Raw genomic sequence first — 72,089 nt, 5'->3', positions numbered from 1 at the left:
CAAGAAAACTTTGTGTGTCCAAGAATGAGAGAGAGAGATAGAATAATGTGAGAGTTCCAAAATTCAACTCACAAAAGGCTACCAAATAATCCTTAGAAGCCTTTTTATGAATGATGCCTCTATTTTCTTTATTTTCCATTATTTTCCTTCAATTTCCTCCTTTCATGAAACCTGTGATCTTTTACCTCCCTTTTCTCCTAATTTCCATTATTTTCATAAATAAATGTGCCAAAATTGTCATTTTGCCTTTCCAAAGCCTTAGCCATTGCCTTTGCCAATTTTCTTAGCCATAAACAACCAAATGAACACCCCTTAGAATGTCTTGCCCAACATTTAGCTTGGAATAAGTGTTCCATCAACCATGTTTATTATTTTTGCCTTTGTTAACTTTTATTACATGGAATTTTCATCAGGGCTATTACAACACCCTCCCCCTTAGGTAACACCGTCCTTGGTGTTAGACCACACCAAGACCTCAAAAAAATAGTTTAAAATCAAACATACTACCTATGGAGCTTTATAACATAGCTCGATGCAAAATTTACAATGGTCACCCTGTTCAAAAGCAAACCAACATCATAACAACATAATAACATGACGTCATAATGACATGACACCCATACCACTTATTGGAGCTTTATAACATAGCTCATGGTGGTATTTACATCCATATACATATGTACATATAGAAACATCACTAAAACATATACCAAGACATATACCCAAAACACCATACCAAAACCACTTTGCCTCAACCAGCAAACAAGGAAGTATACATAGCCCACATCTGATCCACCATCTCCCATGTAGCATCATTGGGCCCAAAGTGTTTTCAATGAACTTTAACTTGCTTGATTGCTCTATTCCGGAGCATGAACACCTTTTTCTATAATATACACTGAGGTTTCTGTTGGGATTCTCCATCTAGTTCCACTTGCAATATAAACCAATCAATCAAATTATCAGCATCCTTACCATACTTCTTAAGGAATGACACATGGAAACCATCATGTACTTTCACTATTGGAGGCAGTGAAATTCGATAGGCTTCTGGCCCAATCCTCTCAACAATGTTTAAGGGTCCACAAAACCGTGGTTCCAGCTTGGCACATGATCCAATCCGCAAGGAGCTCTTCTTCGGTTTGATGCACAAGTACACTTGTTCCCCAACCTGGAATTACTTTGAACAACCTGTTCCGATCTACATAGATTTTTTGCCTCTCCTGTGCTGCCTGTTATAGACATATTTGGGCACTGCAACCCCAATCACATATGTCCATAAACCAAGGGATCCTAAACCCCTAAAAGTGTTGTTTCATACCCTAAAGGAATAAGGTCAGCTGATTACATCATCTCCTAGAAGTTCTCCATGAAAAACTACTTAGAACTGGTCAAAACAAGACCATACAGACTGCTCCATGCATAGGGTGTGATGCATCTCACCTATTACACATGGGGGGTGCGATGCATACTGGAAAGCCCTTCTGTAGGGTGCGATGAGCGAGAGTAGACAAATGGCAGAAGCAGTTTTCTAGTTGGAAACCCAGAGAATCTTCTAGAAACTTATCATATGACACTTGCCTCTCTGAATTCACCCAGGGATGAGTAAGAGATCTGAAATCTCCAAGTGGAACCAATAACTATCAGTGAAATGACACTAATCAAAATCCCAAAAGATGACTCACTCTCCTGTAAACATCTATATATGGATCCCTCATCCAAGAGATCCAGAGGCTGGAATTTTGTAATTTGCAAGGAAGTGTTGGTGGTTTCTCTTTGAAGACATTGTTGGGTGATCTTGCTTTGTATGAGGTGAAGAGGGCTTTCATGCTGGGAGGATGATGCTGGATCAGACAGCCTGGTTGTAATCCTCTCTTCTACTACTTCTATCAATAAAGCTATTTGTGTTTTCCTCCATATGCTTGTATATCTCTGAATCTTGTTTATGTATGCATTTATATGGTTAATGTACATCTGATCCTACATTATTTATGGGTATAGATCTTTATGCTTTGATGGTGTTTTGCTACCTTGACTCTACAGGTGTTTTTTGAAGTGAGACAAGCGAGAAAGGAGTGGCTAAAGCTTCATCAAAGGAGAGAGGAAACAAGCAAGGAGACTAGCGCAAGACTGAGGTTGGTGCTCTCTGCTTCTCTCTCATCTATGTCTCATAAAGGAAAACACAAGTAACTTTAATCTGTTTGTTTCTAAGATAGCTACCCATCTTAGTTGGACTAGCAACTCTGAATGGACACTAGTTTCCCAATAACAAAATGGCGACTCCACTGGGGAGCGAATAGTTTGTTTGTTTTGTTGCTATTGTTTGCTTTATAAACCACAGATGGAGCCTAAAGTCAAGCCAACTAGCCTTCGAACTGCTTTTGCTATGCAACTGCAAAGTAGATCAATGTTGCTTCAATCAATCTCCGGGTTGATTTATAAACTGGACATCTAGCTTTCAAACATCCTAAGTGCCCTGATGGTAGCTCAAATAACCTCATTATATCAGCCCCTATACTTTGTGTTTACTGAAAATCATTAGCTCAGCCTAAATCCCTGAACTTAACTGCAAACTGTGAGTGAAAACCAAGCACAGTCTTGTCCCTGGATCATTGCACTGTCTCTTCTAGGAAATCTGGATGCATCACACCTCCCGTGTGTCTCAGGTGAGATGCATCCCTATTTCCCTGTGTTACAGGTGCAATGATTGACCAAGACTGTTTCTGCCTCCAGATTTTGGTTTTTTCTTCATTGTCTTCAACTTTATTTAGTAGTTTTGCTATTTGTGATAAGTATATCTCTATTGAAACCATCTTCCTCTACATTATTCAGCCTCCATCAGAAGGAATTGTGAATGTTTTTTTTGTGTATTTTTCATGATTTACAGTTCTCCTTTGCAAATAGTAGCTTAATCGAACTGTCGTATTTTGATTTGAAAGTGTCGCAAGTGTGGTTTTCAGTCAAGAAAAAGAGTGTCACAAAGCATTCCTCTTTTAGATAGTCAATTACACTTTTTCCATTGTATTTGATTTGAATCATTAGTATTTCAAGTGTCGAAAGAAGTTTAAAATTCAAAATCGCAAAGTGTCGTCTAGACCTTACTTTCGTGTTTTTGAAAAGAAAATTGTTAGTACTGTCGCTTTTGAAAAAGATAGTTCAGATCTATACTTTGTTTTCTTTTTGTCATTCTCATATTAAGGAAATTGAAAAAAAAATACATGCATGTGCATTTGCATTAACACTGCATGCTGAAGTTGATTTAGGAAAAGTGCATCTAGTGTGTGCTATCTGTTCTATGTTGAAAGAATTTCATTTATCTTTCCTTAGTAGCTAGGATTTTCATTGTTTAAAGAAAGTAAATGACTGTTTATCATCTTATATTGCATATTTAGGAATTATATATCTACATCACGCGGTGAACCTTAAAGGAAAACTTCTTAAGAAAGATCAACTATAAAATAAACTTCAATGAACATAAAAACGCTTTGGAACCTAACACACAACATTTAGAAGTCTAGGCTAGAGACGTATTCTGGCGTCATAAAGCCTGGTAACTATCACTTTCATTATAGGTTGGGTGATTCCTCCTCTTTAAGATGACAAGTGCCAGTACAGACTTGTGCTCCCATGTACCATCCAATATATATTAGGAGACCATTATAGGCTACATCCTTTATCCTTAGGAAGCCATGTCTGCCACCCTATCGATCGCAATGCACTGAACACAACATTTGGGAAGATTGACTGTCGTACCATAAAAAGTATTCTGCAATTTTGTGATTGGTTTGGTAATCCCCTTTGTCTAGATTTCTCGAGTAGTCACTTTTGTTCCTTTTTAGACTCCTTAAAAGAAAAGGTCCATCTAAGCACTTGTCACTTCAGACTCATTAAAAATCGAAGGTGGCTAGAGTCATCTTTAGCTTTTTCTCGACTCTTAAAAATTGAAAAAGCAAGTTGTGTCAAAGCGTCATAAAATTCATTTAATTTGGAATAAAATTTTCCCCTTTTTATTTTGAGTTGATCAAGTAATCTGCAATCGTGGAAGAAAGTAAATCAAAACCTCGTCGTTCGCGCAGACTAATGAGTCAACTATCTTTGACTCTGGAAACGAAACCATTTCGGGCCAAGCGATCTCGTTTAACTGGGTCAAAGTCCCCTGGTTTGTTTGAAACTTGTGTTTCAACATCCTTAGAGACTCTAGTTACTCCAACTATTTCTGGTATCCCTGCCTCTACAGAAGAAGTTCCACAGTTACAAGAGGACACTAGAACTGATCCTAGTGTAATGGTAAACACATCTATTCCTGAACCAGCTCCATCTAGGACTGATTCGGAAGGTGTCACCCCTCCAACATCTGTTGCTGCAGAGTGTGTACCTTCTTTGGCACCAGAAATATTTTACAGACCTGACAGTCTACCTCTTCCACCTGGACTGATTGCGATAGAAGAGATTGTGGAGGATCTTCCATCCAGTACCCCATTACATTTTAAAACTCGGATCCACCTATATCCTTCTAATTATAAAGATAGTGAACCTTCATTGCAAGTTCCTGTAGAATCACTAGGAAGTCTTTTGGATAAACTCAATATGTATGAACAACCATCGACATCTAGGATTGTTTCATCCGATACAGCAGTAACAGAACTTCCTGCGACTACTTCGACAATGTTCATTGGTATGCCATCTGTCCCAACTAGCTCTCAACTACTAGATGGAGTCCACCCAGGGACTATTTCGACAGTTTGGTCTGTTCCCATTTGTTCGTCCGGAATAATGTCTGGAATCTATTATGTTGAGCCTCAGAAAATTGATCCTCCAAAACAGTATCAATTTGGGTAGTCCAGTCTTCAAGGACCATTTTTTCCTTTGAACACTGGATTGCCGCCATATGGGGGGCAATATGCCTTTTCATTGTTCCCTCTAGGAGAACAACCATATGAGAGTTCACAACAAAATTCGGGTCAAGCTGGAATTGCATCTAGTGGTTGGGTGCCAATACTGCCTCAACGACCAAGAGTTGTATATTCAATGCAAAAAAATCTACCTGTCTCAAATATTCCCACTACACCAGCTATTGTAACGGTGTCGAAAGTACAAGCGCTTCCTGTTGTATGTCAACCTCAAGTCTCTCAGGTCGTAATACAACAACCTCTTGTCTCAACGACTCAACCACAATCACCGATTAGTGGCTCCTTAACTAAAGCGAATTAGGCTCAAACGGGTACTATCACCCCTCATCTTGGTCAAACATCCAGTATTGGACAACAGAAAATGGTTTCAGAACCATGGCTAGTGCAATATCAACAACTGCAATTCCAGCAAGCTTACCGAGGACCTGAGAAACAAAGCTTTATGGGTAATAGGCAGCCGTATATTCAAAATGGTCACCATCAATCATATCATAATGGTTATGCCCATCATCCTTATCAAAGTTATCAGCATCAAATACATTATGCTGGTATGGAAAGACCCATTGCTCAGGCAATCCCATCTTATCCTGGGTATGCTTCGCCAAATCTGAATCAACAGTTTCCCTTTGTCGCAACGTTGGAATTACCAGATCTAAATCGGCTAACAAATGATCCAATTGCTTATGCCCCTTGGTGGCCAGTGATTCCTCATAAACTTCCGTCAGATATTCCTAAATTCAATGGAAATCTGGGTGAAGATCCGTCGAATCATGTGATGACTTTTCATCTGTGGTGTTCGTCCAACACTCTCAACGATGATTCGATTAGGCTTCACCTTTTTTAGCAAATGTTAACTGGTCCAGCGGCAAAATGGTACATCAAATTGCCTAGAGCTTCATTCGATAACTTCAGTGCCCTTGCCACAACCTTTTTAACCCATTTTCAGTTACCCATAAGGTACGAAACAGGAATAGAGCTTCTTACCAATTTTAAGCAGACGACAACCACTCACATATCTGATCATATTCATGAGTGGTGACATCGTCATCGAATGGTAAAAACATATGTTCCTGATCAGCTGCTAGCTGAATGGTTTATTAAGTCATTATTACCTTCGATTATAGAAGATGTGGCTAAGGGGGGGGGTTGTCACTAAAGAGCAAGTCATTGCTCGTGTGCAATATCTAGACTTGATTTATACTTAGTCTAGCATGCTCTACGACAAAATCCCTGATGCTCCTAGACCAGAGTTTTCCGTTCCTCCTCCTCCTAAATCAAACAAAGACTCTCATGCCAGTGATGGCATGATAGGTAAAACCATCACGAAAACCGCAAAGGTTACATCTAAAAAAGACCGCATAGTTTCTGGCCAAAATGAAAATGAAGAACATCTTGCCTCGGAGGTTAATTCCGTATCGACAGACAAAGGAAAAGAACCGAAGCAACTAAGAGGCAAGAAAAAAGGGAAAAGAAGAAAGAAGAAACAGGATGATTCGTCTACTGAAAAATCTTCTGCAAACCCTTCTGGGCAAAGGAAACCTCTTGGGCCATGTCACATATGTGATGAGGACCATTGGATGAAAGATTGTTTGTATAAATCTTAGATTAAGAATTTCTTTAAGAGTTCAAAAACCTCAGCGGTATTTACTGATCCATTTCCAAACCTAGAAACCAATCTGGTTGCTAGTGACAATGCTTCCCCTTCCCAAGTGCTTATGTTGTCCATTTTGAAGCAAAAAAATGATGCTTTGATATCGACAAGGAATAAAGATTACGGGAATCCATAGCTGTCGAATAACAAGGTTGCAAATCAACCTAGTAGTTCGACAACAACTTCAATCGAAGTTGTGCCACCCATCATTCTTGAGCTAACAATAAAGCCGCCAAAGGGAGTAGTACACAAGTTGACATTTAATCCTCGTGCCAGAGCAGCACATAATTATAATATAGTAGAGGATCTGGCCCAATCACTGTCTGCTATGTCGACACTTGAAGTATTGCAAAATTGTCCCTCCCAAAAGCAAGCTCTATTATCAGCAATAAGTGGGATTGACCTAGTGGATTCCAATCTGGTGGCCTTTAACCATAAAGGATTTGGACCTCAGCTACCAGCTCAACTCACTTTCCTCATCCTAGTGAAATCCCTCAACAAAACTGTTCATTGAACAATTATTGATGAGGGGGCATCTACCTGCATTATGTCAATGAGTTACTAGAAAACTTTAGGATCACCACCCTTTTCAAGATCATCAATGACATTAAAAGCATTCGATGGATGAACATACATCCCGTACGGGATTTTAAGTAACTTACAAGTTGATCTGGGGGGCAAGACAGTAGAAATTGACGTCGAAGTTATCAATGGAAACCTCGATTACAATATCTTACTAGGGAGGCCCTGGATTTATGCCATGGATGCTGTTGTATCAACCTACTTTAGAAACATTGCACTTCCTTTCCAAGGAGGAATTACAATCGTTGATCAACAAACCTTTCTCCCCAACAGTTCACAAGTCACAGGAAGCATTCCAATGATCCATCGAAGCTCTCATTCGCTTAAAAATGTCGGAGTAGGCCTACTGAAAGACCCTACCTTGATGGGTACTTTTTCCCTACCACCTCCTAGTGATCTGGCAGAAGTGGCAACAATAGGAACTTGCAATATGATATCTTCCATTCAGAAGATTTCCAAACATTTTATTAGCATGGATCATCAACAGGTTTTTCCTCCAAGCCCAATAGAGATTTTGTAGCAATCAATTTTCTCAGCCTAGGTGGCAAACCCAAATCAACGCTCATCAAGTGTCTAGGTAGATAGGTGAAAGGAATATGGCACCTCTTCAGATCCTTGGTCACATGTATATTCTACAGATGAAGGAATTATTCAGTCGATGATGATAGGAGAGGCACCATGGGAAGAATACCACCATCGTTCCCATCTTCCGCATTACAATGAAGATTATTCCAACGACCTTGATCATCCTTCAGTTTTTGATATTATATCAAATACTATAAATACAGTGGATTCCGAGCGAAATCTATCCGATATTGAAGAAACTATCGCCATAAATATCTCGATCAAACCTAAGGTTGTAGAGAATATTCATGTCGGAAAATCTTGTTCTTCTTCAGAACTGGTAATATATTGCGCTCTCTTTTGCGAATTCAGAGATGTATTTGCATGTTCATACGAAGAAATTCCAGGCATTGACTCGAGTACAGTTGAACATGAAATCAAGATGTATCCAGATGTTAAACCAGTACAACAACGGTTTCGGTAGGTGCACTCGAAGAAAGTTGCTGCCATCAAGGCAGAAGTTGGAAAACTTTTACATGCTGGTTTCATTTACCCAGTTCCTCTAAGTGATTGGGTATCAAATATTGTTCCTGTGATGAAAAAGCAAGGAACGATTAGAGTGTGCATTGATTACAGGGATGTAAATCAAGCTTGTCCAAAGGACAACTATCCTACACCCTTCATCGACCAGATAATTGATGAATGCGCCGGATGCAAAATCTTTTCATTTATGGATGGATTTTCCTGGTATAATCAAATAAATATCTACCCATAGGACCAGTCAAAGACTGCATTTATATGTCCGCGGGGCACATTCGCATACTGCAAATTACCTTTCGGTTTAAAGAACATAGGGGAAACCTTTTAGAGGGCTATGAATTATGCCTTCCATGACATCAAAAACATCGTTCAACCATATATCGACGATCTTTCAGTTCATTCGTGAAAGCGTACTGATCATTCGTGGCATTTGAGAGCTATATTTCTCCGTTACTGACACTACAAGATTCGACTCAATCCACACAAGTGTGTGTTTTGTATTGGTTCTGGTCATTTACTTGGCTTTGTAGTTTCTAAGGACAGAATTCGACTCAACCCATGTAAGGTTCAGGCAATCATCGATATGCCTCCACCTTCAAATTTTCTTCAGATTTAGAAACTCCAAGGGAAAGTGAACTTTCTAAGGAGATTCATTCCAAATTACGCCGAAATTGCTAAAGGTTATACACGTCTTTTGAAAAAAGAAGTACCCTTCAACTGGGATCAGGTTAAGCAAGCTTCCTTTGATGCTCTAAAGGAATCCCTAATAAAAGCATCATTAATGTACGCTCTTGATTATCAAAAAGACTTTAACCTGTATCTAGCTGCAAGAGATACAACCATCACAATGGTTTTAGTTCAAGAAGAAAATGGAATCGAACATCCTATCTATTATTTAAGCTGAAACTTAAATGATACAAAAAGCAAATACTCCTATGTTGAAAAGCTGGCTCTCGCAGCTGTTCAAGCAGTACATAGATTTCGACACTATATCCTCTTTCACAAAACTACCATTTTATCATATTACAAGCCAATGACTTACATTCTGTCACGTCAGTTACTTGGGGGAAAATATTCAAAATGGATAGCTATTTTGCAAGAGTTTGATTTGGGATTCGTCAAGTCCAAATCAAAGAAATCTCTAGTTTTCACAGAGTTATTATGCGATTTCCCATCGTCGTCCAATGATTCAACATCCAAAGCAACAATCATGGATGAATCTTTGTTTCTCATATCGTCAAGCAATCCGTGGTACGGAGATATAATCATCTATCTCTAGACCCAAACATAAAAGCCTAATACCTCTCGCTCTGAACAACGATGTACTCAATACCAAGCAAAAGACTACATGATTGTTGGTGATACACTTTATTGTCGCGGTACCGATACAGTTCTGTGAAGGTGCCTCACCCATGAGGAGGCTGAAAAAGTCCTGAATGATTGTCATTCAGGCGTGTGTGGGGGACATCAATCTGGTTACACTACGACGCAAAATATTTTACAAGCAGGCTACTTTTGGCCAAGAATGTTCAAAGATTGCATAACCGTAGTCAGAAAGTTGCCATGCTTGTCAAATCTTTGACTGCAAAACCAAAATACCACCCACACCTTTGCAACCAATAGTTGTTGTTGGGCCATTTTCCAAATGGGGCATAGATTTCATGACATGTAACCCCACCTCGGCCCAGGGGCATGGGTATATCATAGTCGCTGTTGACTATTTTACGAAATGGGCCGAGGTGATGCCTACATTAAACAACAATGGTGAAACGGGTGCTCTTTTCTTTTTTAATCATGTAGTCTCTAGGTTTGGTGTTCCACAGGCTATAGTCACAGATCATGGATTGCATTTTTGCAATCACATGATGGTCGAATTGGTTGCCAAACTAGGATTGTCCCGCGACATTTCTACTATCTATTATCCGCAAGCTAACAGACAAGTTGAGGCCATCAACAAAGTCCTAAAGCGCATGCTACAAAGGATGATTAGTGTCCACAAATGGAGTTGGCACCTAATCCTATACTTAGCCTTGTGGGCGTACAGAACCTCGGTAAGCAATGCGACTGGGTTTACACCCTTTCAACTGGTGTATGGCCTGGAAGCCGTCTTACCAATTCAATGTGAGATTTCATCTCTCAAGCTCGCAATTGACCTTCTCCTTGGAACTTCAAAGGAACAGGCTCATTTCTTGGAACTAATATAATTAGATGAAACCCGTCGTGACGCCACCTTGGCTAATGAAGCCCATAAGAAACTAGTTAAGGTGCAGTTTGATAAAAATGTCAAACCCCGTGTCTTCTCAGAAGGTGACCTGGTCTTGCTTTACGATCAGGAATATGATAAATTGGGAGTAGGTAAGTTCCAATCTTTGTGGATGGGTCCCTACGTTGTTAAAAAAGTGTTAGCAAAAGGAGCCTACGAGCTAGTATATTACAATGGAATTCCACTGGCGCAACCCCGAAACAGGTTGTACCTTAAGCGTTACTATGCTTGACTAAGTGTATTGATCTCTTCATACGCTTTTGTTACATTTTTGTTTTTGTCAAGGGTGATCATTTTGGTTAGGTAATCCATTTTTGCATTTGTTGCAGATGTCGAGCCTATTGGAATCATTTGTTGGATATGCTGATGGAGCTAGTCGTAGGACACGAAACCTATCTTCTGCGGCTTGGGCCATTTTTTATCCAAGCGGCGAGTTAGTGAGTTTTAGAGGGGTATGTATTGGTCAATCAATGAACAACATCGCTGATTATAGCGTGTTGATAGAAATTCTCTCTGATGCCATCATACATGGCATACGTCGACTTTTTGTCAGGCTAGACTCACAACTTGTCATCCTACAGCTTACTGGCATATATTCTATTCGGAATCCAGCTATCTATCGTATGTTCCTAAGGGTCAGGATTTTGGAAAGGCTGTTTGATTCTATTTGATATCAACACATTCCAGAAACTTAAACACATTAACTGATTCATTAGCAAATTATGTGTTAGATAGACATTTGTAGAATTTATAAAAGAAAGCATTTCAATCAACATTTGCATCAGGGTCATATAACTTAACCAAAATAAAGCTCCGAAAATAAAAAATATATATAACTGTTTATCAAAGATGTTCTGTGTCCAAGATAAAATCGGTCACATGACCCAAAAACTCAAAATGCAGAGAAGCACCCTAGACTAATGGTGCTGGTGATAAAAAGTCACCACCTGTGCAATCATACATAAGAGCCTAGTCCATCGACTCGGCACACCAATAGTATGGTGCTGTAATCTCAGGGATAACTCGTTAGTCCTCAAATCTTGGACACCAAGGGTGAGAACCTCGATATGATCCTGCAATACTGCAAGGGTCTCGGCTACGTCTAGATCGCAAAGGACAACCCTCCCTACAGCTTCTCTTGCTGGAATGGCAACTGTTACCTTTGGGCTCACTACTGGTCGCACGGGTCCAATATCTGCATGAATATATGAGTTTGATTAGTCTTGATAGCATTTAAAAGACATAAGGACATTATAAAAACAATAAACATGGATATGGTTAGATCATTTACCTATAACACCCAACTACTCGCCAGCCGACAACACCAAATCTGGGTCACCCCGGAATTCCATCCCAGCATATGGATACTCAGCAAAGACCATCTCCTGATGGTCAAACCAATCAAAGACGGCATCAGAGAATGAAATCTGCAACTGACCAACATGTCTAGCCATAAGATCAACCAATCTCTGCATCTGTGGTTCTGTTGGTATTAACGGTCCGAGTGAAATGTACTGTGGCTGCATTAGTGGGATCTTCTCCAAGGCAAAGGCAGTGAGAATAGAAGCATAACCAAAGTTCTTAGATCTTCCGTTCTTCACCTTGGTGAGTTGTTCTTTTATAACCAAAAGTATTGCATCACACCACTTGAATACCTTTGGTTCAAGGCATTCCAGAGCATACTGCATATAGGACCTATTGGCCAAATGAAGAGCCACATTACCAACCAATCTAGAAAAGGTGAATAAGATAGTCCTCAAGGACTGGTCAGTGACATCTCAAATATTGATCTTGTCGTCCCTACTTGGCTGAGATCCATCTCTACAGAATCGGTGAATATAATCCTTCGCAGATTCACCTCCACGGGCAGAGCCTGATAGTGAGAGAGGGTCACCACGCCTCGATAAACCGGTCAAGAAGTAGACATCCTCAACTGTCAAAGGGATGGATTTACCTCGAATCTGAAACACTTGGTTGGTAAGATCCCATATATCGAGAAAATATTGCAACAAATTGATTTGTTGCCTCATGCCGGATATGCGGAGGATTTTGAGCAAACCACAGTTCCGCAAAGTAGTTACCGTACCTGGATCATGTAAAGCAACCATGTCCTCTTCTTCATGCTCACATTCACGCCATGTAACAACCATCTTGATACAATGAATCTCTGAAAAACAAACAAGAGAAGAATTAGGGTCCTGATTCAGGCAAAAATAGGCAAAATTTCCATGAAAAATAGTGCATAAACTTTCCCTTTTGCGCCCATCACACCCTAGTTGTGTACTAGGTGAGATTCATCCTGACTAGCTAATGGCCATCTCAGTATGCATCACACCTTTCGATGTACATTGGGTGTAATGGGGAGAGAACAAATTGTTCAAATCCCAGAGGCCCAGAAGAACAAGAAAGCATGCTCAAAATCAGAAAAGGAAAGAATGCAATTGAAGAGCTCAGGGTTAGCTCCTACCTAGTCTAGATAGCGCCGAAAATAGTCCACAGAATCTTCTAGAATTAGCTGGTGAAAATCAAAGGGGAAAACATCTCCAGAGCTCCAAAAATCCCAAATTTGAATGAAATGGTAAAAATGAGAGGTAAAAACTATTTTTATGTTACTATTCACGTAGTTCGAGTAAAATATGGTTGTTTAACTCATTTTTTCAAGCATGTATTCACATTTCTAATCAATTTGATGGAGTAATTGAACATGCAACACGACCGTCAAAAGAACATAGTGTTAATGGTGAAATCAACGTATCTGACTATTATCATATGCAGTTTTATGCAAAGTTCAAGCTCGTTAAAAAATAATCCTCGCCACGAGTAGTTTTACGCAAAGTTCAAGCTCGTTAAAAAATAAACCTCACCATGAGCAGTTTACGCGAAGTTCAAGCTCATCAAAAAATAAACCTAGCAATGAGCAAGTGTTTCCATAGAGTTCAAGCTCATTAAAAAATGAACCCCACCTCCGGTAAATAACCATTTTGATCACATGACTATCAGCTTTTGAACCTTGGTCATGTTCTTACCATCACCTACACTCTTTTTTAGCTAATCATACACCTCCATTTGATTATTTACCCTTTTGAGGGATAGCTGCGACAACTGATTCTATTAGCCACCTTCTTTACACTGCCATGATTGAAAAGTTCCAAACCTTACCTGGAACCAGTTGCTATCCAAAAACATCACTCGTTCCTCAAAAAATGAGTCTCCTTTAATCTCTTTTCATTTGACTCATAAAATATGAAAAGATTGCCGAGCAATTGGCCTCTCCAGCTCGTTAAAGTAACCGGAAGTGCCATCCCTCCTACATATTTTAATCCTTTTGGACCTGAGGGATTATTGCACAAAAAGATCGAGTGCTTGTTTTGTTCTGCTCGTTAAAACTATCAAAAAGTCATCCCTTTCGTATTATTTTACACTTTTTCAGACTTAAGAGATTACATTATGAAAAAGGACCATTGGAGTTGCCTTTCTGTCCCTTTTAGACTCTCTAAAATTGAAAAGGACTGAGTTATCTTTGTCGTTAAACTCATTAAAACAATAGCGACAAACTTGTCCATGCAGAAAAGAGCGAGTTTCACTGTCACTAGGCTTGTTAAAACATAGTGACAGGTTTACCCGAAGGGAAAATTATAAAACAAGCATATGTTATCCTCCTCAAGCTTGAAAAAAATAAGGAGGTACTAGTCAGCAATGATTGGGGAAAAAGGGAAGAAAACTTGAATAGCTTCATTGGTAGCAGGTTGCTCTTGAACATGATACTTTCACTCCATCACCATGATTGAGTCAGGTTGGGTTATTCCGTTCACCGGTCATATCACCATTGGTCCACCGTACCATCCACCTTGGGGTTAACGATATCAATCCATTTCAGTGTCACCGGTATATTCAAGAGGAGTCGCTTAGAGAATTCGCCAACTTAGCCAACATCTCATCCGCTACAATACCTTCACTCTCCATTTTTTCATGACCGCCACCCTGAACCTTATATCATCATATCGTTTTCACCTCCACAAAATCATTTGCTCCGTTCCATGTCGTAGATGTGGGATTCATTAAGGCCCTCCTGTGATGGGTCACTTCTTGTCGACATGAGCTCATTATCCAAGAAGTTGACTTAGGAATAACCCTTTTAGTACTTTGAAGCTTGCATGCCTCAACGACAAGTTTCTCACTTCCGGCGACAGGTTTACATCAATGGCCTTCAACTGAAAGATTTTACGTGGTGTTCGACATCAACTCATGTATTCAGACCACGTAAATTGTACTGCAGTACCTTGAGGGTCATCATCGTTATCGGTGATTCCTCTCGTGCCTGTTAACAGCTTACATCATAGGTTGGTAATCAGGCGATGTCTTTCCATGTTCGACATCAGAACATCTTTTCACATGGATCGACTTGTACTTCAAGTGAAGATTGAACGAGTTTGAAGACCCTGGATCTAGTTCCATCCATTTGGGCTGCGATATATTCAGGAAAATAAAGACATCAAATGTACATCATAGATGCATAAATAATCATCCAAACTAAAGGATGATGGCTCTACTAGAATCATCAGTCTACCACACAGACGATTATCTGTCTTATGTACATGAGTATGAATTTATAAAGCTGAGCATGGGAATGCCCACCTCAGCTAGATCATGAAAATATTATGAAGATAATGTATTGTATTGTATCTTATTACAGGTCACCTTCTAGTTCGAAAAACCTCGGATCCTCATTATAAAGCATTTCACCTGACATCAAAAGGATTTACGACCTCATGCTTCAGGGGGAAAATGTCATAGACATATTTGGTCTCTGCAACCCCAATCACATATTTCCATAAATCAAGGGCTCCTAAACCCCTAAAAGTGTTGTTTCATACCCTAAAGGAACAAGGTCAGCTGATTACATCATCTCCCAGAAGTTCTCCATGAAAAAACTACTTAGAACTGGTCAAAACAAGACCATACAGACTGCTGCATGCATAGGGTGTGATGCATCTCACCTATTACACATGGGGGTGTGCGATGCATACTGGAAAGCCCTTCTGTAGTGTGCGATGAGCAAGAGCAGACAAATGACAGAAGCGGTTTGCTAGGTGGAAACCCAGAGAATCTTCTAGAAACTGCTCATATGACACTTGCCTCTCTGAATTTGCTCAGGGATGAGTAAGAGATCTGAAATCTCCAAGTGGAACCAAGAACTATCAATGAAATGACACTAATAAAAATCCCAGAAGCTGACTCACTCTCCTGTAAACATCTATATATGGATCCCTCATCCAAGAGATCCGGAGGCTGGAATTTTGTAATTTGCAAGGAAGTGTTGTTGGTTTCTCTTTGAAGACATTGTTGGGTGATCTTGCTTTGTATGAGGTGAAGAGGGCTTTCATGCTGGGAGGATGATTATGGATCAGACAACCTGGTTGTAATCCTCTCTTCTACTACTTCTATCAATAAAGTTATTTTAGTTTTCCTCCATATGCTTGTATATATCTGAATCTTGTTTATGTATGCATTTATATGGTTAATATACATCTGATCCTACATTATTTATGGTTATCGATCTCTATGCTTTGATGGTGTTTTGCTGCCTTGACTCTACAGGTGTTCTTTGAAGCGGGACAAGCGAGAAATGAGTGGTGAAAGCTTCATCAAAGGAGAGAGGAAACAATCCAGGAGACTAGCGAAAGATTGAGGTTGGTGCTCTTTGCTTCTCTCTCATCTATCTCTCATAAAGGAAAACACAAGTAACTTTAATCTATTTGTTTGTAAGATATCTACCCGTCTTAGTGGGACTAGTAGCTCTGAATGGACACTAGTTTTCCCGATAACACTGCCTTTAGATTTTTCTTTAGAACCTGCATTTCTTGTTCCATGTCTGCCAACATCTCTGGTCCAATCAACACCTTGTTAACTAGATCACTCCAACTGATAGGAGTGTTAAAACTCCACCCATACAATGCCTCACAAGGACTCATCCTCAATGACTCCTGATAATCGTTGTTGTATGCGAACTCTACCAAGGGGAGATACTCTTCCCACTTTCGCTGCTGATGCATCACATAAATCCTCAACATGTCCTCCGATATCCTATTGATGCTATTTTTATGTCCATTTGTCTACAGATGATAAGCCGCACTGAAGGTCAACTTTGTGCCCAAACATGCAAATAACTCCTTCCAAAACTTGGAATTGAATTTCGTATCACTGTCTGACAAAATCTTGTTTGGGACACCATGCAATTTGACCACATCTCAGATGAATACCCATGCCACACCGCTAGCTGAGAATGTAGACTTCACTGGGATGAAGTGTGTAACCTTTGTTAAGCTATCCATAACAACAATTATGGAATCATGTTGTCTCACTATTTTTAGTAACCATGTAATGAAGTTCATGGAAATGACCTCCCATTTCCACTCTGGAATCGCGATCGGTTGTAGTCATCCACTTGGATGTTTGCACTTTTCCTTCACTCGCTGACAATCAAAACATCATGCCACAACTCTGCTACATCCCTCTTCAAATTCGGCCAATAATAAAATTTCTTCACTATAGTCAAATGTCTTCTCATAACTTGGGTGACCTAAATAAGGTTTCGCGTGAAACTCTCTCAAGATCACCTTCTTGAGCTCGTTGTTATCTAACACATATATCTTGCCTTTGAATATGACCAATCCATCTGTTGTAAGGCAATAATCCACATCTTTGGAACTTGCACCTGTACCACTACCTATACCTATACCAATACTCTGCTATAACATGTGCACAATATCCATATATCTGACATCCTGTTGACTTGCCCACAAGATCCTTTCCTATAGATCTGTCCCATAGGAGCTCATAGTTGCTAAGTGATTTACTTGTATTCGTTTGCTAAGAGAATTTGTCACTCTATTCTCTTTACATTTGATATACTTGATATCAAAATCAAACTCATTGATCGTAGCCAACCACTGAGCCTGCCTACCATTCGGATTCGGTTGGTCAAATAGATATCACAAATCACTGTGATAACTCATCAATGTGAACCTCCTACCCAGGAGATAGTGTCTCCAGGTCTTCAATGCATGTACAATTTCTACCAACTCAAGATCATGCGTGGGATAGTTCTTCTCATGCTCATTCAGTTTTCATGACTCATAGCATACCACCTTTCCATCCTGCATAAGTAATCCACCAAGCCCTCTATTGCAAGTATTTGTGCATATTACAAACTCTTTGTCTGGATTTGCAATCTTTAACACTAGTGCATGTGTTAACAACTACCTGAGACACTCCAAACTAGCTTCACACTCCTCTGTCCATTCAAACTTCTTACCTTTCTTCTGCAATGATGTGATAGGATAAGAAATATGCGAGAAGGTCTTGATGAACCTCCTATAGTAGCTTGCCAACCCCATGAAAGATCTCACCTCATCCACACTCTTAAGAGCTACCCACTCCATGATGGCTCTTATCTTCTGATCCAAAATTAAACAGGAACACTACAAATTATAGATATAATCCAATGATGCAGCAAAAAAGCACTTCATTTCAGTAATAAAAAAATATTGAACTATGCTTACAAACAGAATGGAAATAAGATATCTCGGGTGATGGTAGCTTATCTCTAATAAGATATGTGGAAATGACATGCCTCTGAACTGAGTTACAATGAGGCTCAAGGGCCTTTTTATTATTGAAAAATAAGAGAAAACCCTAAACAACTAAAACCATAACCCAAGGAGATGTAACACCAGGAGTTTATGGGCATCGTTTGGGTTAGTTAGGCAACCAACTTCCCGAGGTCGTAAATTGGTCATATTATCTTTATTTGACACGTATGATACCTCATTGGAAAGATATCTCTAAGGAATACAACTACCAATGTGATTGCTATAGCAATCATTGAATGAATTTTGCCAAGAAAAACATCGTTTAGGGCCTCAAAATGGGTTCGGAAGTTCATGGCCCAAAAACCTGCCAAAAATAGTAAATGATGCTACAATTAAGGAAACTGAAAAACTGAAAAAAACAATCGTGAGGGTCCAAGTGGAATAGGCGGGTGGCCACCAATATCCACCTAGATCAGTCCTCCCCCCTTAGGAAGCAATGGTCCCCATTGTGTTGAGTTCCTCCATGAGATGAGGAAACTTCTGTTGAACTTGGTCCCCGGGTGAGCCATTTGCCTTGGTGAAGGAGTTGACTTGCTTTGACAACTCGATATAGTTGTATCCTCTATTGTCGAGTGTTCTTAATTTGTGTGTCCATGATCTGATTAGTTGTGGCTTGTTCCATGCAGTCTGGGTTGAGCTCTATTGGTGTGAGTTGTTCTGCAATGTCCAATGTGTCCAATAATGGCGGAAAGTATGACCGAAGGCGATCTACATTGAACATTGGGTGCTGACCAAGGAATGGTGGGATGCTAAGCTCGAAGGCATTTGTCGCCGACGGACTTAGTGATGGTGTATGGCCCATATCAGAGCGGGCGAAGCTTGCTACAGGGTCCAAGAAGGCGCTCCTTTTGTAAATGTAGCCAAACTTTTTCACCCACTTGGAACTTGTGCGGCACTTGATGCTGATCATGACATTTCTTGTACTTAGCAAGATCTCTATCCAAGATATCATGGACCTACTGGCGGATGTGTTGAATGCTCTCAATGAAGTTTTTATCCCTTTCAGCTTTGGACTCCACGTAGCCGAATCTACTTGAGTAGCTGAAAATGGCATGGCCACATCAATGGGGCATAATGGCTGAAATACCAGCCCTACTTGAAAGGGGTTGTGACCTGCTGAGCTATGGAGAGCTTTGTTGTAGCCATGTTGGACATAGGGGATACTTTCATCCCATGTGCATGGACACTTTGAGTTATACATGTGTAGAATGTGTACGATCATCCTGTTGACAACCTTTGTTTGGCCATTAGTTTGGGGATGGAAGGTCGTAGACTTAGTAAGTTTTGTATCTAGCATCGACTAGAGACTTGACTAAAATGCACTCAGGAATCTACTATCTCGATCTAAGATAATGGACTGTGGGATCCCAAAGTGTACCCACACTCACTCAAAGATGAGCTTAGCAGTGGCCTCTGCTGTGATACTCTTCTTGCAAGCTGTCATGATGGCCATGTTAGAGAATCTGTCAATGACCATGAAAACACAATCATTACTGTGCTTAGTAGAAGGAAGGCCCGACATATAATCCATGGATACAGATTCCCAAGGTCGACTAGGAGTAGGTAGAGGAGTATACAAGCCTTGTTTCTTGATGGTTGGTTTGGCAATGGCGTAGGTAGTGTAGGATCTAAGGCACTTCCCAACATCCCAACGAAGTTTCAGCTAATAAAAATACTTCTGCAATACCGCCACTGTTTTCTCTACTCTGAAATGTCTAGTGACCTGACTATAGTGCACCTCTCAAATCATCTTGGCATGCTCACGTGAAGGAATAAAAATGTGTCCCAAGTGGCATAACAGTGCATCTTGAAGTTGAAAATTTGGAACTTTCTTCCCTTTGAGGAGTGTCTAGTATATACTGCCGAATTCTGGATCACTCTTGTAAAGATGTGGCCACCCTGATGTCTCGTGCCCATAGAAGTTGAGCACAGTGATTAGCACGATGACCGGTGGTCGGCTGAGGTAATCAGTGAAATTATTGGTGTTTCTCTTCTTATACTTAATGTTCAAATGGAACTGTTGCAAATAGGTGGATCATTTCTGACGGCGATTGTTCTGCAACTTCCCTTGTGTTTGTATGAACTATAGAGGTTGATGGTCTATGTGGATGACCGTTTCCTTCCCCATAATGTACTGCTTCCATTGACGGCATGCTTGCTCAATGGAATACATTTATTTGTGGTGAGTGGGGTACTTTTGGACTGTGCCTGAAAGTGTCTCACTTTGGTATGCCACTGGATGCCCATGCTAAGTAAGAACCACACCAATAACATAGTCGAAGGCATTTGCTTCAATCTCAAATGGTTGTTGTAGGTTTGGTAATGTGAACACTGGTGCAGAATAGAGGCAATTATTCAACACGGAGAACGCTCATTGTTAGGTTTCCAACCAAAAGAACTTTTCTTTCACTCCGCCCTTGGTGACTTGACTTAAAGGCCAAGTGATATGAGAGAACCCCAACATGAACCTATGGTAGAAATTTGCAAGACCCAAAAAGTTGCAGAGCTTTGTTAGAGTGGTTGGGGCTAGCTAATCTTGAATGACTTGTATCTTGGATGGGTCCACATGTACACCCTTCTCATCAATGACGTGCCCTAGATATTGAACTTGGGTCAAGCCAAAGGTGTATTTCTCCAAGTTAGCACACAACTTGTGTTGTCGAAGGGTTTGAAGGACATGTTGAATATGGTGGAGGTGCTCTTTCAAACTCTAGCTGAAGATCAAGATGTCATCCAAATACACCACCATGAATGCATTGGTGAAGGGTTGCAAGATGTCATCCATCAGTCTCATGAAGGTTGTAGGGGTGTTTGTCAATCCGAATGACATGACCAACCATTGAAAAAGGCCCTCCTTGGATTTGAAGGTCGTCTTTCACACATCGAAGGGTTTGATAGGCACCTGGTGATAACCTGACTTGAAGTCAATCTTGCTGAAATAATCCCCCCCCCTTGAGTTGGTCTAGAAGGTCATCAATTCACGGGATTGGGTACCTATTCTGGATAGTGATCTTGTTCAGCACCCAATAGTCAATACAGAGCCTCTAGGTCCCATCCTTCTTCTGTACCAATACAATTGGGCTCGCACGAGTTGATGAACTTGGCCTAATGTTCCCTTTCTATAGTAGTTCCTAAATCTATCTCTTGATCTCATCATTCTCCAGAACAGAGCATCGATAGATCGGTCCATTGGGTAGTGGCACACCCAGGGTTAGATCGATGGATTTCTTGACCTGAAAGTGCAGAGGTACCCCTATGGGTGAGGCAAAAATATCCCTGTACTCCTCCATGGTCTTGTCCATCTGCTGCTCCTATGTAGAGAAGCCCTACCTGGAAGTCATGGCCACAACCTTCTTCTTGCCTTGGGGATGAATCATAAGACAAACAAATTTCCTAGTTTGAGAAATGATCTTACTGCATTGCTTTGTAGTGGTCAAAGAGAAGGCGGTAGGTGGGACTACCTCCGGTATCCTATACAACTTATTAGCCAAAGTAATAATCATAGAACAAGGTCTAGACTCATATACAACATGTCGCTTCCACAAGTATGGTTGTCCTAACAATGCATCAGAAACTTCAAGAGGATCAACATCACATAGTACCTCATCAGTGAAGGGCTTGATGTTGTAGGGAAGGTGACACTGCTAGCTGATGCGAAGATCTCATCCTTAGTGAAGCCACCTGATGGTGTACAGTTGTGGATGTGCTATAGTATTTAGGCCTAGCCGCTTCATGACCTATGCTGAAATGAGGTTCTTTTGGCTCCCGTTGTTGATAATGAACTACAACGGAGAACCATTCACCCACATCTATGAGTGGAAGAGGCATTCCCCCTCCTCTGTATGTTTAGGCTCAATTTTCTAGATCTTTATGGTGGCCACGATGGCACTGGGCTCTGCATCAATGGTCTGCTTCCCTTTAGAAATTCCCTTATCCAGTTTAGATTCAGAGTCAGAACCTACATCTGATTCGGAAGCCTTCAGTTTGACCACTAGTGACTGCTTGGCCCAACACTCACTTGTATTGTGAGTTGAGCTCTTATGGAACTCACACCAATTTCCCATGTCCTTCTTCATCTTCATGGTGTTGTTCTTTGCTTGTGGCTTCGACGGGTTGTTCTGGGTAGCCCCATCTTGGCTTAGTCCTTTGTTCTATGGTTTGGGGGCACCTTTTCCTTGCTTTGGATTCGCAGATCCAAAGTCCAACTTCTTCTATTTAAAATTTTGCTCAATCTTTACAGTGTTCCGATACGTCAAACCAGGCGAGGAGATGTCCAGGAACTCCATCTCATCCTAGATGTACTTGTGTAGATAGTCACGGTACTTGAGCACCAAATGCCGCTCAGTATCCTTGATACCCAGCTTCTTACGAAGGGTGTTGAAAGTATTTGTGAACTTTGGCACATGTTGGTCCCTTCCCTGCCATAGCATCATCCACTTTATGTATTTATCTTCGTAGCTCCCGACAAGGTAATATTGTTCCTTGATAGCATCTCAAAAATAATTACAAGTGGTTGTAGTTGAAAACAGCGAGGGTTCACTCTTGTCCTTTTTTTCACAATAGGTTTCCCACCAGTCCTTGATGTGTGGGGTGGCTTTGAGAAGTGAAAAAGTAATCTTTTCCCAATTGGAAAAGTCATGAACTGAAAAATATCCTTCCAATAGATTTAACCATTTATCTACGGCGTTTGCATCTATCAGGCCTTCAAATATGGGAATATCGAAGTTAACTTGTACCTTAAAAGGAATAGTGCCTCCTGTCACACGGAATCTGTCAAGGGTGCGGACACGACTGACCTTCCTAGAAGTCTAAGACATTCTAATGACAAACAAGACAAAATGGAGTGATCTTTCTCTAAATACACCTTTTACAACATGAAAACTACAAGTGTTTAGGTTTACCTTATTCCAAAACGCTGTTGTTGAAGTCCGTTCTTGACGATCCGGATGAGCTCCTCCTTCAAGTCAATTCCTGCAACCACAAACAATCAAACAATTACCAAGCACTTGCATTTCATATAATAAAACATATATTCAACATGCAGACCAAGGAACACATGAAATAACTCATTAACACAAGCTATTGAGAAAAATAAACCAGTTTGTATTAATAACGAAACAAAGAAACTCTTACAACCTGGCCTTGGTGTTGTGCAAGTTCCTCCCAGGGTCCATCAAGGGTTTTCCTCTACTTTGACAAAGCTCACCCTCTCCCAAGTAGAATCAAGTGAAGACAATCTCTCCTCACAAAGGCTCTAATGGAAGACCTAAATCCTGCAGCATTTACCCAAAGAAAATGTATAGCTCCAACCTCCTCTCCTTTGGCTCAATGCCTTTATTTATAGTGCTGTAAAGAGGTTATTCAGGTCCACTATCAATGGGATCATCCCCCTCTATGGGTGGGATAACTCCCTTATTGATGGGATAAGTTCCCCCTTAATAGAGATACATGAACCAACTGGAGGCGCATCCATTTCATCAAACCGACCTCTAGAATGTTCTAGAAGTAACCACAAGTAACTTTTTCAAGATAAAACTCGCGCATTTTGCCTTTTACAGAGGGACGCACCTGTCCCTTAACATACAGAGCGTCCATGGACGCAGATTTTGTGAACAAGGTCAGCGTCCCCGCAGGTAAGACTAGAGAGAACCTGCGACCCCAGAGATAAACATAGTTTTTACAAGACTTTCTCTCTTCTTTGAGTTTGAGATGGATAACAGAGGCATGAGACTTGCCTAAGAGGGTAGCATGACTGTTGATTTGAGCCATACTAACTGTAAGTAGTCAAGGTGACATTTTTTAGTGTAACAGATTGCCCCCTAAAGTGCGAAGCCTGGAATAGAATAGGGTTTTGTAATTCTAGGAAGGGTGAAGCGCTTTATCATTTCAAGGATTGCCTTGTGGATGGCCTGGTTGGAACCTGCAATTTTCAACACAAAATACATGGATAAGATTATATCATCACTGAGGTAGGCATTCCCATACTCAGATTCAAAACTTTAACTAATGGACTAACTATTCTGATACAGGAATGATCTTGCAGTACATCATTTTTATAGACTTTTGTAGACACAGTATGGACGCAGCCATCTGTTTATGATTAGTCTACATAGATAATGAATACAAAACTCCTCGCAGCCTGGATGGTAGAAACTAGATCCAGGGTCTTCACTTCTACTTCCCGAATTGGTACGATTCTAGCCATGTGATTAAATGATTCGATGTCGAACATGGTAGAAACCACTTGATTACCAGTCAATGATGTAAACTGTTAACAAGCGTGAGAGAAACCACCAGTAATGTCAATGGTTCTCAAAGTACCAAGCACAACCCGTGAAATGTGAATAGATGTTTTGATGTCGAACACTTCACGGAATCCTCTGATCGAAAGTCAATGATGTAAACTGACGTCAAAGGCGAGAAACCTGCCATTGATGCATGCAGACTTCAAGGTACTGTCGATTCCTAAGTCATCTTTCTAGATAATGTGTCGATGTCGATAGAAAGCGACCCGTTGCAGGCAAGCCCGCAACACGAAATCATTGTTCAAGTTGAAGAAATGTTGCTGTAAGGACTGACTCAGGGATGGTCAAATGGATGACAAGTATTTTGCAGATGAAAGTTTTGCTTGCAGACCTCTTGAACACATAACGACACAACAGATGGCTTGGTGACGAATAACTCAAAGTTAATCCCCGGAACCCGGTTAAAGACTTTCAAAGTGATTTGGTCAACTGTGAGGTAAAAGATTTCCCAACCCAGGTGAATGAAAAAGTGTCGTGTTCAAGAGTGGTAATAAAGTTTCTTTGAGACAAAAGGTGACAAACAGGTTCATTCTTCTCTCTTTTCCCCCACCATTTCTGGCAAGTACCTCTTTATTTTTAACAAGCTTGAGGAGGATAACATATGCTTGATTATAAGCTCATCCTTCGGACGAGTCCAACCTAGTTTAAATTCGAACCCTAGGAAGGAGTGGTTCGTTCCTGTTTGTAATTGAACAGGTCCTCTACTGTAAAAGTTTAACGAGCCCAGTATAGGAGAAACTCGGCGTTTTTCAATTTTAGAGAGTCTGAAAAAACTAAAGGAGACTCCACGTTGAACTTTTTCGTATATTTGTGTCCCTCAAGCCCGAAAAAGTATAAAATAATACCTGGGGGAACCGCTTGATCTTGCGACCAAGGAGTACTTTCATAATAGTGTCGTTAACCTGAAAAGTAAAAAGCGATCAAGGACACGTCGTTTTATTTCCTTATCGAGTTCGAAACGACAAAAACCCGGCAATCTTTTCCTGATTTTGCGGTCAGAAAAGAGCTAAAAGGGGACCGTCTTTTAATTCCGTTTTAACGAGTGAAAAAGAAACACTCGGCGATCTTTTCATGTTTTAGGAGTCAGAAAAGGGCTTAAAAGATGACTCTGAAATTTTGTTTGTGAAAAATTACAATTTCCCTCGAAATCCCTTCGTCCTGCACAAAAGCGACACATTACTCATACCTGTTTAAAATAGGCAAAAATACATTCAAAAACATCTTTTCATGGTAAAAAATGAACTAATTCATCCAAAAAACCTATAAAAAGACCTTTTACCATGTCATTTTTACCGTTTCACTGTTGAGGTTGAAAAAGGAGCTTTTGACAAGAAACTTCCCGTGGTTGCTGCGGAAAATCTGACCGTCGGAATCGAACGCCGCTTCACCGAGGTATTTTACACATCCCACTCTTCATTTTTATCCGTTTAGTTTTTTGTTTTTGGTCTCTGTTTCATTTTTTGGGGGGTTTTGGGTTCAAAATGCGCCCCTCGGCGGACGCAGGTGCCCTTCGGGTGACCTGCGTCCGGACGCCCTGTGCTACAAAGCCGGGGTGCGTCTTCCGCAAAGGGCGCATTTCAAAACCCCAACTCTCTCAAAAAACCACCAAATTTGCTCAAATTAATTTCTAATTGACTCTTTTGATGTGCAGGACCTAAAACATGTTAGACTGGAGAGAGAGAGAGCACGTAGAGGACGATGAAGCTGCGATTAACCACCAACCCTCTCTGGATGCCTTAAGAACATGTGGATTGTACAAATATTGGACCATACCGGGCATGAGGGGCCAGGTAAGATTTTTGGAATGGCTGGTTGAGCGATGGAACGTTCAAGATCAATGTTTTTACATTGGAGGGCACCAGCTCGAGATAGAGCCCTCGGATGTATACTTTCTCACTGGCTTGCCAAACAGAGGTGAGCAACTCAACCTTGCGGGGACCAGGCCGGGTGGCCAATCCCTTGATGATCTCCGCGAGGAGTGGTGCAGACCAGGGACTCGCCATAAAAAAGGCGTGGAGATAAAGCACATCGCTCTGGCGGAACTTAGAGTTATTGCATTTACGGTCACCAGGATTTGTGGCGCGGCCGCCTTGCACATTGCTTCCGGATCCCAAATGCGGATGGCAGTTGACTGTTACCAAGGCACCATCTTCAACTGGTGCGAAGCTGTGTCGGCTCATATGAAGAGCCAACTAACCAAGGCAAAGAACGGACGACTAAAAACTTTTGGATATGGGCCTATAGTCGTGAGCTTTGCCTTGGAGAGAGTTCCTATGCTGATCCCTCAGCAACTCACTGTTGATGACTTGGGTCCTCGGGAGCCAAAGCTTGTTCGATGGGTTGCGGTGATGGCCCGGCATCCTGACGAGGGTGCTGCAGTGGTTCGATTCTCAGACAGTTACTTCGACTGGCTAGAGGGCCAGCTTTTTGTGATACAAGACTTTCCATATGCCGGAATGGATTTCAGAGGTGATCCGGACATGGTTCTTCCACAGGGAGAACAATGGGATGACAGAGGTACTTTCATTTTCACAAGTTTTCTAATTATGTATTTTTTTATTTTTCATATATATCGTCTCAAAGTAACAGTAAAATTTTAAAAATGCAGATGTTGGACCACAGCGTCCAGCCAATCTCCGGCCTTACGACAGACGACATCCAGCTGCACCGGCACCGGCCCTACAGGATGCGACAGCAGAAGTACTAGCTGATTTGGAGCATGATCTAGAGCGTCTCACGGCAGATATACCTGAGACTACTATGGACGATATTCCTATGAGGCTTCAGCGCTTCGTAGTCGCGGTCCCTGGACCGTTTAGGAGATTTCTGCGCAAGGTAGCCCGCGCAGTGGTGTCGTACAGAGAGCACCACCAGTGATTGACTAGTCACTTTTGTAGTCACATGTGACATTTTTGACTTTTTGTACTATCATTTTGCCGATCATAAGGTGTGTTAAACCTATGATCGAAGACGATGTATATATTTTTGGACACACTTCTATCTATATCTATATATCACTATTACCGGCTTATCTTGTTTAACATGTATGATGAAATGTCTTTAAATTTACTTGCATGATTATTATAAATGTCTGTCCAACACTCGAGAAGCAATTGCATCTGCTAATGTATTCAAAGACCTTGGAATATGTTGATATTCAATGTAATCAAATTCACGTTCCAAGAGACGCACTCTCAAAAACAACCTTAATAACACAGGATTTCTAATGGCATAAACTCTATTAAGCTGTAATACAACAAGTTCAGAATCTAACCTCACTATCAAACGTCGAATTCCAAATGAAATAGATTCGGATAATAATTCAACCACTGCACTGTATTCTGCAATGTTATTCGTTGTTTGACCGAGGCTTACCCCATGCATAGAAACTAACTCGTCAGAGGGCGAATAGATAACCCAAGCTGCGGAAGAGATATTCCGTGTACTACGACAAGCACCATCAGCAAATCCAATGTATGTTTGGAGAGGCGTCGACATCTACAATATCAAGAGTAAAACCAAGATAAGCCAGAATAATGACGAAAAACCACACTCGCTAAGCTAAGCACACTGACTAAACTAACACACTTGCTAGCTAGAAAGGAAATCTAACCTATCTAAAAATTTCTCCATCCATCATTTTAAGCATAATACCTCTTTAGGTAAAGTCCATTTCTGGGTTTGCCCAAAGAGTCCCCATCAAAATCAACTAACTCATAAGCCCCTTTTGCTAGCTTTCGCTTTACAATGTAGGGCCCATGCCACATGGGAACGAATTTTCCAGCACCTAGCTTATCGTTAGCTTGATCATATAATAGTACTAGGTCTCCTTCCGAAAAACTTCGAGGGGTTACATTTTTATCGTACTGAGCTTTCATTCGTTTCGCGTGAGTCTCGATAGCTAAAGTAGCGTCACGTCGAGTCTCATCTAATTTAGCCAAGTATAACAACCGTTTCTCCTCTTCGGAAGTAGCTGGAAGTAATTCGACAGCCATTTGAAGTGATGGGATTTCGCACTCAATAGGTAACACAGCTTCTAAGCCATAAACTAGCTGAAAAGGGGTGAAACCTGTTGAATTTTTCACTGAAGTTCGATATGCCCATAGCGCCGAAAATAACATGTTATGCCAATTCGTTCGATGGATACCAATGATCCGTCGAATCATGACGACTAGAACTTTGTTGATTGACTCAACCAAACCGTTGGCTTGCGGATAATAAGGTGTAGAGCTATCGTGGCGCAAACCAAGCTGGCTTGTAAGCTCAGTCATCATGACATTTCGAAAATGGCTTCCATGGTCCGTAATGATTGCTTGTGGGACACCAAACCTAGTTATGATATGATTGAATACGAAAAGTGCAGCTGTCTTGCCGCTTGCGTCGAATGTAGGCATCGCCTCGGCCCACTTAGTAAAATAATCAACCGCAAGGATGATATACGCATGCCCCCCGGCCGAGTGAGGGTTACAAGTAATAAAGTCAATGCCCCATTTGGCGAATGGACCAGCGGCAATTATAGGGTGGAGAGGAGCAGGTGGAGCGCGCATCTTGCGATCAAACACTTGACAGTTGTGGCATTTTCTGACGGCAAGGATACAATCTTTAAACATAGACGGCCAGAAATAGCCAGCGCGCAACACCTTCTGAGCTGTGGCATACCCAGACATATGACCGCCACATGCTCCAGAGTGACAATCATTCAAAACTCTCTCAGCCTCATCGTGAGTTAAACAACGTCGAAAAACTAAGTCTGCCCCCAGGCGATAAAGTGTATCTCCAATAATTCTGTATTGCTGGGATTGAAACCGAATTTTTCGACGGTTTTCCTTGGAAGCTTCAGGCCGAAAGGTTTGGGTTTGGAGATAGATGATTATATCCCCATACCACGGATCTACAGTGCTAATAAGAAACAAAGATTCGTCCGCAATGGACTCCTCTGCCACAGTCTCTGTGTCAGCACTCGGGAAATCACACATCAATTCCGCGAAGACTAAAGATTTCTTAGACTTGGACTTCTCAAACTCCAAGTCGAACTCTTGCAGGATGACGATCCATTTAGAGTACTTGCCCCCTAGCAGTTGTTTTGTCAAGATATAAATCATAGGGTTGCAATCCGAAATAACAGTAGTTTTGCGGAGAAGAATGTAGTGACGAAAACGCTGGACAGCTTGAACGGCTGCCAGGGCCAATTTCTCCACATGTGAATATTTTAACTCAGTTGGATTTAAGGTTCTGCTAAGGTAATATATCACATGCTCTGCCTTGAATTCATCTTCTTGAACTAACACCATTCCAATGGTGGAATGCGAAGCTGCGAGGTATAAGAAGTAGTCCTGGTTGTAGTTGGGAGGATGCAATAACGGTGCATGGGTCAACGCGTGTTTTAATGCATCAAAAGATTGTTGAGCAATCTCGTCCCAAAAGAATTGTACGTTCTGTTTCAACAACCGTGTAAAACCTTTAGTGACCTCGGCGTAGTTAGGGATGAATCGGCGTAAAAAGTTCGCTTTCCCTTGCAAACTTTGGAGTTGGCGCAAACTCGAAGGAGGAGGCAATTGGATGATAGCCTCGACTTTCGAGGGATCGACGCGAATGCCGGTTTTGGAAACAACAAATCCCAGCAATCGACCTGTTTCTATACAGAAAACACACTTGTGGGGATTCAACCGAATTCGATAATGCCTACACCTCATAAAGATTGCTCGTAAATGGACAAGGTGATCAGCTCGGTGTAAAGAATGAGCAGGCAAATCATCGAGATAGGGTTGCACAATGTGCTTGATGTCATGAAATGCATAAGACATGGCCCGTTGAAAAGTAGCACCGGCATTCTTAAGGCCAAAAGGTAATTTGCAATAAGCAAATGTCCCCCATGGACAAATGAATGCCGTTTTTGGTTGATCGGCAGGTAGAATATTGATTTGATTATAACCTGAGAAACCATCCATGAAGGAAAACATCTCACTTCCGGCACAATCATCAATAATTTGATCGATATAAGGCGTAGGATAGTTGTCTTTTGGACAAGCTCGATTGATATCCCTATAATCGATACAGATTCTTATTGTTCCTTGTTTTTTATTGACGGGAACAATATTCGATACCCAATCCGTTAACGGGATCGGATAAATGAAACCTGCTTTCAACAGCTTTTCGACTTCGGCTTTGATTGCAGCTGCTTTTCGAGGGTGAATCTGACGCAACCGTTGCCGAATGGGTTTAGCATCCGGGTAGGTTTTGATTTCATGAACAACAATGGCAGGATCGATTCCTGGCATTTCTTCGTAGGACCAGGCAAACACGTCGCGGAATTCTTGGAATAGGGCCTTGTAAGTTTGGATTTCTTCTTCAGTACATGCGGCACCTATATGAATGTTCTCCTCGATTCCGGGCTTCACTGAAATATCAATGGGAATAGTACGAGAAATATTCCCTAAATTCAGCTCTGAATCAGAATGTTTCGTTGGATCCTGAGCGTCTTTGACATATTCAGCGGTAAAGATAGATGAAAAATCATTTTCAAATGCATCATCCTTAGGTAAAAACGAAGATCTGTGATGGAGATCTTCCCATGGTAGATCATCTACACTTAGGATTTCGCGAAGTTGTTCGTCAGATGACACTTCTTCGGGAAACGTTATCCGTTCTAAGGGTGAGGTGAAAAGTGACTCTTCACTGACCACATTCATTTGGTCGGTTGAATGAAAGTCGGTAAAAGACATAAGAGCTTCATAAGCAATCTCATACGGACTCAACGGCATAACATCACCGAGTGAGTCTAGCTCAGAGTCAGAGGGAACATACCAAGGATCATCATAAATAATGTTTTCTGACGTGATCATATGAATTGTTGCAAACGAAGGGTCTGCATTGAGTGGAGGGAGAGGAAAAGTTCCCAGTAAACCGGAATCCTTAACTAAACCTACACCAATGTCCCTATAAGGGATTGTCGTTTTACCAACATGCTGGATAGTTTCTAAAGAGGTTGGGTCGGATGAAAAGTATGTCAGCTGATCAATAGTCACGATCTTACCGTTATGTGGAAACTTAATGACTCTGAAGACCGATGAAACGACCGCTGTCATAGCATATGACCAACTTCGACCCAAAAGAAGGTTGTAGTCTAGAGGGGCATCAACCACTTCCACATCCAGACTAACGGTTTTACCTTCGACCCCTATAGGCAATTCTTGTAGAATACCAAACGGACGGAACCCACGGCCATCAAAGGCCTTAAGGATGGTGGGGGATTGGTTCAACGAAGGAGAACCAAGCGATCTCCAACATTGAATCGACATAATACACGTAGAAGCTCCCTCATCAATCACAGTCCGATGAATAGGCCTGTTTTTGACTATCACTGGAATTTGGAAAGCCATTTGATGGGGGAGACGCGGTGTACTACTTTCTAGATCAAAGATCATTAGGTTCGGGTCCTGAACATCGACAGCTCCAATAGCCGACAAAAGCAATTTTCGTTGCGCTGGACATGATTGCAGCACTTCGAGTGCCGACATTGCTGAAGGTGAAACAGCTAAGTCTTCAACAATGTTGTAATTCTGGGCTGCTCTCGCATGTGGATTGAAAGCAGACCTTCGAAGTACACCCTTGGCGGGCGGCTTAATCACTAAGTCTGGGTTAGGTTTTTCGATCTGTAGTGGATCGGAACCAGGAGCTGAGGTTGATGGGTTAGAGTGAGAAGATTCTGCTTCTTTACCATCAACAGGAGCCTTACTACCATAATCTTGCGATCGAGTCGCAATCCTGACATGAGACATCATCAAAATGGGTTCTTCACTGGCATTCGAAGAAGAACCTATCATCTTATTTTCCTGCTCGGGAAATGGATTCTTTAACACAGCAGGAGTGGGAGAACCTTTAACTATTTTCACTACCTCGGCCCGATGAGGGCAGTCTCTCGTAAAATGATCTTCTTCACAAATGAGACAAGGATAACGAGGTTTGCGCTTTTCGTCATTGGTTTCCGACTTTTCCGTTTTCTCCTTTGGAGCCTTGTCTGCTTTAGCCTTCTTCTTTCCTTTCTTCTTTCCACCGTTTTTGGATTTGGCCGTAGATGACTCTACAGCGTGAATGTCGGCGGTAAGTTCAGGAGGAGAAGACTCTCCTGTCGGAGAATCAGGCAAAGTGATAATTGGAGTATTGGAGGTCTTGGAAGACTTCTTCTTACTCTTCGTAGTCACGATACCGATCATACCATCAGCGGCATGAGATCCCGAAGGAGCAGCAGCGATTTGGTTTGACTTTGGAAGATCCGGAATTTTCTCGTGTAACGTACCCGACTGAGTGTAAACTAAGTCAAGGTATTGTGCCTGAGCAATGACTTGCTCCTCAGTAACTACTCCGGCCTTAGCTACATCTTCAGTAATTCTTGGTAATAATGATTTTACAAACCATTCAGCTAAAATTTGGTCCGGGATAAAAACTTTCACTAATCTTCTTCGACGTCTCCACTCATGGATGTGATCAGAAATGTACGTGGATGTCGATTGTTTTAGCGAAGTTAATAATTCTGTACCATTATCGTATCTGACTGGTAACTGAAAATGAGTTAAGAATGAAGTAGCTAACTGGCTAAAGTTGTAAAAAGAAGCCCGTGGCAACTCAATGTACCACTTGGCTGCGAGACCAATGAGTGTACGCTGGAAAAGACGTAAGCGGATAGAATCATCTGAGATGGAATTTGATGCACACCAGAGGTGGTAAGTCATCACGTGATTAGACGGATCCTCTCCAGACTTACCTTCGAACTTGGGTATATCGCTGGGCAACTTATTTGGCATTGGCGGCCAGAACGGAAGATATTGAATTGGATCGTTCGTTAGGCGCGTCAAGTCGGGTAAATCTAAAGTCGCAATAAACGGTAACTGCCGGTTAGGATCTCTAAAACTCTGAGTCACAATACCAGCCCCAGGAGGAGGATATCCAGGATAACTAGGAACAGGAGTCGCATTTGGGATATTATATCCTCCTGGAAAACCAGGATTAACCGGACCGTACTGGGGTTGCTGAGGTGGTTGATAAGTGTACCCAGGATACGGTTGATACTGGTAAACCGGTTGTTGGGCAGCTTGCCCAGGTTGATACTGTCCCTGGTACGGAGGTTGAACAAATTGAGGTTGAGTAGTAACAACCGTACTTGTACCAGGTTGGCCTGCAGGCATCTGGACTGTGGTTTGAACCGTGGGTCCAGACAACGGTACAGATGTCTGAGGAGTGGTTACAGGGACAGTAGAAACCGGAGCTGCCGATACTCCAGATGTAAGCATGGTAGATGAAGCGGTAGTTGCTGCAGCCGTGTGAGGTGGAGTACTAGGTGCAATTGGCGGCTGAGTAACTACAGAAGTTACAGGGGTCTGAACACTTGACTGGACAGGTTGCGGTTGCTGGGGTGGACCAGGAACTGCAGGTTGTCCTGCTTGAGGTACCGACTGTATACTTGGTTGCGACATCTGTTGACCCTGTGACGGATCCCATGTTAACATTCCAGGGTATTGACTCGTAACAGGTTGAGGATACTGAGATCCATAGCCGTATTGAGGATAGGGTTGATAACTGTAAGGTGTAGTCCCATATGATTGCCCTTGAGGTGGTTGATAACCTTGACCAGGGTATTGACCCGTAGGTTGATAACCTTGAGGTAAATACGAATACTGGGGTTGACCTTGACCTTGAGGTTGGTATCCTTGAGGTTGATACCCTTGGGGTTGATACCCTTGGGGTTGCCATCCTTGAGGTTGCCATCCTTGAGGTTGATATTGATACTGAGGTTGACTTTGGGGTACATATTGAGGCTGGGGTTGATACCCTTGGGGTTGATACCCTTGAGGTTGCCCCCCAGTCACGAATGAAGTACCTTGAGGTTGCCCCCCAGGCATTAACGAAGGTTGCCCCCCAGGCGGTAATTGGCCACCTTGAGGTTGGTTAATGGGAGTTGAACCTGACATCATATAAACGTCACCTATACTCAATGGTACATTACCACTGTTTCCAACTAATAACCCATGATCAACAGGTTGAGGAGATGCTCCCGCAAAGGTACCAGAAAGTGATTGATACCCAGTAGGAACAGAAGGACCGCCATGTAAAAATGATTCAGGACTTTGTGAAAACACAGATGACTGACCAGACATATTTACAGGAGAATGAATTCCTCTAGGTGGAACCGGAGTACGAGGTGTAGAAAAACCTACTGAGTTGTCTAAAAAATTGGTTAATGCAAGGTACCAAGATTCACTTCTAGGAGGACTGTAAAAGATGGATTCACGCTCCCTTAGATCAAGGGTAATTAGATCTTCAGAATCAGAAACGCCTATTTCTTCCTCTGGAACAAGTTCTTCTATAGCAATTAATCCAACAGGAAGATTTTCGGTGATAATTCTTTCTATTCTTGGTGAATCAGGAACACTAGGAGTTGGAGTAACAGGTTCGGAAATTTCAGGTTCTTCGCCTGTTTCACTGGCAGATGAAAAACTACCAGCAAGCTCGGAAACTGTAACAGCTTCGGGATTGTAACCTGTTTCTAATCTTTGGTAATCTGGATGGACTACCAAAGAAGATTCTCCTTCTTCAGGTGAACCTACTCTACTGCCACTAGGAGTTACAAGGACCTTTAAACCCTCTAAATTACTGGGGTCGTCTCGAGGAGGTGAACCCCTAAGTTCACGGGATCTTCTCAACAATTCGGCCACAGAAACAACTTCAGGAGACTGGCCCGCAATGCGACGGGACCTTCTCGGTAATTCCGCCACAATTAAAGATTTTAACTACAACACACGAAAACAAAGTAAAAAATTTCAAATCAAACCACCTAAAGTCTTCTAAAGAACCAATCAAATTTGAAGCACACGCCTAAATAATCTAGAGCGTCAAACCACACACAAACAGTAGTCTTCCGGACCAAAAGCGCTAGTTGGTGATTAGGCCCAACCTCGCAGGATTCAGTACAGAAATAGTGGGTGGAACAGTTACCCCGGCAACCTGCTTAATGAATAGACTGGACCAAGTTCCTCCACTTTAACCGTCTCGAAGTGAAGCGAACCCCCCAGAAAATCCAAGTGAGTATAACCGACGTCTGCTCCAGGTACAGTGGGACCTTCCCTCCACCGTCACCTTGGGTAGAATCCTAGATATTATGGCCACTAAGGTTACCAATCACAACAATTACACCTGGGGGAACAGTCTAAACTCCGACAGCACGCAAGGGCAGAGTAGCAAGCTCCAATCCCCTTACCGGCTCCTTGACAACAATCCAAGGTTTACCGATAAGTGACCCCTGGCTCCTCGACAATGGTTAATCCGAGGTTTACCGTTTGTAATACGTACTGCCTGGCGTCGTTCCCAACGAGGGAGGAATGATCCCCTCACTGGTTCGGACACGAGCTCGTGTTTCTCCTTTAAGAGGAGCTTTCCCAGAATGTAACTGAAACAATTGGATTTGTTCTACTCAAGATAGACTATCTGTTTGGTTTTGTAGTCTTGGAGAGTTAAGTACTCACCTACTCCAAGACCCTAGCCTAAGCTATGTTGGTGCTTCAGAGCCCTAGAAAAATAAAGATTACTAGATTGATTTTAATTTAAGCGTTACTTTTAAGGTTGTTTCTTAAGTCAAAAGGTGATGGAAGTGAAACTAGTGGTGTGTTGACTCGACTCGAAACCACTACAAAATGCACCTAAAATGATTTATCCACTACTTTACTTTTTCGATGAATTGCTTAACTAAAAAGTTGAGAGAATGCAATCTTTATAAAAGCAACTTCTTAATTGAAGACAATCAAAGAAACAATTCGTTTTTCTTTTCCAAGCATAAAAACATAACTTCTCTTTACATACACGAAAAAACTCTTTTCTTCTTTTGAAAACAAAAAGCTACTTGAAACAAGACTTTTTAAGAAGATGTTTTTGTATTTTTCTTTTAATAAAGCAAGTAAATCTAATATAACCAAAAATCAATCTTAACAACTCTTAAAATCTATGAAAATGCACTCATAAGCAAACTAAAAGCAAATTTACTCTAAGCAATCTTAACGAGGCCAAAACTAACAATGATTATTCTAAGGTGTTTTACTTGATCACAATCAAATCAAGGACTAGCTTATTGCAGAACCAAAAACTAGTCAAAACAAAATTCTAATCTTTTTGTCCTTTTTGAAAATGGAAATCAATACTTTAAAAACAAGCAATGCGAAATTTGACCCAAAACAACTCAAATGACAAGTTGCTCAAACAAGGAGACTTTACGACAGGCTCAACTTCTAAGAAGGTTGACTAACCAGAGATATCTAAGGCTGGACAACTTTCTAAGCTCAAAGTTACTACAAAGCCTTTCCAAAAATCAAACCCTAGGTCTAAACTTCGTTGAAAACCACTAAAACACTCAAAGCTCACAAAACTAGTTCAGGTGAGAATTCTTGACAGGGTACTAAAGGATCTGGGCAGAAAACACTAAGGAAAAACAAAATCTAAAAGTAATTTAAAGCAAAAATGGAATTTTCTTAACTTTTACAGGAAGACGCAGGCCACCCGTTGTCACAGGTGCGGCCCCGCACTGTGCAGTCGACAACAGCGCGTCCAAGGACGCACTGTGCAGAACACAGAGACTGCGTCCTTCTGGAAAAAGGAAGAAAAACTAAAGCCAACTAAAACTAAAGCTAAGCCACCCAAATACTAATTCTCACAGTAAAAAACCAGAAAATAAAAATGATTTTCTCAAAGCAAAGTTCATATAAAGGAAAAGACTCTCTCATTAATGGATTCCCCAGTGGAGTCGCCAATTTGTCACACGGAATTTGTCAAGGGTGCGGACACGACTGACCTTCCTAGAAGTCTAAGACATTCTAATGACAAACAAGACAAAATGGAGTGATCTTTCTCTAAATACACCTTTTACAACATGAAAACTACAAGTGTTTAGGTTTACCTTATTCCAAAACGCTGTTGTTGAAGTCCGTTCTTGACGATCCGGATGAGCTCCTCCTTCAAGTCAATTCCTGCAACCACAAACAATCAAACAATTACCAAGCACTTGCATTTCATATAATAAAACATATATTCAACATGCAGACCAAGGAACACATGAAATAACTCATTAACACAAGCTATTGAGAAAAATAAACCAGTTTGTATTAATAACGAAACAAAGAAACTCTTACAACCTGGCCTTGGTGTTGTGCAAGTTCCTCCCAGGGTCCATCAAGGGTTTTCCTCTACTTTGACAAAGCTCACCCTCTCCCAAGTAGAATCAAGTGAAGACAATCTCTCCTCACAAAGGCTCTAATGGAAGACCTAAATCCTGCAGCATTTACCCAAAGAAAATGTATAGCTCCAACCTCCTCTCTCCTTTGGCTCAATGCCTTTATTTATAGTGCTGTAAAGAGGTTATTCAGGTCCACTATCAATGGGATCATCCCCCTCTATGGGTGGGATAACTCCCTTATTGATGGGATAAGTTCCCCCTTAATAGAGATACATGAACCAACTGGAGGCGCATCCATTTCATCAAACCGACCTCTAGAATGTTCTAGAAGTAACCACAAGTAACTTTTTCAAGATAAAACTCGCGCATTTTGTCTTTTACAGAGGGACGCACCTGTCCCTTAACATACAGAGCGTCCATGGACGCAGATTTTGTGAACAAGGTCCGCGTCCCTGCAGGTAAGACTAGAGAGAACCTGCGACCCCAGAGATAAACATAGTTTTTACAAGACTTTCTCTCTTCTTTGAGTTTGAGATGGATAACAGAGGCATGAGACTTGCCTAAGAGGGTAGCATGACTGTTGATTTGAGCCATACTAACTGTAAGTAGTCAAGGTGACATTTTTTAGTGTAACACCTCCAGAATGGTTGTTGGATGAAGATGCCTCACCTGTAGGTAGGCGTCAAAAGATCTGGCAAAGTTATCCATCATCGGGTCCCTCTGTTGCTCGAGGGCTTCCTTGAGAAACATTTTGAAAGGATCTCTTGTCCCCTCATATTTATTTTCTTCTGCCATGGGAGGTCATCGGGTTTTGTGAGGTTGATCCTGCAATGGTTTAACCAGATCGATCCCTAACTCCTTATACCCTAACCTCATTGGGGACATGCAAAGAAGAACAGAGAAAGAGAAGATCGCTCTGATACCACTGATCTAAAATTAAACAGGAACACTACAACTTACAAATATAATCATAAACACAGAGATGTAGTAGAAAAACACTTCATTTCATTAATAGAAAACTATTGAACTATGCTTACAAACAGAATGGAAATAAGATAGCTCGGGTGATGGTAGCTTACCTCTAAGAAGAGATGTGGTAGCTATATGCCTCCGAAATGAGTTAAAATTAGGCTCAAGGGCCTTTTTATTATTGAACAATAAGGGAAAACCATAAACAACCAAAACCCTAACATAAGGAGATGTAACACCAAGAGTTTATGGGCCCCGTTGGGGTTAGTTGGGCAGCCAACTTCCCGGGGCCATAAATTGGACATATTATCTCTGTTTGACGTGTATGATACCTCGTTGGAAATATCTCTCCAAGGACTACAACTGTTGATGTGATTTCCATAACAATCATTGAATGAAGTTTTTCAAACAAACGTTGTTTAATGCCTCAAAATGGCTTCGAAAGTTCAGGACCCGAAAAACTGCCAAAAGTAGTAAACTATGCTACAATTAAGGAAATTGAAAAAATGAAAGAAACAATGCTGAGGGTCCAAGTGGAATAGGTGGGTGGCCACCAATATACACCTAGATTATCTTCTCTAGATCTACTGCAATGCCATCTTTGGAGACAGAATGCCCCAAGTAGTGTAGATCAATTTGAAAGAAACTACACTTGTTGAGCTTAGCATACAACTGATGCTCTCTCAAAAACCTCAACACTGCTTCCAAATGCTCGACATGATATTCATGATTTTTAGAATATACTAGTATATCATCAATGAACAAGATAACAAACTTATCCAAATATGGACGCAACACACTATTCATTAAGCACATAAATGTAGCTGGAGCATTAGTTAAGCCAAATGGAACAACAACAAACTCATAATGCTCATACCTAGTCCTGAACGTAGTCTTGTAAATTTCCTCCTCCTTGATGCGTACTTGATGGTATCCCGATCTCAAGTCGATCTTGGAGAACACTACTTCTCCCTTCAGCTGATCGAGCAAGTCATCAATCCTTGGCAACGAATATCTGTTCTTGTTGGTCATTTTGTTCAATGTCTTGTAGTCAATGCATAATCTAATAGTACCATATTTTTTTCTTCATAGAAAAGATTGGTGTGCCCCAAGGTGATACACTTGGCCTAATGTATCCCTTGTCCAACATTTCCTTCAACTGTAGCTTTAACTCAACTAACTCAGGTGTGCCCATATTGTAAGGTGCTTTTGTTGTTAGAGCTACCCCTAGCACTAACTCAATAGAAAAGTCTACATGCCTGTGAGGTGGAAACTTCGTAATGTCCTTAGGAAATACATCCTAAAACTATTGCAAAACTGGGTACCTACTTAACACAAGTGCATCATCAACCTCCTTACCCTAATCATTAGAAATGTGTAATACAAAAAAACATACACCCTTTCCTATGACTACACCTTGCTTGCATAGTTGTCACCATCCTAACTGATGTGGATTTCTTCTTATCCTGCAAGATTCTTGGTTCTCCATTGTCATCAACACACTCAATAGGTTTTTCATAATAATCTACCTTTGTTCTATGAAGATACAACTAATCCATTCCCAACAACATATTGTATGATCGCAATGGTAGTACATTTAGATGCGTTGCGGTAGGCATACCATTCAAAGAAAATGCACAAGTTCTTACTCAGTGATGAACTCGATTCTTTGTACATATAGCAAACTGCACTAACCAAGACTCTGCATGTAGTTCTTTACTCAAACCAGACTTATCCACTAAGTCAGGACTAACATATCTATAATTAGATCCAGGGTCAATCAAAATAGAAATAACTTGATCACAAATCTTACTGTACATCTCTATGATAGATGCCTGATGGTTTGCCTGCCTATTGTCCATTGCTGCATAGATATGCAGAATACTCTGGCTAGCATCCCCAATAGTATGTGCCTCCTGCACACTAAATTATGTGGAAAAACTCTCTTAAGGTGCTCCTTACCACATTTCCAACACTCCAATCGACCAATACCAAACCTCTATGTCATTGTTGCGACCCATGTCCCTATTTATCTGCATTAAACCTCTTTTGCGGTGCCACATTTTCTTTCTCATCTACATTATTAGGCCTTCTTCTCTTAGACTATTGTTTACCTTTAGCTTTGTCTTTTCCCTTCCATCCTTGCTGAGATTCATTCTTACACTTTGACTATTAATAGAAATGCTTCAATTTCCCAATAACTTCCTCAATTGACCGAGGCTCATCATACTCAATCCGATCTCTAAATTCTAATGGAAAACCACTGACAAGTCATTGAACTTTATCATTCTCATTTGTAAGATACGATGCATACATCAATAGCTCTAGAAACATTGTGTACTCTTTGTTTGTCATCAATCCCATATTTACCTTATAGAACTCTTTAGCCTTACTTTCTTAGTACCTTTCTAACGAGCACTTCTTCTTGAAAAGCCTCGTGAACTCCCGCAAAATCAAATCATCAGTCCTAATGCCTCTGACCTGCTTCACATCTTTCCACCAAATATTTGCTTTACCCTTCAAGCTAAAGATCTCTACTCTGGCCTTCATGTTGTTTGTGTAATTATGCAACTCAAAGAATTTTTTGATCCCAAGTATCCAATCCTATGCATCTTCTGACTTCTTTATATCTCCATCAAAAGTAGGTGGCTTCACTTTCATAAACTCATCTAGTAAGTATCTCCTATCATTCCTCCTATAAGGATGAGAGGGATGATGATCATGATGTCTATCAGAACGAAAGCTATAATAGTACATGTATCCATCGCCTCTCTTATCTGGAGTATCCAACAACCTGCGGTCTCTCACTGTATCAAATCTATCCGACTTGTGTCTACCATGATATCTACTGCCATATGCCCGATTAGTTCTATCCTCATGTCCATGGCTGATTCGAAGTGGCCCTTTTCGTTGCAAGTCTGATAAACTCTGAAGAAGTATAGCATTAACCTATGCTTGTTTATCTTGTGCCTGTATGATCTGGTCATTATCTACCTTACAACTCCTTATCTCTTCTTCAAGCTTCTTAGTGTATCTTCCAAATTATAAGAGTTCCCCACACAACGTTGCTCATCTGATGCATAAGGAGATTCTATGTAGTCTACCACCTTGCTAGTCATTTTATCTCTTTTAGCAATGCATAATATGTGAAATAAACTAAATCACGATAAATCAACGTACCTTAGTATAAGTCGGGGAGGTTACCTCATCTACAAGATCATCAAATCAACATGATAAATGTATAACATAAACATAATAACATATAGACATACACAATTAAATGTATCAACACATAAACATCACTCTAGTTAGGGTCCAGTGATCAATGCAAGGCCATATCAACAATGCATGCTATAACCTCATGCATGAAAAAAACCATTACTCCATTGTACACATTTCCACATGCAACAATAAACATGCATAATCAATTTAAAATCAACTACTCATAAACATAGATGCATGTAGTCGAGCATAAGTGATCAATTCTTGTAATCAAACTACAAGACTGATATATGTAATCATACCTACAAGGATGTAAGTAGGCGACATAAAATCAACATGTAAGAGACATGCAACAATATGTAACCAGTCATATGCTCATGATGATGCAATCTACAAACTCAACATCAAATTCTCCATAACAACCTTACTTCAACCATAATCAATCATCAAGCAAATGTAACAAGCACATGGAATGCAAGTGTAGGAGACACATGCAACTGGAATGCATGCATGACCAACACACACCACCCATCTAGTCCAAGGGGTGAACCATGCTCTGATACCACTCTATAACACTCTCCTTCCACATCTACCCAAGTAACCATGCCAACCGTGTAAACATGTGACGAGAGGCTACTATGACTAGATTCGACCTCCTAAATGACCTTAAGGAAGTGGAATCGACAGAACACATCAACCAACCTATCCACATCAACAACAGAATCCTCAGGAGACATGAAAACCACTTAGACATCATGTTCTTGGGTCCCACTGACGTTCTGTACATCTTAGGCCTCAGTTGTTCCCATGCTATATGCAAGAGAGCGTCTAGAAACCCAAATTCGTTCTCACAGGCTTGCCTGCTAATGACTAAAGACTAAATTTGTTAGTGCTAAGCCAGTGACCCCAAGATTTGAGCCCCGTTTTCAGGCCCATAGCCCTGGTCACTGCCTAGAATGGGATGATAACTTAGGAACAATAAAAGAACAGGGAAACAGTGATACAAAAGCAATAAGTTGAAAAAAACCTTAATCAAATGTCTACTAGCCATGATAGGCGTTTCGTCAAACATATCATCAACATGTAACCTACATGTGTAAACAATGGAATTACGTGTAGGGATCTCATAGTTATCTAAGAATCGCTATGAATCGTTGCTCCCTCATTACATTTGTTGAATTATCATATATTAGGCCATAGATACATTATCCATTCATTTACAAGTAAAAACATGCTGAGAGCCATACATATGTTTTCATAAAACACACATATAACCAGCATAATAACAACATAAATACTCATGAAAGTACATCCATATAGACCACATATAATCCATCAAAATACTCATAGAAATAAAAGAAGAAATAACCTTTCATTAACGATGCAAAATCCAAACCCGGGAGACTTCCCCGTTCCACCAGACTATAGAATGGCTAAGCCAAATCTCTCTTCAGCCATTCACCCCATGCCATATTCCAAGCATGAATGTGGGACTCAAACCAAAAGAATCAACCAGGGAAACTGAGGCTAAACCACCTCACCCTCATTAATAAAAACAAGGTTTTACGATAATCCATCCTGGATCACTAGGCCAACACAATGAGCATATCATAACAGGCTTTATCGTGATCTCCACCCGATCACTAGGCAAAACAAGCATGGATGACACCATATTTCTCCACCTACACCATGAGGAATTTTCATATCTCCTAGTCTCTCAGGCTTTATTGCAATCCAAACTCGGATCACTAGGCCCTAAATCGAGACACATTCTCTAGGATTTACCGCATATCCCAAACCCGGGATTAGTAGGCCCAGCAGAGAGAAAACCACCTCTTTGATTTACTATATATCTTGTCATTCACTGGCAAGGATTCCTAGGCCATCTGAGGCAACACAAAATTTGTCTTTACCACAACCCACAATCCAATTCAGGGGTTACTAGGCCATGTGTTCTATCATTTTGGAGATCCACCTCACTCAGCTTCGAATCGATTTGGCAATCCATCTCAACCAAAACATGAGAACACCATCACACCATGGATATCCATAAATGGCCAGGCTAGGCTGAAAACATTGTTACACCTAGAAAAACTCGTGCCACAACAGCAAAGAACCAGATGCAATACCATGCATGCCAGATCTAGCAAGGAAAATACACATGCAAATTGATACCTGAAATGAATCATGTTGTAGTTGTTTGATCCTGCCTTTCCCTACATGATCTTTGCTTCCTCTTGCCTTCTTTGCATTTCTTGCTCCAATGCCAAAGTGCTCCAGTAAAATGCTGTGTGTCCAAGAGTGAGAGGGAGACAAAGAATAATGAGAGAGCTCCAAAACTCAATTGACAAAACGTTACCAACTGACGCTCAGAAGCCTTTTTATGAATGAGGCCTCTATTTTCTTCATTTTCCATGATTTTCCTTCAATTTCCTCCTCTCATGCAACCTGTGACCTTTCACCTCCCTTTTCTCCTAATTTCCATTATTTTCATAAATAAATGTGCCAAAATTGCCATTTTGCCTTTCCAAAGCCTTAGCCATTTCTTTAGCCATAAAAAACCAAATGAACATGCCCTAAGATGTCTTGGCCAACATTTATCTTGGAATAAGTGTCCCATCAATCGTGGTTATTATTTTTTCCTTTATTAACTTTTATTACATGGAATTTTCACAAGGGTTGTTACATAAAAAACTTACAACCCTTTTATTACATCACGAAAAACCAAACACAAATCTCTAGTGAATGCTCCAAAGGAATACTAGTTTATTATTATTGCTATCTTTTCGAAATTTTTTACAGGATTCATTCTCCTTACATTCAACCGTTAAAAATGGTTTGGTAGTTAAAAAATGACAAGTGGTTTTTCCACCGAACTTTACATATACTAAAGCTACAACTAAATAAACAATATTAAAAGTAAATGTTATTTTATATTAAATCACTATGCATCAATTACCAACAAAGACTTGGACTAACCTACAACCCAACAAGAGAAATAACCATGTTAGAAGTATAAATGAACATAAGAAGAGAAATTTCATGAAAACCGTGACATAAGATAAAAGGGTTTAGTGTTGAAAAATGCAACAAGAAAGTCTCAATTTAATTTTCCCTTGGTCAAATTGAGAAAATTCGAATTTCCACATCAGTAGACAACTTGGATGCAGTTAACTTGTGTGACATGGCTCCTGTCACTTAGTTAGCTCAATAAATTCGAGCTAGAGGGCTTCGATTTCAGTTAAGCATGTGTGATTGCTAATTTGTGTAAATCAAGGTTAGTTATTTCAAGTTATTTTCAGTTAAAATAGTTGTAACTGTTGGAGGAACTTGTGGAAGGTCAGTTGTGCAGTGGGACAATAATATAACTCAGTGATCATCTAGTTAACTGATCAATCAACCCAAAATAGCTAGTGCATGCAACGAATTTGAGTTCCCCAACAGTGGTGGAGATTCCTAGGTGGTGTAACATCAGTTGTAGACTAGTATTGAGTGTACAAGTGTTGCATGAAGTCATATGATCAATCTTGGGAATTGCGCAAGCATTTTGGAGGAAATTCCTAAATAATAGGGGCTTAATTTCCTCAGGAATTACATAAGGAAATAAGGGCTCAAGCAGATGTATAAATTGACTAAGTCTGGTCCAGAGCTTCTTAGTGAGTAGAGAGATAGGTTATTCACTTGTAGGTTGACTCAAATTGAGCTAGAAATTGTAATACATCTCTATTCATTAGATTAATGCAAGTAGGTATAGGGTTTTTTAACAGATTTATTTCCTCTGGAAAAATATCATGTGCATGTGTGTTATTTCTAATTGCATGTTTTTTATTAATGTTCTAAATTGCGAATTGAATTTCGTAGAGTAGTAGAGTAGGTTTGTGCCTTGTGATTTTGATTACAATTTCATCAACAGTTGCAAATCTACATCATAATTTCTACATTTATGTTATATAAAATTACATGAGAGGAAATTAAACAATAGTTGATATCCTTGGTCCTTGCAAAAAAACATGTTTTGTTAGTAAGGAGGGTTTAAAAAATTTAACCCTAAAAAGAAATTTTAAACTACAATGAGGAAAAGGGAAGATTGTGGGTACCTATCTCTTAGGGCATCTCGCCCTTGGAGCTATTGGAACGAGGCCGCAACCTTGAACCTATGGGAGAGAAGGTTGAATTTCTATTAACAACATTATACATCACAAGGTATTAGTTTTTGTACAATTACTCTACAATAGATGTACCAAAAGGAAGAAGATCTAACTACTACATAGTTTCTTTTGTAGTAGTGGATTTGTTTAAATTTGTAATTATTGTTTTTACTATTTTACTTTAGGAATTTACTAGATTTCCATGTCATCCTTATAAGAGCTTTCACAATTACATCCATTTATCCATGAGGCCTTGATGCAAAATTGTTATGGTTTCCAACAATCATAAATGGATATTGAATGCCTTCTAAAGTTCATATAAAATTTTCTTCAAAACATAATGTCAATTTTTTTTTTAACTTCTATAAATTTGGTAGTTATTGTGGTGTAATTCATGCTACCACCATTCCTTTTCATCATCCCTATACCCTTTTCCTCCATTATTTAATAACTAAATACTATTGACTAGAGTGGTGTTTTGTTGGGTCCCTATAATACTAGTGATTACCCCATTACTATTTTAGTTGTATCCCTTATTAATATTGTTGTGTCCCTGTTGCCCCCATATTGTTATCACTGTGCCCCATAGAATCCCTCTATTGTTATTTTTGTGGCTTTATATTATTATTGTTAGGTCGGTTGGGTTATATTGCGACTCTTTAGACTCCTATATATAGAAAGGAGGTTTTGTCATTTGAATCATCCAAGAATTGTTCATTCATGTAATGTAAAGGAGGTTGCCCCCTCGAAGAGGCTGAATTCTAAGGCGTTGATCTATCTTTTCTATCTTTTTCTTGAGCTGGTTTCATAACATTTGGTATCAGAGCTTTGGATTCTAGGGTTTCGCTGCTCCAAACAGGTCGTCGTGGCATTTTTGCTACAACTTTTTTTTCTATGATGTTTCAGAAGCTAAAAAACAAACCCATTTGAGAAGAAATCATGCTGAATCTTGGGTCTGAATTTGAGATCTTTTCACGCTCTATTTGCGGAGATATGATTTGAGGAAGTTGGTCTTTTTGCAGACTTCTGAATTACATTCCAAACAGGTGACCTGGGGAAAATCGTCATAACTTTCTCTTTGAGCATCAGATTGAAATTTCATAAGAAGATATAGAAAGAGGATGGACTATAGTTTCTTTTGTATCTTTTTCAGAGCCAAAGGTCAAAACAGGGACACGTGGCATGTCGTACAAGTTTTCTCTACTGAACTAGTCTATAATCAGGTCACTGTGGGAGATTTGACATAACTCTTCCTTGGAGAATCCAATTGGGATCAGACTGGTGGCATTGGAAGAATGACATAGAGGGATACTATAGATCACAATTTTAGAACTGGATGATCCAAAATTACAGAGATACATTAGAGGCAATATCGAGCTCCTACAAAGTGAAAAAAGGTGTGTAGATTTTTTTAAATTTTTGCTTATACTTGGTTTGAAAAATTATTTTGAAGGAATTCAAAGGGCATAGTAGAGCATTGTTATCAACAACTGATGCCCTGAGGAAATAAAATGCAAGCACCTAGTAAGCAACCTGAAAGCTCTAGCATGACTCATGAAGAAGAGGAAGAAATGCTACATGATATATCAAAATTACAAGACCAAGTGCAACAAATTTCACTCTCACAAAAGCTAAGATAAATGGCTTGGAATATAAGATAAAGGGAGTGGAAGCTAAGATTGATGATTTGAAGAGAGACATGGCAACTTTGAAGACAGATTTGACAAATTTTCTACAAGAAATACTTACTAATGGTGAAAAGGTAGTAAAGGAAACTCATGATGCGAATAAAACAAATGTTAATCATGATTTCATAGACTCTAATGTGGGATCAAAGACCCACCATATTCCAAAAATCGATATGAGGAAGTTTGATGGCAAGGATACCGCAACATGGATATTACAGATGGAGCAATTTTTCGATCTCAATAATGTGCAAAACACACAAAAGGTACGTATTGCAACTTTATATTTGGAACCAAATCAGTTTGTATGGTATCAATGGCTTTGCTCTCGTAAACAAATTATCACTTGGGCAATTTTTACGGAAGAATTAACAGCACATTATGAGGATACCAAAAGCAACACTTTTTTTAGCCAATTGATAAGTCTCAAACAAAAGGGTTCAGTAATGGAGCACATTGAGGAGTTCCAAAAATTGAACATAAGGGTAAAAAATATTCGAGAGGAGCATAGAATTGATGTGTTCATAGGGACTTTAAAGGATAATATCCAACATGATGTTCACCTTTGGGAACCTGATTCACTAGAGAAGGCATTCAGGTTAGCAAGAAAAATGGAAAGCAAAATTATGGCAACCAGGAAGCATACCACTCACAACTATAAAGATGGAAGAGTTGTTGCTCCTAGTATTCCAAAACCTATAAGGTTGACACCACAACAATTGGAAGAAAAAAGAGTAAAAGGGCTTTGTTACAGTTGTGATAGCAAATACACTAAAGGTCATAAGTGTGTTGAGAAGAAATTATTCTACATAGATTGTGAAGAGGAAGAAGAAAAGGAGCAAGAAAGGTCAAAAGAAGAGGATATACTCTAGGAACAAAGCCTAGATAAAGAAGAAATGAATCCGACCATATCTTGTAATGCATTGGCGAGAATTACCACTCCTCAAACCATCAAGATAGAAGGACAAATCAAGAAGAGAAAGGTAATAGTGTTGATTGATTAAGGAAGTACCCACAATTTTATTCATTGTAAGGTAGCAAAAGAATTGAATTGCTTCTTATATCCAGCACCAAAGTGTCAAGTGATGGTTGCAAATGGAGGAGCAATAAATTGCTCAGGAAAGTGCCATAATATCAAGCTATCCATGGGAGAATATGTATTGACTAGCCTAATGCTTTCCATTCCAATGGGAGGTGCTGATGTTGTACTAGGAGTCCAACGTCTACAATCCTTGGGTACAATAGCTTTTAATTTTCAAGAAATTTTCATGAAATTTTCTGTGGAAGGAAAGGAAGTTGAATTAAGGGGTATTGCAGGGAAATCGGGAAAGATAATCAGCTCTAACGGTATGACAAAGCTTCTAAGAAAGGAACAAAGAGGTGTAATTGCACAATTATGTTCACTAGATATTTCCACATTGGAATCATCTATTTCTCCAAATCTCCAAAAAGTCTTGGACAATCATTCCAAGGTATTTGAGACTCCCAAAGGTCTCCCATGTATTCGTGATCATGATCATGCTATTCATCTGATTCCAGGAAGTGTTCCTCCAAACATCAGGCCATATAGATATCCCTATGCCCCAAAGAGTGAAATTGAACGTATGGTTGCAGAAATGCTAGAGGCTCGTATAATTCAACCGAGTCAAAGTTCTTTCTCTGCTCCAGTAGTATTGGTGCACAAGAAGGATGGATCATGGCAAATGTGTCTGGATTATAGGGAGCTCAACAAGCTCACTATTAAAGATAAGTTTCCCATTCCTGTCATTGATGAATTACTGGATGAATTGCATGGATCAATTTACTTCACCAAGTTGGATCTTTGTTCACGATATCATCAAATCAGAATGAAGACTGAAGACATTGCAAAAACAACATTTAGAACTCATGAGGGTCATTATGAATTTTTGGTCATGCATTTTGGCCTTACCAATGCACCTTCAACATTTCAAGGTTTGATGAATTCCATTTTCAAACCATTCCTTAGAAAATTTGTCTTAGTATTTTTTGATGATATACAAATCTACAACAAGTCTTGGAAGGATCATGTTGAACATGTTGACAGGGTGCTACAACTACTGGAGGAGAAACAATTATATGCAAAAAGATCCAAATGTTTCTTTGGAGTACAAGAGGTGGAATATTTGGGGCATATTGTATCTCATGAAGGAGTTAAGGTAGACCCTAGCAAAATTAAAGCCATTAAGGAATGGAAAATCCCCACGTCCATAAAGCATCTGCGAGGATTTCTCAGGTTGACAGGGTATTATCACAAGTTTGTTAAGAATTATGGGAGAATAGCAGCACCTCTAACAACACTATTGAAGAAAGATCAATTTTCATGGACTCCAGCAGCAACAAAGGCCTTTGAACATCTTAAAGAGGCAATGTGCCAAGCATCAGTCTTAGCTACACCAGACTTCACAAAAACCTTTATTGTGGAATGTGATGCTTCAGGAAATGGAATTGGTGCTGTTTTAATGCAAGATGAAAGACCCATTGATTTTGAAAGTCGTCCAATCAAGGGAAAGTTTTTACATAAAGCTATTTATGAGAAGGAAATGTTGGAAATACTCCATGCACTTAAGAAATGGCGACCCTACCTAAAGTGGGTCACAAAGATGTTGGGTTATGACTTTGAAATCCTCTACAAAAAAGGGAAGAAAAATGTGGTGGCAGATGCACTTTCAAGAAAGGATGAGGATGTGGAAGCATTGTTGTGCGCCATTTCTATTATCCAACCAGATTGGATAAGAAGCAAGGGAGGAATGGAAGAATGACGAAGAAGTGTGGGCACTTATTTGAAAGTTACAACAAGATTCCAGTATGTCTGATACATTTAGCTAGCAAAATGATTCATTGTGATACAAAGATCGCTTATACCTCTGTAATAATTCCCAGCTAAAACAAAAGATTCTTATGGAATTGTACATTTCTCCCTTAGGAGGGCACTCTGGATTTTTAAAAACTTACCACAGGGTTAAGAAGGAATTTTTTTGGGATGGCCTTAAATTAGATATTCAAAAGTTTGTGGTGGAATGTTTGGTTTGCAACAAAATAAAGTTGAAACAATTAAGACATCGGGTCTATTACAATCTTTATCCATTCCAAGCCAACGTTGGGAGGAGGTTTCAATGGATTTTATCACAGTTTACCCAAGTCTGAGGGAAACAGTGTCATCATGGTGGTAGTTGAGAGACTTACCAAGTATGCACACTTTCATGCATTATCACATCCATTTAAAGCCAGTACAGTTTCTTCTGCATTTATGGAAACAATTCAAAAGCTACATGGAAACCCAAAGATTATTGTAAGTGACAGAGATCCCATTTTCACTGGAAATTTTTGAACAAAATTATTTTCTTGTCTTGGTACTCAGTTTGCTCATAGCTCATCTTATCATCCTCAATCTAATGGGCAAACTAAGATAGTAAACCAATGTTTGGAAGGATGTCTTCGTTGCTTTGTATCTGATGAACAGACACAATGGGTCAAATGGTTGCCTCTGGCTGAATGGTGGTATAACACTTCCTTCCATATAGCAACAAAAATGACCCCATTTATGGCACTTTATGGATATCAGCCACCATCCATCACATCATATTTAAGAGAAAATTCTAAGGTTTAAGTAGTGGAACATCACATCGAACATCAAAAACAAGTCCTCCAACTCTTAAAGGATAACCTCGTGTTGGCACAGAATAGAATGAAACAAAAGGCAGATCAACATCGCAGCGAAAGAAGTTTTGATGTAGGTGATTGGGTATTCCTACGGCTACAACCATATAAGCAAATGTCCCTAAATCAAGCTAAGAAGGATAATAAATTATCACCAAAGTATTATGGTCCATACAAGGTGTTGGAAAAGATTGGTACTATGGCATACAAATTGGAGCTTCCTGCAGCTTCTCGATTGCACCCAGTTTTCCATGTTTCATGTTTAAAGAAGGTTATAGACGAAAAGCTCCCAGTTCAAACAATATTGCCAGAACTTAACGAGGAAGGAAAAATCATATTGGAACTAGAAGCAGTCATAGAAACAAGAACTTGACAGCTACGAAATCGATCAATTTTGGAGTATCTTATCAAGTGGAAGAACTTATCTGCTGAAGATTCCACATGGGAGGATGAGAATTTTATACAGAAGCATCTAGAACTATTCAAGCGTTGAGGACAACACTTTTTTGAAGGAGAGGGGCATGTTGGTTCCCTATAATGCTAGTGATTGCCCCATTACTATTGTAGTTGTATCCCTTATTAATATTGTTGTGCCCCTGTTGCCCCCATATTGTTATTACTGTGCCCCATAGAATCCCTCTATTGTTATTTTTGTAGATTTATATTATTATTGTTAGGTCGATTGGGTTATATTGTGACTCTTTAGACTCCTATATATAGAAAGGAGGTTTTTTCATTTGAATCATCCAAGAATTTTTCATTCATGTAATGTAAAGGAGGTTCCCCCCTTGAAGAGGCTAAATTCCAAGGCGTTGATCTATCTTTTCTATCTTTTTCTTGAGCTGGTTTCATAACATGTTTATATTATGATCCTACTATAACATTTAAGGGAGCATTGAAAGAATCATTCTCAACATATTTTAATGATCTTCTTCAACTACTATATAATCAAAGATATTTCCGTTATTCACTCGAGCAATATTTCTAATAGAATCCCACTCCAACATTGAATTCTACTGCAACATTGAGGGGAGATTCATACTTTGTAACAATGAATCATATTGCAACACTGAAGGGAAAATAATCCTTAGCATACATTATTTTCCTTCCATAAGCTTTGGAGAATGGAAGACCCATTCATTGTCTTCTAAAATAGCTTTTTTATTTGAAATATATGACTGTGAACATAAGTGTCTTCCCTAGGCCTGGTGGACTGACCTAGAACAACATAAAGAAAAGGGCACAATGTCTTCCTTAAAGTAATTGAATGATGGGATGTGGCCTACCTAGAATCTGTCATAAGCTTCAATCCTTCCTCAGATTGTACACTTCAATCCTTGCTCTAATTTCTATAATTAGAAGTTTCATAATCAAACAACACAGGCCAAAGATCTACGATATCTATGTAGCATAATCTATTCACTTCATTCAATAGATCAACATCGTATTGAAATACATGAAATCATAACACCACATATAGGAAAACAAATAACTCTTTGTATTAATATAAATGGAGAGAGTTGCAACTAAATATAGGAGTTGATCTTGTAGAAGATATCCCCAAGTTGACTTGTCCTTCTTTGCCAAAAGGTACACCTCTATGTCACCTAATGCATGGAATAATGACTCTCAAAGCAGCAGCATGAGGTTAGAATCAATCTCCAGAAGCCAACCCCTAGCCTATGGATGCCAGTAGGTATATATATGAGGGAGGTAGTTCATGAATTCATATCCATTTACCAATCTAGGCTTGAGATCCACCCTTGATGGGAGGATGAGCTCAAGGGATAAGAGGTGAAATCTCCAAAGTAGTATCAGATAGGATTCGATACTTTCATCCAAGGAAAATGGTTGAAACGACCTATGGGGAAGCTTATGGAAGAGGAAGCTATGAAAATATTTTTATTTTTCCCTAATTTCTAGAATTAGTGCACCCGCAAGACTGAACAATTTGTTGCTGATGAATGCAGGTGCAGAGAGGGACAACTTGTTTATGAATGTTGGTCCCTAAAGGGCCAGCGTGCGCTAGGCCTTAAAAGCTTGAAAATGAGGTAGTCAAGGGCAAAAACTTAGGAATTCTAAAGAATCATGCTTAGGGCTTTGTGTAGGGATGATAACAACATGTTGAAGGATGTGAATTGATCTAGTTTAAAGGCATATTGACCATATGCAAAAAAATGGCCTATAATAGATTGCCCCATAAAGGGCAAAGTCAGAAATGGCAATTGATTATAGAAGCGCTTTACCTTGCAAGAAAAAAACTAGTCAGAACCATCATGTATTACAATACATTTACATCATGACATATTCTTTGAGAGAGACATGCCCATGCTCAACACATAAGCTGACATTACATGTACAATGATCAAAATAAATGTCCATGGATGACTGATGGTGGAACCATGACTAGATAATTGTTTGTATGATCATAGCCATCATACATTTTGACATTGTATTACTCCTGAAGTCGCAGCTCGGTTGGATGAAACTAGATCCATGGTCTTGTATATCATTCATACGACCAACCAATGTACGACTCTAACCATGTGAATCATTGAGCTGAAGTCGAATATGGTAGACACCATCTGATTAACGGCCAATGGTGTAAGTTGTTAGCAGACATGAGAGAAACCACCAATGATGTTAATGGATCTCAAGGTATTGTAGAACAATCTGTATGGTGTGAATGAATGAGTTGAAAGTTGAACACAACACAAAATATTTTGGTCAAAGACCAATGATTTAAAATTGTCACCGAGAGCAAGGAAACTTGCCATTGATGTATGCAAGCACCAAGGTATCGAAGGGAGTTTCTAAGTCAACTTCTCGGATAATGAGTTGATGTCAACAGAAAGTGACCCGTCGTAGGAGGGCCTTGATGTATCCCCCATCAACAACATGAAACAGGTATCATGATTTGAGACATAATGATTAGAATGATGTTGATACAGAACTAGATCACAAAAGGAAGACATGAAATGGAGGCTTAATAGTATTATAACATATATTGACTAAATGACTTCTCTTGAACACATTGGTGACACTAAAATGGGGTTGGAAACATTGACCCAAAACCAAAATAAGAGCTTCGCTACGGTATGATAACCAAAAGACAAGTAAATTTCCCAACCCAACTAATGAGCCCCAAAAATGGGTAACTATATGGGCTCATTCTGCCTATTATTTTCATTTAATCCACCATTCTCCATAGTTTTGTGCATGTTTTTGAATATATTTATGTCAATTGAGTGAATGGGGATAGTCACTTTACCACAAAGTCTAATGAGTGTTTATTGTAGATTGGCAGCGAAACTTAAAGAAACAGGGCTAAGGACTTATATGAGGGGTGTCTCCTGCATTAAATGACCCCTTCCTCGAGTTCTCCATCAACAAAACAGAGTACAACAACCCACAAATGATGATTTCAAGGGGCAGCCGAGCAAGTCTAGTAAAGCTGCTGTTATCTGCAGTTTTAGGTAGTCGAGTTCCCAAAGTTTAGGAGGACAGTTGGGAGTCCTCACTTGTATAAATAAGAAGGCTTCAAGCCTCAGTAGGTTAGCCATTTGATAGTCTATTTTCACACTTTAGTGCAGCCTTGTACTCAGCTCATTTTCGAGCTCCTTTTGCAGATAGCTTTGTGATGTAACTATTATTTTTTTTATCAATGAAGATGAATCCAACTTTGAACCAACATTGAAATTTCCTAGGGGGTTGTAGCTCTTGGGTTTAGGCCCAACCCAAGTGCCGAACACCTATTTTGTGTATTTATATGTTTTTTTCTTGCATTCATGAAATAATTTTTGTTGTTTAGGTTAAATCTTGCTTTGTTACTTAGGTTGTTTTTTATGATTAGAATAGTTGTTCTTGCTTCAGGTTGATTAGATAGTTTGCTGTAATAACAGAAAAAGATCGAAAAAAAGGCTACCAAGTAGGTCTTCATCTCCTTTCTCCCTCCTTGGGACCATGAATTGAGACTAAGGCACTCTTGCTACCACCACTGTTTTTGCTTTCCAATGCAATTGCTAGTGTTAGATTTCGAGTTGGAGAAGTTGATATCAGTTGTATTCGCATGCTTAGATCTAGTCTTGTTTAGTTTCCATGGCTTTCTTGCATAACTTCCTATCCATAAAGTTCTGTTCAACACTTTTCTAGTTTTTAGGTTAGAATTAGGTTAAAATAGGTAGAACTCTGTTTTTTAGTTCTTGCTTGGGATAGTTTTTGAAAAGTAAGTGTGCAGCTCACTTGTAGAACACTCCAGCTTACCATTCTTGCATCAGACAACCTGCTCTATTCCATCTCTCAAGATTTCCTTCACTCATTCGCCATACTTTCCCAAACTTCCCTAATTTCTACGTTCTTGTGCAAAATTGCTTCCTTGACCTTTGAACAAATCCAACCATCTCTTTTATGTTTTATCTTCATTTACATAGTCCTAGACCCTTTGAAACCTCCATCTAGCCTTCATTTCCCTTTTCCCACCATTTTTCCACCTTCAAACCTCCAAAAACCACTTTTGGCCTCCTCCTGTATAACCCCCTGTAGATCCCGTGCAGCCTCCTGTAGAAGTTCATGCGAGTGATTTTTCGAAGTCTGATCACAGTGGAAGTCTCCAAAAAGGTACTAGGGAATCCTTAGGTCCTCTCCACACCTTCCTAACCTCTTGCAAAATTCAACTCCATCTCCCTTCGCCACCAAACCTCTACACAATCACAAATAGTTAACACACAAGCATAATACTTTTGCATAAAATTGCTCAAAAGTACAAAAAGACGATTTTTCCATATTTTCCTTTAGAAGTAGATTGAATACATGCATTTTACCTTTTCAGTAGTCAATGGCATCCATTTCAGTAGTTTCATCTCTTTTCTTGCAAAAGTAGGGTTAGTGGGTAAAATTAGGGTTTGCTAGGGTTTGTGTTTCCTTTCAGTTTTCATCTTCTTTCTGCAAATAGACTAGCCTCTTTTGAGTTAGATTGCTTCCATCATAGTTAAAAGCTTCTTGTAAGAACTCATAGAAGTTGGCTTAAGCTCCTAGCAAACTTGTGCCAGCTGATCAAGTGACAGCCTACAGTAAGAGCTAGTACTTGTGCATACAACACTATCGCTTCCAAGTTTGTTACGAACTACCAAGTTGATAAAAAGTAAAGTAGGGAGTCCCCGGAGTTGCAGCATCATTGTTGCAATACTAGAGCTCGCCATATTTTTGGCGTCGTTTCCGGGGAAGCGTCAGAGTATTTTGTGATTACTGCTTTTCTTCTATTTTTTACTGCAACCTTCTGCTAAGTAGTTTATTTTAGCAAGAGTAGAGTAGTTGTTTCATTTCAATTCTGCAATTTCAATTCTGCAAAAGTAGATTAGACATTTCCTGCTTTCATTTCAATTCCGCAATTTCATTTCAGCAAGCATAGATTAAACATTTCCTGCTTTCATTTCAATTCTGCAATTTCATTTCAGCAAGTGTAGATTAGCTATTTCCTACTTTCATTTCAATTCTGCAATTTCATTCCAGCAAAATAGATTAGTCCTTTCCTGCTTTCATTTCAATTCTAAATTTTCATTTTAGCAAATATAGATTTTATTTAGTTGCAATTTTCTGTTCAATCCATTTCAGTTTTTCTAGGTACAAGTAGAAAAAAAAAAAAAACCCAAAAAGAGATTTCCTTTCATGCCTCGTAGGAATATAGACAATTCAAGAAAATTCCTACCCAACACCCCCACCACATCACTAAGTCACCCTTATCTCTTCTTCAGTGGTAGTGATCCAGAAGAACCTATAGGTGAACCTCTAGAGATATACCAAGATCCTATAACAGAAGAAGAGAAAGAAACCATTCCTCCTGAGACCATGGCTGAAAACAGAAACGTTAGAGGAAATGGGGAGAGAATAGAAGGTGCCTTTCCCATCCGAGAGACCAATGGGGACACAAAGATGAAAAACATAAGTTCCTCAGCCTTACCTCACTTCCATGGATTGACTACTAAAGACCCTGATACCTTCTTGTTTGAGTTTGCTATCCTTTGTCGAACCTATGACTATGCAAAAGACGAGCAAAAGTTGAAACTCTTTCCCTCTACCCTCAAGGATGCAGCACTACGCTGGTTCATGGGGTTACCTAGAAACAATATCACAACTTGGGCTCAGATGCAACAAGCCTTTAACAACAAATACCAGGACTACTGTAGGTCAAAGGATACAAAGGAAGAAATCTTTCGAATGACCATGGGAAGTGATGAATCTTTAGAAGACTATGAAGAGAGGTTTCAACTCAGTTATAAAAGGGCCAGGTGCACACTTGACCCCGAATCTTTGAAGTTGGTTCTGCTCACAGTCCCTAAAGACCTTCTAGATACCCTCCATTTGTTGGCTGGGGGAGACATCTACCAGCTACCTTATGATGACATAAAGACTGTGTTTAGAAACCATTCTAGGGCAGCCAGAAAAAGAGGTAGGGGAATTCAACCTTTAGCCAGTACCCCCTTATTTAGTTCATTCCTTAAAAAGAAATTTTCAAATCAGATGGAAGATTTCAAAAGCGAGATGAGACAGATTATTGCCATGCAAATGGATACCTTGAGAATCCAAAAGAAGCAAGAGGAAGCCGAGAGGGCTTTGGCCATATTTTGTCCTAGGTGCACTAGAAATCATCTTAGGAACGAATGTCCATTTCACTCTGTAGAAGTGTGTTTTGTTTGTGAAGAATACCATCCTACAAATCAGTGCCCTTCCTTACCTAGATTTAAAGCTATGTACGAAGGGGCTGAAGGAGCCACTGAACCACTCTACTTCATGAACCAAAGGAGGCCACATGGACCCAGACCTTACTAACAGGGAATGCATGGGACATCCCAGACTTATTACAACCCTAATCAAGCCACTCCCATGCCTTCTTGGGGTCCCCCTGCTCATCCTTCCTGGTCCACACCCCCTCCTTGGTCGTATCCATCTCAATACCATACTCAACCAGCTGCTCATTCATTTCATTCTCACACTCAGCCACAACCTCAGTGGAATGCACCTCATCAGGGGTGAAGGCCGCAATACAACTCTCCTCTTACTCTTTTACCTCCACCACCTGCTCAACCACAACCATTACCTCCTGCTCCTTCAAGACAACCCCAAATACCTGCTCAAACGAACCTGAACCCCAATAACAGACAGGCCTAATAGGTATATATTGGAGAAACAACATACCCTACCTATGATGTGGAGATTTAGGAGATCAACCTACGATATGGGAAGGTCATCCAAGATAGCCAACCTCCTCCTAAGGAGGATGAGGAAGAGAAACAAGAAAGTGAACCAAAAGCCATTCCACCCTTTCTTGAGAGACTAACTGGAACCACACAACCGACCCCAGAGGAAACTGAACTTCTAGGAGAACTAAAACAGTTATGTGTAAAAATACCACTTCTCCAGGCCATAAAATATGTACCAATTTACAACAAGTTGATCAAAGGGAAGTGTTTCAGGCACCCAGGCAGTCACAAGAGAGATGCCCCAACTATCAATGTCATAGGACAACTGTCCAACCTGATGTTGGGATAGGTAATCTGTCCAAAATATCTGGACCCTGGGAGTCCTGCAGTCGATGTCCTCATCAATGGCACCATAATCCCTCACACCTTGATTGATCTAAGGGCTGCCATTAATATAATGACCATGGACATTATGCTCAAACTCAACCTTCAGGGTTCCCTAAGAAAGACCTCAACAATACTGCAGTTGGCAGACTACTCCATTATGACTCCTGAGGGGATTGTGGAAGATGTCATGGTCTCCATTGATTCCTGGGAGTACCCTGCTGACTTCATGGTTCTTTATCCAAAGGAAAATCTCACTGGGTATCCTCTCATCCTGGGAAGGCCTTGGTTAGCTACTACAGATGCTTACATTAGTTGTCAAGCTGGGAGCATGACCATCAAGAATCGGCATATGTCCAAATAGCTAATCTTATATCCTCCTACCCAACCACTGCTAGAACATGACATACCTCTCTGGTTGGAGGAGGAAGAAGAGGATGAATTCTACTCCGCACCATTGTGCACAGTGGAAGTTACCAAGGGGGGTCCTCAAATCGGGGATGACCTTATTGAGAATTTGATTCAAAATCCACCCCCTAGTGTGTTTCCATTAGAAGAGTTGGTGGAAGAAACCCAAGCCAATGCTTTAGTTGATCTCTGTGTGGCTGATCCGACCTCTCTCCGAGTTAAGAATGTGGAATTTGGCCCAGAAAGAACCTTGAAGACCAACTCATCCCTATCCACCTCTCAGGATAAAGAGCTGTGTAGCTTATTGAACAGTCATTTGGATGATTTTTCTTGGAGCTATGAGGAGATAAAGGGAGTCAACCCTTCAGTCTGTACTCATCACATTTACATTAAAGAAGATTGTAAACTAGTCAGGAAGCCTCAAAGGAGGATGAATCCATCTCTTAAGGATATTGTCAAAGAAGAACTGCAAAAGTTGCTGGATGCAGGATTCATCTACCCCATCTCTAACAGCGAATGGGTTTCTCCTTTGGGCTTGTGCCAAAGAAAAATGGGAAGTGGAGAATCTGTATATATTATCGAGAACTTAACAAGGCCACCAAGAAGGACCATTTCCCTTTTCCTTTCATAGATCAAGTGTTAGATGGCCTGGCAGGGAAGAAGTTCTTTTCCTTCCTAGATGGGTTTAGTGGGTACAACCAGATCCAAATCAGCCCGGAAGACCAAGATAAGACCACTTTCACTTGTCCATGGGGTACCTTTGCCTACCGAGTCCTTCCCTTTGGGTTGTGCAATGCTCCTGCCACTTTCCAGAGAGTAGTACTAAGCATATTTGTTGAGCTGGTTCATGATTCAGTGGAAATCTATATGGATGACTTTACCCCTTATGGTTCTAACTTCCAAGAAGCTTTGACTAACCTGAGGAAAGTTTTAGCCAAGTGTATTGAAATGAACCTATCCCTCAGTCCTGATAAATGTGAATTCCTAATGACTGAAGGGACCGTGCTAGGTCATACAATTTCTTAGCAAGGATTACAGGTGGATCCCAACAAGATTGCTATCATCCAAAGGGTCCCACCTCCTCAAAAGGTAAGAGATGTTCAGAGTTTTCTAGGCTTAGCAGGATATTATAGAAGATTCATTAAGGATTTTAGTAAGCTATCCTCTTCATTTTTCGGTCTTTTGGGAAAAGATGTTGAGTTCATATGGATTGACAACTGTCAAGAGGCTCTGGACGCCTTGAAAGGTAAGTTGATAACTGCCCCAATCTTGAGAGGTCCAAACTTGGCCTTACCCTTCCACATTCACACAGATGCCTCGAAAAAAGCTATAGGAGCAGCCTTAGGACAAGTTAAAGAGAAGCTACTATATGCCATATATTTTGTCAGTAAAAACCTGTCCAAGGCAGAATTAAACTACACTGTAACCGAAAAAGATCTCCTAGCTGTAGTCCATTTCCTAAACAAGTTTAGACACTACATCACTAGCTATCAAACATTCGTACATACTGATCATGCTGCAATTAGGTATTTGATGAATAAACCTGATGTAAATGCTCGTATCATTAGATGGTTACTTTTATTGCAGCAATTTGATTTGACCATTGTTGATAAGCCAAGTAAGGAAAATGTTGTTCCTAATTTTCTGTCTAGACTAGATCTGCCTACAGGTGAAGAAGGAATGGTGGATGATCAAATGATAGATGAACACCTATTTTCTATTTCAGTACTCTCTCCATGGTTTGCTGATATAGAAAATTATTTGGTTTCAACGCAATTTCCGCCACACTTGTCCTCAAAAGAGAAGAGCAAGATCGTGAGGAATAGTGTCCCATTCACTTGGATTGGGGGAATCTTTTTAAACTTGGCCCATATTAGATTTTTATGTGATGTGTTAGGGAGGAGGAAGTTTTGAAATTCTCCTAACCTATCATGATGGGCCCTGTGGGGGCCACTTCGCAGCAAAGAGAACTGCCTTCCAAATTTTGCAGGTAGCTATTGGCCCATTCTTCATCAAGGTGTCAGGAGATACATCAGCCAATGTGACTGATGTCAAAGGATGGGGAAACTTACTCCAAAGGATGAGATGCCCCAGCAGCCTCAAGTGACTTTCGAGCCATTTGAGAAGTGGGTCATGGACTTTGTGGGTCCTATCAACCCTCCTTCAAAACAGAAGTCTTACATCATTGTGTGCACAGATTACCTGACAAAGTGGGTAGAAGCAAAGGTAATCAAAGTAGCAACAAAAGAAAAAGTAGCTGAGTTTTTGAGGGAAAATATCTTCTACAAGTTTGGCTATCCAAGAGAATTAGTCACAGATCAAGGAAGTTAGTTTACCTCCAATATGATTGAAGACCTGCTCACACATCACAAGATTAAGCACAGAACTTCCACCCCTTATCATCCGCAAGAAAATGGACAGGTGGAAGTCACTAATAGAGCTTTGGAAGGGATTTTGACTAAGGTAGTGAGAAGTAGCAGAAAAGATTGGGAAGACCGATTGGCTGAGGCCACTTGGGCCTATAACACTACTTGGAAAACCACCACAGATTTCACACCCTATGAGTTGGTCTATGGGAAGAAGGCTTTTCTTTCCATAGAATTTGAATATAACACATTAAGGATGGCAGCTCAGCTAGACCTATGTCTTAGCCATGCACAAAAGGAAATATTGCTTCAACTAAATGGATTAGATGAACAGAGAATGCAGGCCCTTCTCCACTCAGAGGTAGTCCAACTTCAAAGAAAAATATGGCATGACCGGCACCTCAAAGAAAAACAATTTCAACCAGGAGATTGGGTGCTACTATATGATTCGAGATACAAGGATTTCAAGGGCAAGCTAAGGACAAGATGGCTGGGACTATATACAGTAGAAAAATGAAATGACAATGATTCGGTCCTTATCCAGACCATTGATGAAGAAGCCATCCCCATGCTTGTCAATGGGCATAGATTGAAGGTCTACAGGAAGCCTCTTTCCAAGTAGGAGTTCATTGAGACTTTGGGTAAATCAGTGTTGGTAGTAGAGCAGGTCCCTGTCTCCACTCCACCCACACCCTGAGCAAAAAAAAAAAAAAAAAAAAAAAAGAAGAAAAAATAGAAAAAATAGAGGAAAAAAGAAAATGGAATAAAAGATACCTGGGTGAAAACCTCTTGGAGGCGCCCAAGGGTAGGCAGTGAGGGTGAAAACCTCCTGGATGCACCCCAGTTGTCTCAAAAAAAAAGAAAAAAAAGAAAAAAGAGAAAAAAGAAAAGAAAAACCTAACTTCTTTTGAATAAATTGAAGGTTGCAGGAGGGTCGCACAAGAGGAAAAAGACATGGCCAGGTTTCATGAACCCTTCACAGTCCATCCCCCATCACCACTATCCTTTCCCAATTTTTGGTCTCATTTGTTCTGAAATTTTGCATCCTACAGGAAAATCTTTGTATTCTATAGGAGGATCCTGTAGAAACTACAGAAAGGCCAAAATCAATCTCAGAAAGGGACCCGAGGGTTGGAAATTTGTCTATGAGGCCTGTGAACCTCCCTGCCACCATCCATCTTCCTATTTCACCATTCCATCCTTGTACACCCACATTTCCACTCGTTTTTGTCCCTGCACAACCACATACAGAAATTTTGTTTCTTTCATTCTAAAAACCCAAAAAAAATGACAAATAAGAGCAGTAGCATTTTTACTCATTCCTACCTGATACCTTCCAACTATGATTTCTTTTCAGTTGAGACATTCTTCAGCACTTTTAGCCCTACTCAAATATTAGCTTGAATTTCAGGAGGAGAAGCAGCTATAGGAAATCATATAGGATTTCCTGTAGCAATTGATCCCTTTGAAAAACATACTCCAGAGACAGGGTCAACACAACAGGACGTATGAAACATGCAAGGAGCAATGTTTGAATGAGAGATCATTAGCATAAGCCCAAGGCCAAGCATGCAGAGTGCAAGAAGCAACAATAATGAGGAAATGAAGTGCCAAAGTCTGAAATATGCATAACACAACAGCAACTGAGCAGGTAAGTGCCTAAACCTATTCCTCGATTGCATGAATACTATTTCAAAATTGCGTGAACTGTGGGAATGGTCACGATTAAATGGAATCAGTAGTCAGCTAACTGGCCACCCTCGCTCAGTTACACACCCTCATGGAATTCAAATGAGCCCCGTCAAATTCAAATTGCCGATCACATACACAACCAGCATGTGTGGTATGTCAATTTGGGAAAAAACATTTGGGACTGTTAGTGGTGGTGGCGTATAATAAGAGTAAGGGAGGTGATGGCGGTCAGGCGGCATGCAGAACCATTATGACCGTGACATAGGACCAATGGTCTAGATGGGGATAACGTACCCATCTGGCCACCTCACCTCCTCACCATGGATTACACCAACAGTTAAAGGACAGTGCGGTCGAAGCCTCCACTATCCTTTGTTTCATTCTTCATTCATGACATTCTTGACTGTAGTACTCACCTACTACTTCTAGAACAGCCAACCAGTTGTCTTCCACCAGTTTTCTACTAGTTTTTCAAAGCTCTCCCGCCTATTGGGCTCTACAGGAGCACTGCCGCATTCTACAGGAGCCAGAAGATTTCTACAGGGAGACTTCTACAAGAAGGGCAGAGAGCAGCTCTACAGAAGGAAAACTTGAGATTTTTGTCAAAATTCGAGCTTGAAACGAGGTAAGCTTAGGAAACCTCTATGCATATGATCTATTTGTATAAGGTGGTGGATTAAAAACATAGTATTGGGTTGAAAGAAAGGAGAAGAAAGCTTAAAATTCTGCCTGCATATTTTCTTTGAGTTCTACATAGTTCTATGTTTTCTTCTCTGCATACGAAGTCTGTCTTCTTCTTTCTCACACTCTACTATAAAGAAAACATATGCAATCGCAGAAACTAGCCTGTGTGAGAAAACCAAATTTGCATATCTGTCTACTCTCTGAAAAAACCCTGTGTTATTTATCCTCTCTTCTGTCAATTTTTTTTTCTCCCAAAAACAGAGAATCAAATTTAGGATAAAAGTAGTTTGAAACAGGGGAAATATGCAATTTGATGTTGTAAGGAGAAAGCACATGGGAGATTCCTTCTTTGGTTTCAGAAAAAAACAAAATTCAGCTATCCCTTTATTTTCAGTTTTGCCTGCTTTCTCACTTGAGCATTTTTAAAAAGAACTCAACACCATGCTAGGAGGTTTCATGAGAAAAGAACCTTTGAACTCCAGCAAATTGTATGAGCACCCTGAGGTGGCGGCCCTCTTAGCCAGGGAAAACTGGATACCCTTCTTTGAAAGAATTCATGGATATGATGAGGAGGTTACCAAAGAAGTTTTGATGTCCCTAAGACCCCATTCGAAAACATATGCTATAGTCAGTTTAAGGGGTCTGACCCTGGAGCTTACACTTGATTTCATTAGTAGAATTACAGGTCTTCCACTTGGGTCCCCTTGGAGCAAGAAGGAGAAAACATTGGGACAGGTTGCTAAGAAGACATTTTTTCAGCTTGAGGAGCATCCTATAGAGGATAAAAATGGGGTCAGAAGGATAAGCTTGCGTCCTCCATGGAGTGAAGTCAGCTACCAAATAATGAAGCATATCACATGTGAAGGGAGGTTCAGCATAATTTATCGTTATCACTTTAGGTTGTTGCATGCATTGAGATATGGATGGACCTACCTCCAGCTAGAAAACTCAGTCTCCCATATTTCCTCCTCCAGTCTCTAATAGAATGTGGCACCAAGCTAAATGTAGGGGTCCCAGACCAGCTGGTCCACCATGGGCTCATCAAACTGTTGGTGGAAGATGCCTTACACACATATAGCATCCCCATAGCTTGGGAAAGTGTCAAGAATATGTCCAGAGATGATGACGTCAAAACTTTAACTGAGGACATTATCCCATCCAGTAGTGAAGAGGAGGAGCAAACCGAAGAACTTGAGAAGAAAAATAATGAGGAAGCATAAGACATTCAAACAGAAGGAAAAATAGAAGAGAAACAGGAAGAAGAGGAGAAATTGACAAAACTACCGCTGAGCCTAAGGCAGAAAAGAAGACAACCTCAAAAACGGAGGAGAAAAAGGACAAAGGCTGAAAAGAAAAATCCCAAGAAAGCCCAAAGGAAGACTGCCACAGGCAAGGCAAGGACCCAGGAAGAAAAAAAGAAGACACCACCAGAGATAGCAGAGACACAAGCATAAATAATATACATAGGAAAGGATGTAGGAGATGAAGGAAAAGAACAATAGAATGAAACATCCCCTGAAACATTGGCAAGGGAAGCAGCAACTGTGCTTGCTGCGTTAAGCACACCAACAAAACAAAAAGGAAAAATAAAAAGGCAAACCTCTATGTATTTTAAAGCTAGAAGGAGCACCAGGATTAAAGTGGGCAAACCCTAGCCCCCATCAAAGGAACCAATTGTCATTGAGGATACACCTACTGAAAAAAGACAGAATCTCTCTCCAATATCTCTATCACCTATGAGAGAGGAAGTCCCAAAACATCCACCTAGAAGGAAAGAATCAAGTTGATGGACTCCAAAGCAGTTCTACAGGGAGCTGAAACATCTATACAACAAACACTAGCCAAGCTGAAAGTAACTGAAAAATTAGAAGAGAAGGTAGCAGAATAGTCAAAAGGGAAGGCAAGGCCAAAGAAATTCCTGAATCAAGCCCTCAGCCTAATTTAGGCTCCTATTACAATCTGCTAGAAGGTGGGAAGATCATCCCACAAAAATTCGTTGTGCCTCTATTCTTTGAATTAGAAAAAGAAAGGGTCAGAACCCACACCTGGATGCAAATTACTAAATCTAAAGGAGTTGAAGACATAGGGCACATGGAGGACAAGCTGAAGGAATTGAGAGGGGAGTTGGCCATGGTAAGGCACATAGAGAGCAGTAAAAGAGCCCAACTACAGGAAGAAAATGAACTGCTGAAAAAGCAGTTACAGCAACAGGAAATTCATAAGGGAGATAGGTTGTCCATCTTGGGAGGGTAGCAATAGCAAGAAGGTCCCCTAATAGACAATGAAGCAACAGAGAAACAATAGCAAGAGGGAGAGTCATAGGCTGACGTTGAAATTCTAATGAAACAGCTGCAAGAAAAAGAGTTTCAGGTAGCAGATGAAGTGCAGATTTTAAAACAGCAGTTGCAGGAAAGAGAAGCTCAAATGGCTTGCATGGCCAGCTGGGAAATGAAAGCCTTGCAATGTAGACAACCATCTAGATCCTATGCATTGTATCTTAAAGACCAATGGCTCCAATTCCAAATTAAAACATTGGCCCAAAGGGGCACAATCCCATTCCAGAATTATAATCAGTTTATGCATTTATGTGATAGTAGCTCAGTTGAAGATAAAGCCAAGTTAGCATAATTCTATTTACACAACCTGGCACTTACTAACATGAATATATGGGATCCAAACGTTGCATTAGGAGACCTACAACCCATGGCTATGGCTTCCTGGTTGAGCCATGAGGAAAAGAGAGTAGTGGAAATTCAGAATATTATGACCAGGGAGCTAAGTGAGCCCCTCATGATAAGGGTAGAACTAGAAGATCCCTCAACTCTCATATATGCTCACTAGCACCTTGCAGACAACCTTCAGATTGCACTTGACTGTGTTGAAAGGCAAGCACAGGCTATTGCTTACTTTGAAGATATGGAAATACTGTTTGGTGATAACTGCCTTCATGCTTACACAAGAAGATGGAATACATTGTCCCATAACCTAAAGATAAGGGAGTATTACTCCCCAACCAGAATGAGGGAAGCTATGAGAAGAGTACCCCTATACAAACCATCAATGCAAAACTTGAAAGCCAACTGGAATGGTCTTAAGTTCAGTCCTCCACTACTGCTAGGACTATTGGAAGGGGTTAAGGAGGAGGAGGAACATAAACAATGGGAGGAAGTGGATAGAAAAGCAAGTTTTCATGACAGAGAAGAGGACATCACCTCAGAGGCCTGGGATGTCAGGGAAGCTGTTAAAGCTATCAAAGATGAAGAACTGGATTAGTTGCTCAGAGGATGAGTAACACATTTAGCAGGGGGGTGATGATGAGCCCCAGAAATGGGTAACTATATGGGCTCATTCTACCTGTTATTTTCATTTAACCCACCATTCTCCATAGTTTTGTGCATGCTTTTGAATATATTTATGTCAATTGAGTGAATGGGGATAGTCACTCTACCACAAAGTCTAATGAGTGTTTATTGTAGATTTTTGGACCAAGACAAGGCATTTATGAGCAGATTGGTAGCCAAACTCGAAGAAACAGGGCTGAGGACTTATAGGAGGGGTGTATTCTGCATTAAATGACCCCTTCCTTGAGTTCTCCATCAATAACTTGGAGTACAACAACCCACAAATGATGATTTCAAGGGGCAGCCGAGTAGGTCTAGTAAAGTTGCTGTTATCTGCAGTTTTAGGCAGCCGAGTTCCTAAAGTTTAGGAGGACTGTTGGGAGTCCTCAGTTGTATAAATAAGAAGGCTTCAAGCCTCAGTAGGTTAGCCATTTGATAGTCTATTTTCGCACTTTAGTGCAATCTTGTACTCAGCTCATTTTTGAGCTCTTTTTGTTGATAATTTTGTGATGTAACTATTATTTTTTTGATCAATGAAGATGAATCCAGCTTTGAACCAACCCTGAACTTTCCTAGGAGGATGTAGCTATTTGGGTTAGGCCCAACCCAAGTGCCCAACACCTCCTTTGTGTATTTATATGTTTTTTCTTGCATTCATGAAATAATTTCTGTTGTTTAGGTTAAATCTTGCTTTGTTACTTAGGTTGTTTTTGATGATTAGAATAGTTGTTCTTGCTTCAGGTTGATTAGATAGTTTGCTGCAATAATAGAAAAATATCCAAAAAAAGGCTACCAAGCAGGCCTTGATCTCCTTTCTCCCTCCTTGGGACCATGAATTGAGACCAAGGCACTCTTGCTGCCACCAAAACATTGTTTTTGCTTTCCAATGCAATTGCTAGTGTGAGATTTCGAGTTGGAGAAGTTGATATCAGTTGTATTTACATGCTTAGATCTGTTCTTGTTCAGTTTCCATGGCTTTCTTGCATAACTTCCTATCCATAAAGTTTTGTTCAACACTTTTCTGGTTTTTAGGTCAGAATTAGGTTAAAATAGGTAAAACTTTGTTTTTTAGTTCTTGCTTGGGACAATTTTGAAAAGTAAGTGTGAAACTCACTTGTAGAACACTCCAACTTATCATTCTTCCATCACACAACTTGCTCCAGTCCATCTCTCAAGATTTCCTTCACTCATTCGCCATACTTTCCCAAACTGCCCTAATTTCTACGTTCTTGTGCAAAATTGCTTCCTTGACCTTTGAACAAATCCAACCATCTCTTTCATGTCTGATCTTCATTGACAAAGTCCTAGACCCTTTGACACCTCCATCTAGCCTTCATTTCCATTTTCCCACCGTTTTTCCACCTTCAAACCTCCAAAAACCACTTTTGGCCTCCTCCTGTAGAACCTCCTGTAGATCCCCTGTAGCCTCCTGTAGAAGTTCATGCGAGTGATTTTTCGAAGTCTGATCACAGTGGAAGTCTCCAAAAGGGTACTAGGGATTCCTCAGGTCCTCTCCACACCTTCCCAACCTCCTAAAAAAGCCAACTCCATCTCCCTTTGCCACCAAACCTCTGCACAATCACAAATAGTTAAAACACAAGCATAATAATTTTGCATAAAATTGCTCAAAAGTACAAAATGATGATTTTTCCATATTTTCCTATAGAAGTAGCTTGAATACATGCATTTTACCTTTTCAATAGTAAATGGCATCCATTTAAGTAGTTTCATGTCTTTTCTTGCAAAAGTAGGGTTACTGGGTAAAATTAGGGTTTTCTAGGGTTTGTGTTTCCTTTCAGTTTTCATCTTCTTTCTGAAAATAGACTAGCCTCTTTCAAGTTAGCTTTCTTCCATCAAAGTTAAAAGCTTCTTCTAAGAACTCATAGAAGTTGTCTTAAGCTCCTAGCGAACTTGTGCGAACTGATTAAGTAACAACCTGGAGTAAGAAGTAGTACTTGTGCATATAGCACTGTCACTTCCAAGTTTGTTACGAACTACCAGGTTGATAAAAGTAAAGTAGGGAGTCCCAGGAGTTGCAACATCATTGCTGCAATACTGGAGCTCACCACCAACAACCACAAAGATGAAGTGGAAGAGTGTCATGATCAAGAGTGGATCGCTGCCATTAACAAGTAGAGTTCCTTATTTTTCCAATTTACACAACCATTGTTGGTCAGTACCTCTTTATTTTTGACAAGCTTGAGGAGGATAACATGTGCTTGATCAGTAACTTCATCCTTCAGATGAATCTCCTTAAGAATATTTAACGAACCCATAGAAGGGGTGGTTCATCCCCATCACGATTGATCAGTCCATCATTGTTTAATGTTTTTTACAGGTCCAACTAAGGAGAAATATTGGCATATTTTTCATTTTTAGATATTTTGAAAAATAGGCAAAAAATAAAACTCCAAAGGTTTCTTTTCATAGATAGTTTGTCGAGTCAGAAAATGTAGAAAAAAATAATCAAGAGAACCTCTTAGCTATGTTCGACTAAGGTATTCCTTTTTCGTAAGTAGTATATCTCAGTCTGGAAAAGGGTTAAACATATACTGAGTAGACATCTTTTCATTTACTTTAACAAGCTCGAAAAGACAAGTGCTTGACAATATTTCATATTTTGAGAGTCTGAAAAGAGATGAAATAAAACTCCATGGGGTTCCTTTTTCGTGAGTTTACAAAGCCCGAAAAAGTGATAAAAGTGTGCTCTCTGCCAAAATGATCTATTTCCATTCAAAACACGTTAAAATGAATTAAATAGCCATCCACCTGCTCAAAACACCATCAAAGAGATTAAAAATACCTATGTCATGATAAAATTGAATCATAACTAGGTCAAAACATTAAATATTAATAAAATAATGAAATAAATGACCATAAATAACCAAAATAACAATTCATTTTTACCATTTCACATTTACCCTTTGGTGTTGGAGCTCTGAGTGCTTTTTACCTTTGATCTTCTGTAGTCGATTACGATTAATTCAGAGGACTATTTCAAGTGTCGTAACTTCCAGGTAAGAGCTAATACCTTGCTCTTTCTTTTCATGTCATCATTTTGTGATTTCATGCAAGTTTTTGGAGTTTTTTGGAGGCCCTAAGGCACAAATATTGCGCCCTAAGATCAATGCACCCCTAGCAAGTTGAAAGGTGCATTGACTTAGGGAATTTTGCACTATTGGGAGTGTTGAAATGCACTCTCCTCCCTTAGTGGGGTGCGTTGGGCACATTTCTTCAATTTGATTTAGCATTTCCTCTCAAAAAAATTGTGATTAGTTGCATGAAATGACTTCTAATGAGTCTCCTTGTGATGTTTTAGGACTTTATTGGTACAAAATGACATTGATTTGGAGATAAATAGAGCGTTAGAAATAAGACATGGATGTGTCAAATGATCCTACCACCATTCAGGCACTAAGAGGTTATGGGTTTCTAAAAATTTTCTGGCTTCCTAGAATGAGGCCACAAATGGAATATAATATCTTGTTCGCATATGGGATGTACAAGCACAAACATTCAGAGTAGGAGCACATCTATTCAAGATAAAAATTGAGGATATTTACTTCTTGACTAGTCTATCTAGACGAGGTGCCCCCATATCCTTCACATGTACAAAAAGGGGAGGGGAAATAGTCAAGGATTATGTTGCTACCCATTGCATGCCTCACACTCAACCTACCAAGTGATGAGCCTCAATATTGCAACAAGAATGCTGCAACTCCCAAGGCTACCGACTTTAATTATAAACTCGGGGTTCGTACAAGCTTAAGAGGTATCAGCACTATATGTGAAACATACAATGTGTCCTTCATTTGTTGTCATGATGTAATGGAGTGCATGTACTGAAGTCAAATCCTAAACTAATTGCAGAAAATGAAATGTTCAAAATGGAACCTTAACCTATTGCAAGAAAGAAAGTACAAGGAAAGAGAATGAAATCAAATGCTAAAACACACCATTTTCTAACTAACTACTAAGAGGCTTTGCTTCAAAAGAATTTTAAGTTAACATGTATGAAATCCTATTGTCCTAAGCATGCAAATTCAAACCATCAAACCTTCTACTGCTGTGCATGTAAATGAATAAAATAAATTTGTTTTTCTTTTTGTCTTTTTTTCATGTGAGAGTGTGAAAGCTAATCTCTTTTGGTGATGTGGTAGGTGGCTTGGAGATGATGGTGAATGGTCAGAAGGTTTGGGAGACAAGTAGGGACCCTTTGCTAGCTTCCTAGAGGCCTTTTCCTCAATTCGACCTCAAAACAGGCTTTCTTATAGGATGCTACAGTGATTTCCTACAGGATGTACATATTTACTATAATTCATCGAATGACCAAAAAAATCAAATCCAAATTGTATGAGACAAATTTTGGTATTAACTAGGATGTCTTAGGTCACCATTCCAAGTGGAATCACTCAAAAATACCTCTATTAACCCATGCAAAAAAAATAAAAAACATTACTAGTCAAAAATCTAGAAATTCGAGAACTAGTGAGCTAGTAAATCTAAAAAATGCCTAACCAAATCAAGTGCAAATGCAATGGGGTAATTTTGTTATGAACTAGAATGTTTTTTGGATCTAATGCAAGTAGAATAAATTCTATTGAATCTCATTAGCATGCTCAAAAAAATAACAAAA

The sequence above is a fragment of the Pinus tabuliformis genome, chromosome 4_2 (genome assembly GCF_031772625.1).
Source record: "Pinus tabuliformis cultivar Carrire ecotype Pingquan chromosome 4_2, CPIR1, whole genome shotgun sequence".
NCBI lineage: Eukaryota > Viridiplantae > Streptophyta > Pinopsida > Pinales > Pinaceae > Pinus > Pinus tabuliformis.
This window is presented reverse-complemented; position numbering follows the sequence as displayed.